A 61,580-nucleotide genomic window follows, 5' to 3' on the forward strand; every position below is an offset into this window, starting at 1 on the left:
CCCCATGTCCCATGACCTATAGGACACCAAGCTGTGCCCCATATCCCATGACCTATAGGACACCAGGCTGTGCCCCATATCCCATAACCTATGGGGACACCAAGCGGTGCCCCATGTCCCATAACCTATGGGACACCAGGCTGTGCCCCATGTCCCATGACCTATAGGACACCAGGCTGTGCCCCACGTCCCATTCCCCATGGGGACACTGGAATGTCCCCCACCTCCCATTGCCATAGGGACACCGGTGTAGACCCCACCCCCATTCCCCATAGGACGCCGTTCTGCACGTCCCCACATCCCACAACCTATGGGATCACCTCGCTGTCCCCCACCCCCCGTTCCCCACGATGACCCCATTCTGCAGGTCCCCCCGCCGCCCCTCTTTGGGGTGACGGCAGCGGTGGGAACGCAGCACTGCAGGGGATCAGAGCCCGTCTGCGACCTCGGCGTGGGGCCGTGGGATCTGCTTGCAGCTGCTGACAGGCGCAAATCCCGACGTCCTGCAGGCTGTTGGCAGCGCTGGAGGGACAGCGGCGCCACGGGGTTGGCACTGAGGGACAGCATTTAGCACTGCAGCTGAGCCGCTGCTGCTCCCACTGCTCCCAGTTGGGCTGCTGGGTTCAGCTGATCCCCATCGCCAACCGGAGCCGCTGTCGCCGTGGGGCTCCCACCCCACACAGCTCCCATCGCACCGCTCTCCCCTTCCCGGCTGCTGATTTCGGCTTCTTGCCTTTCTGTCAGCTCCTTTGAGGGCTTTTTTGGGTGCTTTTGTGCTATGGGGGTGGGTTGGGGGCTGCAGGGTCCCCCGAAGCTCCGCTGTGCCGCTGCTGGGGATCTGGGAGCTGATGGCACTCTGAGGTTCAATGAGGGCAGCTGGAGAGCAGCCGTGCTTCGGATGGAGTTGATCTCCTCGCCATCCGCGTCCTTTCACAGCTGGAACCATCAAACCCCCTCCTGCTGGTTCCTATGAGCCAACAGGGTGGCCAAGAAGGTGACACAAACGGTGTCCTGGCGGACAAACAGTTGACCAATGGGTGACCAACGATTGACCGCAGGGTGAGCGTGAGCCAACAGTGCCTTGGTGGCCATGGAAGTGACACAAACGGTGTCCTGGATGACCAACAGTTGACCAACAAGTGACCACAGGGTGAGCGTGAGCCAGCAGGGTGCCCTGGTGGCCAAGGAGGTGTTGTGGCTGACCATCAGTTGGCCAATGGGTGACCAGAAGGTGACCGTGAGCCAGCAGGGTGCCCTGGTAGCCAAGAAGGTGACACAAATGGTGTCCTGGATGACCAGAAGGTGACCAACAGTTGGCCAGAAGGTGACCGTGAGCCAGCAGGGTGCTCTGGTGGCCAAGGAGGCGTCCTGGCTGACCATCAGTTGACCAATGGGTGACCAGAAGGTGATCTTGAGCCAGCAGGGTGCCCTGGTGGCCAAGGAGGCCATGGGGTGACCATGAGTCTGCAGGGTGCCCTGGTAGCCATGAAAGTCACACAAATGGTGTCCTGGATGACCAAGAGTTGACCAATGGGTGACCAGTTGTTGACTGACAGTTGACCAACGGTTGCCCACAGGGTGACCACAAGCCAGCAGGGTGCCCTGGTGGCCAAGAAGGTGACACAAATGGTGTCCTGGATGACCAACAGTTGACCAACGATTGACCACAGGGTGAGCGTGAGCCAGCAGGGTGCTCTGGTGGCCAAGGAGGTGTCCTGGCTGACCATCAGTTGACCAATGGGTGACCAGAAGGTGACCGTGAGCCAGCAGGGTGCCCTGGGGGCCGAGGAAGTGACACAAATGGTGTCCTGGATGACCAACAGTTGACCAACAAGTGACCACAGGGTGACCGTGAGCCATCAGTGTGCCCTGGTAGCCAAGAAGGTGACACAAATGGTGTCCTGGATGGCCAACGGTTGACCAATGGGTGACCAGTTGTTGACTGACAGTTGACCAATGGTTGCCCACAGGGTGACCACGAGCCAGCAGGGTGCCCTGGTGGCCAAGAAGGTGACACAAATGGCGTCTTGGATGACCAGCAGTTGACCAACAAGTGACCGCGGGTTGACCGTGAGCCAGCAGGGTGCTCTGGTGGCCAAGGAGGTGTCCTGGCTGACCATCAGTTGACCGATGGGTGACCAGAAGGTGACCGTGAGCCAGCAGAGTGCCCTGGTAGCCAAGAAGGTGACACAAATGGTGTCCTGGATGACCAACAGTTGATCAGCGGTTGACCGCAGGGTGACCGTGAGCCATCAGTGTGCACTGGTAGCCAAGAAGGTGACACAAATGGTGTCCTGGATGGCCAACGGTTGACCAATGGGTGACCAGTTGTTGACTGACAGTTGACCAACTATTGCCCACAGGGTGACCGTGAGCCAGCAGGGTGTCCTGGTGGCCAAGGAGGCGTCCTGGCTGATCATCAGTTGACCAATGTGTGACCAGAAGGTGACCACGAGCCAGCAGGGTGCCCTGGTGGCCAAGAAAGAGCACTGAGCGATGGGTGACCGGAGCCAGCAGGGTGCCCTGGTGGCTGTGACACAAATGGTGTCCTGGCTGTTGACTGAGAGCCCATTCGTTGACTAATGGGTGACCAGTTGTTGGTCAGCAGTTGACCAACGGTTGGCCGTACGTTGACCGGTGAGCCAGCGGGTGCCCTGGTGGGCAGCAAGGTGACAGCTCACTCCTCCAGCCCACACGGGGGCGCTCTCTGATAGCGGCGCTCCCGGGATGCCCCGTCGCACAGCGCTCGGCGCATGCGCACGGGCCCTCAGAGCCCAGACGAGCGGCCGCGCACGCGCACTGCAGATCCTCTCCGCGTCCGGCGCGCAGGCGCGGCGGCGCATCGCGCATGCGCCTCGGCGCGGCGCCCGCAGCGTCGCTCCGTCCGTCCGTTAAGGCCGCGTCGCCGAGGCGCTCCGCTCGGCCCGGCTCGTCTCGGCCCGCGGGCGGCGGGAGGAACCAGAGGAGGACGGGGGAGCCGCCCCGGGCGGCCGGGAGAGGTAGGGCCGCAAGGCCGCCAGGCCGCCCCCCGGGCCTGCGCCGCGCTGAGGGGCCGCACAAAATGGCGGCCGGAGCCGCGCTGCGGGGCGGCGGGCCGGGAGCGGCGGTTCGGAGCTGCGGGGCGGTTTGTGCGTCAAGGAGGCGCCGCGCTGCTGCCGGGCTCCATCTCCGCTCGGTCGGGGAGTCGTGCGGCTCCGGAGAGGCCGGGGAGCCCGCAGGGGAGCCTTGGGCCCGCATCCCTTTTGGGCCCGCGTCCCTTGGGGCCGCATCTCTTCCGGGCCCGCATCCCGCGCAGCCTCAGGAGCGCTGAGAGGAGCCCGGAGCCGCGGTTCCTCTCGTTTCCCTCGGCGCAGACGGACGCTGCGGGCGCTTTGTCCGCCGGCGGCTCCGCGTTGTGCCGGGTGTCTCGTTGTGCCCGGCGGCCCCGTTGGGCTGCGTTCAGTGCTGTGGGCTGTGCGATCCCAAAGGGTTTTTCCCACCCGAGGGCTTCTGCGGTGCTTCCGTAGCCATCAGTGCGCGGATGTTGGGCTGCTTGTGAGGCACGGAGCTGTGCTGCTTCACCTCCTAGGGCGGTATGGAATGGCCTGGGTTGAAAAGGGCCACAACGAGCATCTCACTCCTGCTGTGTGCAGAGTCACCAAGGGACCCATAGATTTCCCCCCCCCCCCCCCCCATATACCCTCCCCATAGAATCACAGAACGGCCTGGGTTGCAAAGGAGCACAGCGCCCATCCAGCTCCAAGCCCTGCTGTGTGCAGGTCACCAACCAGCAGCCCAGGCTGCCCAGAGCCACATCCAGCCTGGCCTTGAATGCCTGCAGGGCTGGGGCATCCACAGCCTCCTTGGGCAACCTGTGCCAGTGCCTCACCGCCCTGTGTGTGAAAAACTTCCTCCTCATATCCAACCTAAACCTCCCTTGTCTCAGTTTAAAACCATTCCCTCTCATCCTGTCACCATCCACCCTCGCAAACAAACATTCCTATTCCTGTTTATGCGCTCCCTTCAAGTATTGGAAGGGCACTGTGAGGTCTCTCTGGAGTCTTCTCTTCTCCAAGCTACTTGTTCCAGTGCAGTAACGAGGTACAGGTCGTTAAATTCTTCAGGTTTATTTTCATAGAGTTGGGAGGGGCCTTCAGGAGCCGTCTGCTCCCACCGCCCTGCCCTGAGCGGGGACACGCAGCTCCAGCAGGAGCCCAGGCCCCATCCTGCCTGCATGGCTCGTGGGATGGAGCTCTTCCTGTTCTGTTTCTCCACGGAGTCATTGGAAAAGAGCACTGAAGGGGCACAGCGCCGCGATGCTTGGGGGTTCCTTTCCTCTCGGGATACGCTGCGGTTCGGTGACAAGAACTCAGTGTGCGTTTAGAAGACCGGAAAGCAGCGGTCGCCCTCACAATCCACAGCCCAGCCCTGAGCTCAGCTCTGGGCTCAGCCCTCCTGCTGCGTGCTCGTGGCTCTCGCAGCTGAGACGAAGTCCTGGCGCTGCCCTGAGCTGTGCTGGAGGGTGGATGCTGTGAGGTAAGGAGAAGCGCTCCTCGGGGGCAAGGAATATCTTGCGTTGCATCGCATTCTTTCCCAATCCTTTGAGGGCCTCCTGCCAGAACAAACAGAGCAGCCTGCGCTGGAGGGGTGGGGATGTGCTGCTCTCTATGACGAGTCGAAATGAGAGCTGTTTATCCCGGGGTGGGGCTCCGAGTTGCCTGCAAAACATTCCCTTCCCCTGCCCAAATGCTGCGTGGTTGGGCGCAGGCTGGGTTCTGCAGGGCTCCACCACCCCGTTCGGTTCTGCCTGCGGATGGGGAGCGGCGCAGAAATGCTCTTTGGGGTCTGAAGGTAAATGAAATGGTTTCTTATTTCTTTGCCACCGGGGGGTTTTTGTGAACAGAGCTGGATGCTTTACATAGGGGTTTCGAGGCTGAAGCGCTGGTGCGCAGAGCTCTGCTGTGCGTGGATGCGCGCGTGAAGGAAGCAGCGCAGGATCTGTGCTGCTCTGTAGTTTCACACGGGAGGTGGAATTTGGAGAAGACACCCATTCTTGCTGCTGGTTTTCCATAACAGTGCTGAAGCATCGTTTGTTGGCCTTCTCGTGATGAGGGTTCCTTCCTGGAAGACTCCCACAGACTTCCTTCTGTCGGATGTGAAGTGTCCTGACGTGACAGATGCTGGGAGGGAACCTGTGGCAGCATCAGAGAGCTGTAGGTTTTTATTCTTGTGCCTCGAGGCCGCCTTTATCTTACCTGTGAGTTTTCTCAGCACTTCTTGCTCTTTTTTTTTTTTTGTACCTTTCCTTGGCCCTGCTGAGGTGGGGGAGGCCTGGCAGCCCCGCAGGTGCTTGGCCGCAGCCTTTGGGGCACGGAGATGACTTGGATCGGAGCAGGCTGGACGGAGCTTACTGTGCTTGGTGGGGGTGTCCGCGGCCATGGAGGGGCTTGGCCTGTCTTGTCTGAAGCAAGCGGAGCGGGAAGCATTGCAGGAGGGAAGCCGGGAGAGACGGATCGAGCCCTGCGGTGGAGCAGCAAGCTGCTTTCTCTGCTTCCTAAGGACTGGCATCTGCTGCTCTCAGTGCTGGGCGACTCCGGCGGCTGAGAACCATCTGAGTGTGAATGGACTGACAGCTCAGACTGACCTCACTGGGGGGAGCGTGGCCAACAGAGGCCCCTGCTGAGGACTCCCGAATGTGGAACCCAGGCAGACACGAAGGAGCTGCTGCCCCGAGGGCAGCCCTGCACAGCCCGACTGCGACGGCGAGCGTGCGTGTTTGCCTTCCAGCCCACATCCCCAGCCTGGAACAGCACTGGATCCAAAGGGTGGTGAAACCTCTCCGTTTTCTGTCTCTCTCTCCCCTCTTCTCTTTTCTCTTGAGTGTCTTTTACTCGTTTCCCACTGGTAGCTGTGGCCTAATGTTGCCTTAGAGCTGTTGATAAGGAAATAAGGACCGCTCTCAGAAACGTCTTCCTGTTTTGCTCTGCCTGGGCAGCTTGCAGAAGAAGCAGCACCTGGGGCCCGGCCTCATCCTGGCGCTGCGGGCACAACAGCGTCACCTTCCTCCTCCTCCTCCTCCCCTCTGGGATGGATCCTGCCAGCTGCCTGCAGCGACTTTCAGTTTCTCAGCCTGCTGTAGCGTTCCTACTGCCGTGTGCTGTCTGTTGTCCCTGCGCAGGGGATGGAACTGCAGGCCCTGTGCCACCATGGAGAGGACTGGAAGAGAGGGTGGTGTCATCTCAGACCTCAGTGCTGTGGATGCGGGCTGTGGGGGGCTGTGAAGCTGGAAAGGGTCCATGCAGGAACAGTGCTGCATGGGCTGCTGGCAGGCGGGTCTGCAGGCGCAGCAGGAGGGCTGAGGTCTCCCTAAGGGACTCCTGTCTGCAGATCCAGCAGTCGGTGGAGCAGGGCCCCGTTTCTGGGCAGGTTGTACTGGGCTTCGTGGCAGAAATCTGGTGGTGGCTGACTGGAAGCACAGCCCTTGGTGTTGTCAGGGACTGCGAGAGCAGCACCCGAGTGCCTGCAGGACCCCACCAGCATCACTGTGTGGGGCAGCACAGCTGGAGAAGGGAAGAGACTCCTCGAGGACTTGGGGAGGTCCTTGTGAAACAGCAGAACCAAGGGAGCTGCATGGGGCATCCAGCTCTTGGGATGGACGCAGCTGCATCCCAGCAGAGCCAGGACAGCTTTCCTCGGCGCTGTGGGTTTCTGGAGAGCTCGTGCTCTGGGTTGTGAGCGTGTGTGGCTGCTCTCTGCTGGGTGCTGTGTGCGGGGGCCTGGCAGCAGGCATTCACACACATCCAGCAGGAGAGCGTTGCTGGGTTAGACCGTGGCAGGCTGGGTTCCAGCAGCAGGTTCTGCACCGCAGCACGGAGCAAGCCGCGCGTTGTGGCCGCTGCTGAGCAGCGTGGGTACGCAGCTGGGGGTGGCAGAAGCAAAGGATGTTGCTTGGCTTTTGAGGCTGTTTTACAGCCCTTCCTTCTGTGGAAGGAGATGAGTGCCTGTGCTTCGTTTGCCTGTTTTCTTCTCTACCTCTGCTGGTGGCTGCGATGTCAGGGCTGGCTGGCAGGACACGGAGCGGTGGCTTCCAGCAGGGGGCTGCCAGCGAGCTGCTCTGCGTGCTGTGGCTTGGCAGGGAGTGGAGGGGTTGTGTGGCGCTGAGCTCGGCTGAGCAGTGAGGATGCTCAGGGGCCATTGGGTGAAGGTCTGGACAGCAGTGCTGGCTGCCTCTGCGCCACGCTCAGCTTCCCAGCTTGTTCTGTTGAAATGTAACTCGCACGGAGCCTGCAAATTCAGCAGCGTTTAGTGAGAGAAATCAGCAGCAAATTATCTTTCCCCTGATTGTGCCGGGCTGTGTCTGCAGGGCGGACCTTCCCAGTGAATAGAGAAGGTTCTTCCGCGTTCTCCGTGCGCCTCCTTGCCCCTGGCTTTGCTGTGGCTGTGTTGAGTCCAACTTTGTTCGGGTCGCTGCCCGCCTCCAGGGGTTGGGGGTTCACCTGTGTGCGGTGTGCAGGCGGGAGGCAGAGCCGAGCTGCGAAGCCTTGCCGTGTTCTGCCTGCATCCACGCGTTCTGCTGCGCGGCTGGTTTCAGCTGAGATAAAAGCCGACGGGTTCCGCTGCCGTTCTGCATGCCGTATCCCCAGCCTTCGTACGACTTTACACCTTTCTATCTCAAGTTGTCTCAGTACCAAATCTTGCCTCGCACATCTGCCAGACGGAGCTGCAGGCGCAGGATGCGGCCACCGCGCCCCGCGGATGCTTTCAGGATGCTGTAGTTCCCCAAGGGAGCTGCCGTGGGAGCGTCCCTCCGCCAGCCGTCCTGCCTGCAGCTCCGCAGCCACCTCACTCCCAAACTGCCTCTGTTCTCATTTCTCTGCAGCACGATTTCACTTTGTGAAGCGTTCGGAGTGGGCTCCAAACCCTTTGGTTTACCGCTCACGACACGGCGCGCACGATAACGTTGTTCTTAAAGACCTGAAATGTCGGGTCTTGGAAAATGCTGTCGTCTCGGGGTTTTGTTCTCTGTGACACTGAACGCGTTGGGTCCAACCTGTCTGCCTGGGAGCAGACTGCGGGGTGAGGCCGTGTGAGCGATGGGCAACGCTGTTGTTGGCGGCTTTGTGAACTTGAATGTAGAAGTGCCATTTGAAGGGCCGTTGAAGTGCTGTTTTCTGACCTGCCCTGTTTTTCTCACTGGTTATAGAACCCACAGCGCGCAGCCGGTGCACCGCTGAACCATCTAACCCTTGTCTTTTAACTTTCAGCTTTGTGTTGTTCTTGGAAAGTTTCGCTCCACTTGTGAATTCCTTGAACCTTGGCATTGCCAGCCCGCTTGTGTTGGGCCCTCCTCCTTTTCAGCTTGCTCACATTAAGACCCAGTTGGCTCTGCAGCAGTTGACCGCCAGCAGCTCCGCGCCTCCTCATGCTTCCTTCGGCCGGGCCGTTCTGAAAAGCGCCATGTTTAGCCCCAGAGGAGCGTTGCCACAGAGGCCGAGAGGACCCAACCCGTCCGCAGCGAAGCCCCCGGGATCCTTCCAGGGTGTGACGGGCCCGCAGAGACCCCCGGCCCCAGGAGCACCCCGGGGGGCAGCGCCGCGCGCGTCGGGGCAGGACAGCGTCCCGTGGACCGGCTCGCAGCGCATCAACGTCCGCGTCACCCTGCACAGGGCCGACCCGCGGCAGGCCAAGGCCAAGGGCAGCCTGCACCAGGAGCAGAAGGGCGACGTGCGCGCCGGCCGCTGGGACGGCAGCCCCTGCCCGCCCCCGCCGGTGGTCTCGCAGAAGCCCCCGGCCCGAATCCCGGAGCAGAACGCCGCGGCGCAGAACCGCTACACGCCGGAGAGCGCGTCCAGCATCTTGGCGAGCTTCGGGCTGTCCAACGAAGATCTGGAGGAGCTCAGTCGCTACCCGGATGACCAGCTGACCCCCGAGAACATGCCGCTCATCCTCAGAGAGATACGGATGCGGAAGATGGGCCAGCCTTTGCCCGGCCTGCATTCCCAGAGCCGAGGAGAAGCGATGAGCGGGACGAGCGGCGCGGCCGTCAAGGGCAAGGTGATCGACTACGGGCACGCCAGCAAGTACGGGTACACCGAGGATCCTCTGGAGGTGCACGGTTACAACGTGGAAGCGCTGAGAGAGGAGCCTCTGGAAGCACGGCCCTACAACCCCGAAGCGCCGGGCGGAGAGAAGAGGGAAGAGTTCCACCGAGAGCAGAGCGTGCCCATGGGCGTCCCGCCGGCCGGCGTGGCGTGCGGCCCGGCCTTCCCACCGCAGGACGTCATGAAGCCCCCGCCGGCTTTCCAGAGCGACCCGGTCAACCCTCACCCATTCTTCCCAGCGGAGCCAGCGGGGAAGGCGGGCGGGCTGTGCGCGGCGCCCGTGGGGAAGGCCGGCCCCCCGCCCGCGGTGCTGCCCGTCATGCCGCCCATCCTGCCGCTGGCCGTGCCGCCCATGGCGCAGCCCGTCGTGCCGCCGCTCATCTCGCAGCCCGTCGTGCCCGTCCTCCCCCAGCCGCCCTTCTCGGCAGAGCTGCTGGCCATCCTGGAGCAGCGGGACAGGATCCAGCACGAGGCCGGGAGCAGCCAGCCCAGCGCCCAGAGCTCCGGGATGGGGCAGAAGCCCTTCCAGCCGCAGCCCGAAGGGCCCATTAAGTCCCCCTTTGGCGTTGTGAAGGCGTCGTGGCTGCCGTCCTTCCTGCAGTCTGACTCGCAGAAGATCAAACGCTTGCCCACCCCGTCAATGATGAATGACTACTATGCGACGTCGCCGAGAATATTCCCACATATGTGTTCTCTGTGTAACGTAGAATGCGCTCGTATGAAGGTGAGTGTCTTTACAGATTATTGCCGTAGTTGTACCCAGCTCCTTACCCGCTGCTCTGTGTGGGGAGCTGATGTTTTACTGGCTGTGCTGCCGCTCAGCGGCCTGAGTGCCGAGGTGCCGATGTCAGGCGGCGCAGGATGAGCGCCGTGCCGCACAGCGTGCTCTGTGTCCAACCTCGTGCGCGTTGTTCGGGTTGCTCTCGTGTTAAAAGCAAGGTCTGCCTTTGGATTCCGAGCAGCAGAACGAACCCTTCGTCGCCTGCTTAAACCACTGACGTTGCCTGGTTGTCGGCGGCGCTGTGCTGACCCGGCGGGGCAGGTGAGAGCACCCCACGTTGGTGTGCTCAGCCCCGCTGCTGCAGAGCCGACGCCGGCAGAGCGCTGCCGGTCTGTACCCACATCGCCTTCCAGGCTGGCCCAGGGGAGGCTCCCAGCTGTGAGCGGTGCGTGCAGCTCTCCGTCCACCCAGCCGGGCCGCGGAGCTGTGGGTGGCATCAGCCCCTGGTGGAAGAAGAGGAAGTGTCAGCGGTTTGCGGGCTGCTTCGGCCCGGTTCCGTGACCAGCGGGGCGGAGGGATCTGCAGATCCGCGGCTCTGGAAAAGGGAAACAGGGGACCCCAAAATACTTGAAAACAACGGCAATAATCTGAGGTGGAACAAATGATTTACTACGTATAGTATTAGTAAAGCACAATGAGAGAGGGAGAGTTTGTCTGAATGGTAGGTAGGCCTCAGCGCAGTGCTGGGGTGAGAAGTGCAGTCCAGTGGAGTGAATGAAGAGAAGCAGACGGCGAAGCGCAGACGGCGAAGAGCAGGCGAAGAAGAAGGAATCTGGTGACCTTGCATGGAGTTTTATCTCCTCGCTGACCACAAAGCCTCCTGGGGAAATGTCGTTCTTCTCCATCGGACAAACATTCGGAACTCGAGCATCAGAAATCAAACCCCCCAGTGCATTACATGACGTTATGGTGTGGAGTACTGATAAACAAAAACCATAAATCCAGGACAGGAAGGAAGAAGAGGGAGAAGAGAATCCTGAAAGCCGTAGGTGTTCCTTGAAGGAGCTGAGCTTGACGTGGCGAAACCCACAAGAACGTGACTTGAAATAACTGTGTGGTTTTGTTATTGGCTCCGTGCGTTGGAATTGGAAGTAGCTTTCCCCAAACAGGAAGCCTGTGGGGGCAGAGCCGTGCAAGGTTGCTGCGTTTCGGACGGCGCCTGGCTGCTGCAGTGCTGGCAGCTGCACCAGGGGCATCGCAGTGCTGGAGCTCTCCTGGTTGGGAAGAAATGCAGCGGGATGGGAAACTGAAGGGGAAGCTTCGTTCCAGAGAAGAACGTCTGAAATGGAACAGGAACAGACGAGGGGTTGTGTTCACCACGGGGCAGGGCTCGGGGAAGCGCTCTCCGTTCCCGTGTGAGCTGAAGGACTGAGCTTCCTCCTGCTCCATGGACTGCTGGTGCTGCCAGAGGAGCTGACTTTTCATACAATCATAGAATCCCAAGTTTGGAAACGACCTGTAAGATCATCCAGTCCAACCATCTCCTCATCACTGCTGCCACCAGCAGCACCAAAGCACAGCACGCAGCTCCTCAGCCAGGCGCCTCCTGAACGCTGCCAGGGACGGCGCCTCCCCCACCTCCTGGGCAGCCATTGCAGGGCCTGAGCACTGAGAGCAGCAGTTCTGCCTTATGGCCGAGCCAAACCTCCTCTGGCACAACTTGCAGCCGTTTCCTCGGCTCCTGGTTGTTGCCTGGGACGAGAGGCCAAAGCCCTCCTCATCACAGCCTCCCTTCAGGAGGTGGCAGAGCGCAGTCAGGTCTCCCCTGAGCTCCTCTTCTCACCCTCCACAATCCCAGCTCCCTCAGCTCCTCAGCAGCCCTGTGCTCCGCACCCCTCACCATTTCGCTGCCCTTCTCTGCACGCTGCAGGGCTGCAGCTTTGTTTCCCTATGTGGGTTCCCACGTCGACCTCGCTGCCTTTCCTCCCTCCCTGAGCCGAGCTCAGTGGGAGCACAGGGCTGCTTTTGGGAGGTAGCGAGTCGTGCCGTGTGGGGCCGAGCTGCGATGTGCCGCAGATGGCAGATGGCAGAAGCCATCCTACAAAGTGCTGCCTTCGTGACGGGGCCGGCTGGGAAGGTTTGATCGTGGCATCACCGAGATTGGAAGGGTCCTCTGAGAGCACCAGGTCCAACCTGCTATTTCCCCACTGACTGAGCCCTGTAGCAACATCTGCATGTGTTCAGAAGGAAGCAGCGCGGCGATGGCTCACGGCACAGCAGCTGCTGAATTTTGGAGAGGATGGAGCGTATCGAATGAGAAGAACCTTCTTATCCAGCACTGAAAGCGACTCCAGGTCTAACAGCGGAGTTACAGCGTTGCTGAAATGACGGACTCAGAGCTCAGAGCGCTCGCCAGAAGCATTCATTGTGCTGTGACTCTTCGGCAGCGCAGCCCCACACGGCAGCGGCGCCCATGGAGGACAGCCCACGTCAGAGCCGTGCCCCCGCCGCTCCATCTCTGCCTCCCTGGGCTGCGTCCCTTTGGCCCCCCAGCCTCCCTGTCCCACGTGGAGCCCAGCCCGACGCACCCTGCAGCATCCGCTCGTTTTCCTCGGGTATTTAACGTTGCTCGTTAACGAGCTCGGATGAAACCGAAGCTGAAGCAGCTCAGGGAGATCTCAGCATAAAAACGAGAGCTGTGTCTGGAGAGTCACGCACCTGAATGTGCCTGCACTCCTCGGATGCCTCTCCATGGAGCTGCCTGCACCTGAGGGCAGCGCTCGGCGTGGCGCAGCTCTGCTCTGGGAAGAGACCCACGGGGAGCCCCACGGTGCTGCTGTGAGGCCCAATGCAGTCCTTGCGTGCGCGGTGGGTCAGCAGAAGCACGTTTGTGTCCTGATGGAGAACCATCCCGCTGTCTGTTAGCTGCGATCTCACCTTGCTGTTCTCTGCAGGACTGTTGGCAGCCTCCCAGCGGGGTGAAGCGTGTTGTGAGCGCTTCTCTTTCGCTTCAGTAGCGGCTGCGGTGCAGTACTGAAGGGTGATTTCTGCCTTCAGCCACCTCGTTTCCAGCCCACGTGGAATGGTGACGCTCAGCAGCAGCTCTGCACCGCCAGCCCAGCACCACGGCTTCACAGAACCACAGGATGGCCCAGGTTGGAAGGGACCTCGGGGGTGATCACAGCATTGCAGGGGTTGGAAGGGACCTCTAGAGATCATGGAGACCAACCCCCTGCCAAGGCAGTTCCCTGCACCAGGTTGCACAGGTAGGCATCCAGGTGAGACTTGAACATCTCCAGAGGAGGAGACCCCACAGCCCCCCTGGCAGCCTGTTCCAGTGCTCCAACCCCCTGTTGCATGCAGGGCCACCAACCTCCCCATTGCACAGCAGCCCAGGGCCCCATCCAACCTGGCCTTGAACACCTCCAGGGATGGACGGGGCATCACAGCCTCTCTGGCAGCTGTTCAGCCTCTCCCCGCTCTCACAGCACACAACTTCCCCTGACACCCAACCTTGCAGTGCTTGCTCTCCGCTTTAATGGTGAGGCTCCTGGGCTGGGTGACCCACAGAGGTGCCTGCAGCCCTCAGTGCTGGAGCTGCCCCTGTGCTCGCTGCTGGAGGGGGGCCAGGAGCCGGCTGGAGGGGAGGAATGCACACGGCTGGAGGCTCCTGTAACGGTGTGAGGATGCGTTGCTGCAGCGATGGCTGGAAGAAGAGAAGGACGTGAGCTTGTTGGGAAGGAGGATCTCTGAGCTGAAGAGGGGTTGCTCTCCAGCAGCACAGCGGAGATGCACAGAGCTCACAGTGCTGCGCTGCTGCTCCTGGTGCTGTGCTGTGCACGCGGTGCTGCTGAGAGCCTGCAGGCTGTTCCATCAGCCCTTCCCTTGGCTGGGACACACAGACTCGCTCATTCTGCTTCAGGCACTGGAAATAACTCTGGTTTCCTTACAAGCACCAAGCAGTGGTGTGCTGGCACGTGGTGTCCCCCCCCCGGCACGCTTCGAGGAAGCCATCACCGACTTTCCATCGAGGCCCCGCGTCGGCCTTGCAGCCCACGAGCAACTTCGTGCCAGCTGAGCGCTTTTGTGGAGTCTTAGAACGGTTTTATTGTCCTTTGTTAGCAACCGGCGTGCGATTGGAAGGGCTGCGTGTGCTGTCAGGGCAGCCCTGGTTTGTGAGATGGCTGCTGCGCTCCCCGAAGCACCGCAGCAGGCGCTGCCTGCAGGGCTCAGCGCTGGTCCCCCTGCCAACCCTTCGGCAGCAGGTTTAGTGCCCACCAGCAGCTCGGCGCTGTCATTTGAGGGCAGTCTTGGTGCAGCTGCCCGCGCTGTTGTGCTTCCCTTTGACCGCATGGAGGAGTTCCCAGCTCTGAGGGCTGGCGCTGTGGCTCTGGGTTTGTGTTGTGCTTCACCCCCCCCCCCCCAGGCAGGGCTGTGGTCGCAGCTCTCCTACAGAGCGATGGCTGGGGTTGGCGAGGTGCGTGGGACTCGTTTGTGGCCTCTGGGTGCCAGGAGTGCTGGGCAGTGATGGTGGCAGGCAGGGTGAGCCGTGCTTCGGCTGCAGCACCGGGGCCCTCCTGGTGCTGCATCGCGTTGGCAGCTCAGCACGGCACGGGGGCTCACGCAGCCCAACAGCCGGGGAGGCGGTTGTGCTCTGCGTTCTGCAGCAGCCTCCCCCAGTCGTTGCGTGTTTCTCTTGCACCAAGAATGATGCCAGGAGAGCACTGCGACCTCGCCGCCTCGCTGGCAGGGCTGGCTGGCGATGGGAGGGGAGGCACCATGGCCCTGCAGCTTGTGGCCCTGCAGCTTGTGGCCCGACGTGGGCGTGCTGTGTGCTCACCCACCCCTGTGCCTGTGTTCTCTCTCCCCCCAGGACTGGATCCTGCACCAGAACACCCCTTCCCACATCGAGAGCTGCCGCCACTTACGACAACAGTAAGGCTTCGGTTTCAAAACGGGGGAGGGGGCACAAGCGTTTTCTGTGCGGATGAGGCTCCCTGTGCGCGACTGAGCCCAGCTGGGCCGGGGCTGGGGGTGGGCGCCCGGGGGCTGAGCCGCAGCGTTCCCTGGGAGCTGCGTTGGGCTGAGGATGGGATCTCGTGGCTGACGGCTGTGTTCTGACCCCACAGGTACCCCGACTGGAACCCCGAGTCTCGCTCTTCAAAGCGGTAACCACTCCTTGATTACAGCTTCTTAATTTGCCGCTATGCTCGTTAACACGGTTCGTTTTCCAGCTTTGTTTACTGCCGGGCTCTATGAGCCTTGCCTTCCCTTTCTGTGGTGCCGTCACGTGGGCCATCAGAGCAGCTATTGTCCCGAGGTCCTTAATAACTCCAGTGTTGTGTTGACACAGAACTTGGGGCCAGCTCAGCAGAGCGGCTGAACGACGCTCAGAGTTTGGGTTGTTTTACTGCTTCCATGCGTGCGCGCATTTCGACTGCAATGCAAATGGGAGTGAAGGGGCTTTTGCTTCTGCTGCGTGTTCCCGTCTGTTAGACATCCTGAGAAGCCAAAGTTAACAAGCAAAGAAGCACGGAAAGAAGTCAGGTTCATTTGCAGAGTGGGCCCAGAGCGTCTCTGAAAGGCTCCTCAGTGTCAGATCGGCCAGGCTGTGCCTGGTTGGGGCGTTGTGGGGCAGGCTGTGCGTTTGGCACTGCAGGACTCGGTGTGGGCAGGAGAAATGACGAGGGGCAGGCCGGGCTGCTGTGCTCGCTGCGTGCCCTGCCTCGTCTGCACTGCTTTGGGTCACACCGCTCAGAGGGCTGGGGGGCCCTGGGCAGCCTGAGATGATGGGGTTGGGGCTGCAGGGGGCTTTAGGATCCCTTCCAACCCAACTGTGATATGATTCTGTCCTTCTGTGATCTTTGGGGACCCTTCCAACCCAAGTCAGCTCATTGCATGGTTCTGTGACCTTCAAGGACCCTTCCAACCCAATATGAGCTGTTCCATGGTTCTGTGACCTTCAAGGACCCTCCCAACCCCAGCATTCTGTGGTTCTGTGACCTTCAAGGACCCTCCCAACCCCAGCATTCTGTGGTTCTGTGGCCTTTAAGGACCTTCCCGACCCAACCCCAGCATTCCATGGTTCTGTGACCTTGAAGGACCCTTCCAATCCAACCCAAGCATTCCATGGTTGTGTGACCTTTAAGGACCCTTCCAACCCAACCCCAGCATTCTGTGACCTTCAAGGACCCTTCCAACCCAACCCCAGCATTCCATGGTTCTGTGACCTTCAAGGACCCTTCCAACCCCAGCATTCCATGGTTCTGTGACCTTCAAGGACCCTTCCAACCCCAGCATTCCATGGTTGTGTGACCTTTAAGGACCCTTCCAACCCCAGCATTCCATGGTTCTGTGACCTTCAAGGACCCTTCCAACCCAAGCATTCTGTGGTTGTGTGACCTTTAAGGACCCTTCCAACCCCAGCATTCCATGGTTCTGTGACCTTTAAGGACCCTTCCAACCCCAGCATTCCATGGTTCTGTGACCTTCAAGGACCCTTCCAACCCAACCCCAGCATTCTGTGACCTTCAAGGACCCTTCCAACCCAATCCCAGCATTCTGTGACCTTCAAGAACCCTTCCAACCCAAGCATTCTGTGACCTTTAAGGACCCTTCCAACCCCAGCATTCTATAGTTCTGTGACCTTCGAGGACCCTTCCAACCTCAGCATTCCATGGTTCTGTGACCTTTAAGGACCCTCCCAACCCAACCCCAGCATTCCATGGTTCTGTGACCTTGAAGGACCCTTCCAATCCAACCCAAGCATTCTGTGGTTGTGTGACCTTTAAGGACCCTTCCAACCCAACCCCAGCATTCTGTGACCTTCAAGGACCCTTCCAACCCAACCCCAGCATTCCATGGTTCTGTGACCTTTAAGGACCCTTCCAACCCCATCATTCCATGGTTCTGTGACCTTGAAGGACCCTCCCAACCCAACCCCAGCATTCCATGGTTCTGTGACCTTCGAGGACCCTTCCAACCCCATCATTCCATGATTCTGTGACCTTCAAGGACCTTTCCAACCCCAGCATTCCATGGTTCTGTGACCTTGAAGGACCCTTCCAATCCAACCCAAGCATTCTGTGGTTGTGTGACCTTTAAGGACCCTTCCAACCCCAGCATTCCATGGTTCTGTGACCTTTAAGGACCCTTCCAACCCCAGCATTCCATGGTTCTGTGACCTTCAAGGACCCTTCCAACCCAACCCCAGCATTCTGTGACCTTCAAGGACCCTTCCAACCCAATCCCAGCATTCTGTGACCTTCAAGAACCCTTCCAACCCAAGCATTCTGTGACCTTTAAGGACCCTTCCAACCCCAGCATTCTATAGTTCTGTGACCTTCGAGGACCCTTCCAACCTCAGCATTCCATGGTTCTGTGACCTTTAAGGACCCTTCCAACCCAACCCAAGCATTCCATGGTTCTGTGACCTTCAAGGACCCTTCCAACCCCATCATTCCATGGTTCTGTGACCTTGAAGGACCCTCCCAACCCAACCCCAGCATTCCATGGTTCTGTGACCTTCGAGGACCCTTCCAACCCCATCATTCCATGATTCTGTGACCTTCAAGGACCTTTCCAACCCCAGCATTCCATGGTTCTGTGACCTTGAAGGACCCTTCCAATCCAACCCAAGCATTCTGTGGTTGTGTGACCTTTAAGGACCCTTCCAACCCCAGCATTCCATGGTTCTGTGACCTTTAAGGACCCTTCCAACCCCAGCATTCCATGGTTCTGTGACCTTCAAGGACCCTTCCAACCCAACCCCAGCATTCTGTGACCTTCAAGGACCCTTCCAACCCAACCCCAGCATTCCATGGTTCTGTGACCTTCAAGGACCCTTCCAACCCCATCATTCCATGGTTCTGTGACCTTGAAGGACCCTCCCAACCCAACCCCAGCATTCCATGGTTCTGTGACCTTCAAGGACCTTTCCAACCCCAGCATTCCATGGTTCTGTGACCTTGAAGGACCCTTCCAATCCAACCCAAGCATTCTGTGGTTGTGTGACCTTTAAGGACCCTTCCAACCCAACCCCAGCATTCTGTGACCTTCAAGGACCCTTCCAACCCAACCCCAGCATTCTGTGACCTTCAAGGACCCTTCCAACCCAACCCCATCACTCCATGGTTCTGTGATCTTTAAGGACCCTCCCAACCCAACCCCAGCATTCCATGGTTGTTTGCCCTTCTAGGACCCTCCCAACCCAACCCCATCACTCCATGGTTCTTCTCTCTTTGATCTCCCTTCCAACCCACCCCATTCAGCGACTCCATGATTTACTGCCAGATCCGAACTGACCAGCAGCCTCTCTTTCCTCAGGAATGCAGCGGACAGGAAGGAGAACCAGACCCCCAAGCACCGCTCCAACTCGGCCAGCCCCGGCCCCAGGCGCCCCAGGCCCGCGGCCTCCAGCCATGCTCCCCGTCACTCCCGCTCGCGCTCCAGGAGCCCGGGCCGCTATCGCCCAGCACGACCCAGGAGCCGAAGCCCGCGGCCGGTGCGACGCCTGAGCCCCAGGCACTGGTCACGGTCACCTCAGAGGTCCAGGAACCCCCTGCGGGGCAGCCCGCGGCCGCAGCGCTCCTCCAGCAATGACTGGTCGTCGAGGAGGAGCAGCAGATCCCAAGGTACGGAGGGGACGCGGGTGGGTGGACGGGCCGTGGCCTCGGGGTGGGTTTGGTTGTAGGGAAGGGCTGGTCCTGAAAGGCTTGCAGTGGAGGCTGCAGCATCGATCGCAAAGGCAGGCTGAGGGAGCTGGGCTCGTTCAGCACAGAGAAGAAAAGCTGCGGGGTGAGCTCAGAGCAGCCTGCAGTGCCTGAAGGGAGCCTGCAGCCAGGAGGGGAGGCAGCTCTGTGCAAGGGGAGATGGCAGCAGGACGAGGGGAAACGGCTGGGAGCTGAGGGAGGGAAGAATGAGGTTGGATGTCAGGGGAAGTTCTTTAGAGAGAGAGGTGAGGGGCTGGAACAGCTGCAGAGAGGCTGTGATGCCCCGTCCATCCCTGGAGGTGTTGGAGGTTGGATGTGGCCCTGGGCAGCCTGGTGTAGCCTTAGATATGGAGGTCGGTGGCAACAGGGGGTTGGAGCTTCATCACCCTTGAGGTCCCTTCCAACCCGGGCCATTCTGTGATGCTGTGAGAAAGACAGGGAGCTGTTGGAGAGGGAGCAGAGGAGCCACAGAGATGCTCAGAGGGCTGCAGCATCGATCACAAAGCCAGGCTGAGGGAGCTGGGCTCGTTCAGCACAGAGGAGAGAAGCTGCGGGGTGAGCAAAGTGCAGCCTGCAGTGCCTGAAGGGAGCCTGCAGCCAGGAGGGGAGGCAGCTCTGTGCAAGGGGAGATGGCAGCAGGATGAGGGGAAACGGCTGGGAGCTGAGGGAGGGAAGAATGAGGTTGGATGTCAGGGGGAGTTCTTTAGAAGTGAGGTGCTGGAACAGCTGCAGAGAGGCTGTGATGCCCCGTCCATCCCTGGAGGTGTTGGAGGTTGGATGGGGCCCTGGGCAGCCTGGTGTAGCCTTAGATATGGAGGTTGGTGGCCCTGCATGCAACAGGGGGTTGGAGCTTCGTGATCCTTGAGGTTCCTTCCAACCCCGGCCATTCTGTGATGCTGTGTGAGCTGCTGTGGGATTCCCAGCAGTTCTGAGCCCTCCTGGGGTGGCTGTTTGTGAAAGGTTGAGGGAACTGGGATTGTTGAGCTTGGAGCAGAGAAGGTCAGGGGAGACCTCATGGTGGCCTGCCAGGACTTGAAGGGAGCGGATAAACAGGAGGGGGAACGGCTGTTTACAAGGGTGGATGGTGATGGGACAAGGGGAATGGTTTAAAGTGAGACAGGGGAGGTTTGGGTTGGATGTTAGGAGGAAGTTTTTCACACACAGGGTGGTGAGGCACTGTTCCAGGTTGCCCAAGGAGGCTGTGGATGCCCCAGCCCTGCAGGCATTGGAGGCCAGGCTGGATGTGGCTCTGGGCAGCTTGGGCTGCTGGTTGGTGACCTGGGGTTGGAATGAGATGAGAGCTGTGCTCCTTTGCAACCCAGGCTGTTCCGTGATCCTATGATCCCGTCCATCCCTGGAGGTGTTGCAGGTTGGATGGGGCCCTGGGCAGCCTGGGCTGCTGTGCAATGGGGAGGTTGGTGGCCCTGCGTGCAACAGGGGGTTGGAGCTTCATCATCCTTGAGGTCCCTTCCAACCCCGGCCATTCTGTGATTCAGTGCAGCATCCTAGGATCCGGTTCAGTTTGTTGGGCTGCCCAGTGGCTCTGCTCTGCTCTCTGCTCCGTAGCTGTAGGAAATGCTGAGTAAATCCAGCCAGCGTGGCCTCTGCCCCCAATACTGCAGTGTTGGAGGTTTTGCTGGCTTTGTGGTTTGTCAGCTTGAAGGATACAAACTGCAAGAGAGCTCCTGGGGGAGAGAGGTTGGGGCAGATGTTTGGGATCGTAGAGTGGATAGAATCCCAAAACAGCCTGGGTTGCAGAGGAGCACAGCACCCATCCAGCTCCAACCCCCTGCTGTGTGCAGGTCACCAACCAGCAGCCCAGGCTGCCCAGAGCCACATCCAGCCTGGCCTCCAATGCCTGCAGGGCTGGGGCATCCACAGCCTCCTTGGGCAACCTGTAACAGTGCCTCACCGCCCTGTGTGTGAAAAACTTCCTCCTCATATCCAACCTCAACCTCCCCTGGCTCACTTTAAAACCATTCCCCTTGTCCCATCACCATCCACCCTCACAAACAGCCGTTCCCCCTCCTGTTTATGTGCTCCCTTCAAATATTGGAAGGATGTGTCAAGGAGGTGGGGAAAGGAAAGGTGGTGGTGACATCAGGCCTTTCTTATGGAGGAGAGCACAGAGAACAGACCAGGCCAGCCTTCATAGAACCACAGAACGGCCTGGGTTGCAAAGGCCCACAGCGCTCATTCATTTCCAACCCCCTGCTGTGTGCAGGTCACCAACCAGCAGCCCAGGCTGCCCACAGCCACATCCAGCCTGGCCTCCAATGCCTGCAGGGCTGGGGCATCATTTCCACTGATCTCCACCCAAAGACACGCAGGGGATTGAAGGTGTGTGAGCTCACTGACAAGTGGCTCAGCGACGTCAGGTCAGGAGGAAGCTGAAGCTGCAGTGACCTGAGCGGCAGTAGAGGTAAAGCAAAGACAAAACCAGGCTTCTTTTCCCTTCCCTTGGCAGACAGGAAGGCAGCTCTGGAGGCGGTGATGAAAACGTTGGGACCCGGCTTTGTGGCGGAGTTCAACAAGCACAAATCATCGCAAGCGTCCTCACCTGGGGCCTCGGGCTCGGGGAAGTCAGCGCCCAGCCATGGGGCGGCAGGAAAAGTGCCTGCGAACGGGAAGAAAAGCCCCAAAACGAGCCCCGCTGCCAAGGCCGTAAAGAAGGACGCGGCTCCTCTGCCTGCGTCTGGCTCCTCTCCTCAAAGCGATGAGTTGCCCCAAGAGCAGGAGGTGGAAGAGGAGGAGGAGGACTCAGCCGCGGGGCCCAGCAGGCCTCGTGCTGCTCCGTATAACCGGGTGATTATCGACGTTGCTGACGATGGGGAGGATTGGCTGACAGCCTGAAGGCCGTGCTGCCGTTCAGCGAGAGCTGGGCAGGCTGAGAGCTGGGCAGCAAGAAACCAGATGGGGTTTAACAACAGCAAGTGTGGAGTCTTGCATCTGGGGAGGAATAATGGCGTGCAGCGGTACAGGATGGGGGATGAGCTGCTGGAGGGGAGCTCTGCGGAGAGGGAGCTGGGGAACAGCAGGTTGCCATGAGCCAGCAGTGTGCCCTCATGGCCAACATGGCAGCCTGGGCTGCATTGCACAGAGCGTGGCCAGCAGGTCGAGGGAGGCGATCCTCCGCCTCTGCTCTGCCCTGGTGAGGCCTCATCTGGAGCACTGCGTCCAGTTCTGGGCTCCCAGCACAAAACAGGACAGGCTGCAGAGCTGGGCTGAAGCCCATGGGCTGAGGTGCAACAAGGCCGAATGCCGGGTCCTGCGCTTGGGCCGCAACGACCCCAGGCGACGCTGCAGGCGTGGGGCGGCGTAGAGGAAATGGAGCTGGGGGTGTGGATGGATGCTGGGCTGAACAGGAGCCAGCAGTGTGCCCAGGTGGCCAGGAAGGGCAACGGCAGCCTGGCCTGCATCAGAAATGGCCAGCAGAGCAGGGAGCTGAGCATCCGTCCCTGTGCTCAGCTCTGTGAGGCCGCACCTCGAGTGCTGTGTGCAGTGTTGGGCCCCTCGCTGCAGGGAAGACATGGAGGGCCTGGAAGGTGTTGAAAGGAGGGCAAGGAAATGGTGAGGGGTCTGGAGCACAGGGCTGAGGAGAGGCTGAAGGAGCTGGGAATGTTGAGCCTGGAGAAGAGGAGCTCAGGGCAGAGCTCACTGCTCTCTATGGCTGCTGAAGGGAGGCTGCAGGAGCTGGGGGTCGGCCTCTGCTCTCGTGCCATCAGCGATAGGAGCAGAGGGAACGGCTTCAAGCTGCGGCAGGGGAGATTCAGGCTGGGCGTGAGGAAGAATTGCTGGTCAGAAAGGTGGGCAGCACTGCAATGGATGCCCAGGGAGGTGGGGGAGGCACCGAGCCTGGGGGTGTTGAAGGCAAGGCTGGATGCTGTGCTGAGGGCCGTGGTTCAGTGGGAGCTGTTGGCCATGGGGGAACGGTTGGACTGGGGCAGCTTGGAGCTCTTTAACAACCTGGGGGATTCCATGGTTCTAAAAAGGACGGGGAGCTCTTGGGAAGAGTCCAGCGCAGGGCAGCGAGATGGAGAGCGGCCTGCAGCATCTGTGCTATGGAGAAAGGCTGAGTGAGCCGGGTCTGTTCAGCATGGAGGGAAGGAGGCGGAGAGGGGAGCTGAGCCAGGGCTGAATATCTGAGGTGCGGGGGCAGCATGGCGAGGATGGACTCTGATCAGTGGGGAGTGGAGACAGGACGAGGGGAAACGGGCGGAACTGCAGCACAGGAAGTTGTGCAGCAGTGTGCGAAGGAACGGCTGTGCAGTGAGGGGAGGAGCAATGGAACAGGCTGCAGGGAGGGGGGCAGTCTGTGGGTCCCAATGGGTCCCAACGTGTCTCTATGGGTCCCAATGGGTCCCAATGCATCTCAACGTGTCTCTGTGGGTCCCAATGGCTCCCAATGTGTCTCTATGGCTCCCAATGTGTCTCTATGGGTCCCAATCTATGGGTCCCAATGCGTCCCAACGTGTCTCTATGGGTCCCAATGCGTCCCAACGTGTCTCTATGGGTCCCAATGGGTCTCCATGGGTCCCAACATATCTCTATGGGTCCCGATGGGTCCCAACATGTCACTATGGCACCCAACGTGTCTCTATGGGTCTCAACATGTCCCTATGGGTCCCAACGTGTCCCAGTTGGTCCCAACGCGTCCCTATGGGTCCCAACGTTTCTCTATGGGTCCCAACGTGTCTCTATGGGTCTCAATGTGTCTCTATGGCTCCCAACGTGTCTCTATGGCTCCTAACGTGTCTCTATGGGTCCCAGTGTGCCTCTATGGGTCCCAACGTGTCTCCATGGGTCCCAACGTGTCTCTATGGGTCCCAACGTGTCTCCATGGGTCCCAACGTATCTCTATGGGTCCCGATGGGTCCCAACATGTCTCTATGGGTCCCAACGTGTCTCTATGGGTCCCAGCGTGTCTCTATGGGTCCCAACGTGTCTCTATGGGTCCCAATTGGTCCCAACGTGTCTCTATGGGTCCCAACGTGTCTCTATGGGTCCCAATTGGTCCCAATGTGTCTCTATGGGTCCCAACGTGTCTCTATGTGTCCCAGAGTGTCTCTATGGGTCCCAACGTGTCTCTATGGATCCCAGTGTGTCTCTATGGGTCGCAACGTGTCTCTATGGTCCCACTGTTCACTGGAACAGGCTGCCCAGGGAGGTGGTGGAGTCTCCTTCTCTGGAGATGTTCCAGACCTGCCTGGATGCCGAGCTGTGCGACCTGCTGTAGGGAACCTGCTTTGGCAGGGGGTTGGTCTCCATGATCTCTGCAGCTCCCTTCCAACCCCTACAGTTCTGTGATGCTGTGATGCTGTGACGTCCTCCTCTGCCATTCCTGGTAGTTCCTGGCCTGTGATGCCGGGAGATGGCATTGAAAGGAGGGCTGTGGGGCTGTGCTGCTCCTCACCCGCACGGCCCAGGCAGCTGGGATGGCAGAGATGCTTAGCTCTGGTTCAGAGCAGCAGCTTGTGTGCAGCTGCTCAGCAGTGCTGCTACTGCAGGCCCAGTGGTGCTGCGCAGTGCCCTGCGGTGCTGCTGTCCCTGCATTTCGGCAGCTGAGTGAGCTCCCTTTTGGGTGCTCTGTCTGCTTTGGGCTCAGCAAGCTCTGTGACAGGCCGTGTCCTGCCTCTTGTTGGAATAGATGTGGAAAGTGCTGATGTCTGGCTTTGTCTTTGACGTGCAGCTGTTGAGAGAGGAGCTGCTGAACTGTGGGACGGTCCTTCAGATCTCCAACTTACCGGACGATGGCTTCTCAGACCAGGACATCAAAAAGATCGTGCAGCCCTTCGGCAAAGTCAGCGACCTGATCGTGCTGCGCTCCAGGAACAAGGTCAGTTCCCTCCGATGGGACGGGCGGACACTGAGCACCTCTGTGTGGATCCTCAGCTCATCCTTGGGCACAACGGCTGGGCACAGCAACCCCATGCAGCGTTGTGGGCTTGGGGATGGGTGGCTGTGAGCGTGGAGAGGAAAGGGAGCTGGGGCTGTTGGTTGGTGCTGGGCTGAACACGAGCCCACAGGGTGCCCAGGTGGCCAAGAGGGCCAGCGGCAGCCTGGGCTGCATGAGGAATGGGCAGCAGAGCAGGGAGGGGAGCATCCCCTGCACTCAGCTCTGGGGAGGCCGCACCTCGAGGCCTGGGTTCAGTTTGGGGCTCCTCACTGCAGGAAAGATGTGGAGGCCCCGCAGCGTGCAGAGAAGGGCAGCGAAATGGTGAGGGGTGCGGAGCACAGGGCTGCTGAGGAGCTGAGGGAGCTGGGATTGTGGAGGGTGAGAAGAGGAGCTCAGGGGAGACCTGAGTGCACTCTGCCACCTCCTGAAGGGAGGCTGTGATGAGGAGGGCTTTGGCCTCTCGTCCCAGCCAACAACCAGGAGCCGAGGAAACGGCTGCAAGTTGTGCCAGAGGAGGTTTGGCTCGGCCATAAGGCAGAACTGTTGCTCTCAGTGCTCAGGCCCTGCAATGGCTGCCCAGGAGGTGGGGGAGGCGCCGTCCCTGGCAGCGTTCAGGAGGCGCCTGGCTGAGGAGCTGCGTGCTGTGCTTTGGTGCTGCTGGTACTGGTAGCAATGGGACGGGGGTTGGACCGGATGATTTATAGATCATTTCCAATCTCGTGATGCTGTGGTTCCTTGCAGACAGTCAGAAGCGGGGCGTGTGGTCGCGGCTTGGCTGGGGCCGTGCGCTGCATTGCTGTGCGGTGCTGGGCTGCTTGGTCCAGGCTTCAGCAGCGAACACAGGGAGGAATGGGGGCGGTTGTGAGCGGGTTCCTCACAGAGCTGCAGCACTGGAGGCTGAAGGCGCCTTTGTTTCAGGCCTACTTGGAGATGAACTACAAGGAGGCGGTGATAGCAGCTGTGAAATACGGTGAGACCGTGCCGGTGCTGGTGAATGGGAAGCAGGTGAAGATCAGCGTGGCAGAGAAGCCCAAAGCATCTCCCAGCCAGGTAACGGCGCGCTGCTGAGCACTGCTTGTGCTTGCCTTGCTATTTCCATCCACAAACCGATCTTCACCAGGAAAACAGTGATTTTAGCACTTGTGTTTTACGCTCCTTCGTACCGACAGCGGGTTGAGATGGACAGGAAGCCCCTCTCGCAAATCCCAATTGCAGCTTGATGTTTTTCTCAGCTGAATTGCCAGCTGCTGTAGTTTAACAGTCAGAGGAGCAAGCTGTGTGCGTGGGGCACTGACGTTCCTCCTCCTGCCTCCTCTAGGCCAAAACAAGCGTCAAAAAGAAGCCTCGGATCACCAAGAAAGTGGCCCCAAGCACCAGGTGAGTCCTGCCCTTCCCTGCGGCCGTGTTCCTGCTCCTTAGAGCCGTTGCAAACCAAACTGATTCCTTTCCTTGTTGAGATTTGCTGCTTTGGGAACGCGTTCAGCTGCTCGCCTTCAGGCCTGTAAGCAGCGGTGTTCCTCAGGGGTCGGTGCTGGGTCCGCTCTTGTTCAACATCTTCATCAGTGACCTTGATGAGGGGATAATGGCCACCCTCAGCAAGTTTGCTGATGATACGAAGTTGGGAGGATTGGCTGAAGGCTGTGCTGTCATTCAGCGAGAGCTGGACAGGCTGGAGAGCTGGGCAGAAAAAAACCGGATGAGGTTTAACAGAAGCAAGTGTGGAGTCTTGCATCTGGGGAGGAATAATTGCACGCAGCGGTACAGGATGGGGGATGAGCTGCTGGAGGGGAGCTCTGCGGAGAGGGAGCTGGGTGTCCTGGTGGACGACAGGTTGCCATGAGCCAGCAGTGTGCCCTTGTGGCCAAAAAGGCCAATGGCTTACTGGGGTGCATTGCACAGAGCGTGGCCAGCAGGTGGAGGGAGGTGATCCTCCCCCTCTGCTCTGCCCTGCTGAGGCCTCATCTGCAGCACTGCGTCCAGTTCTGGGCTCCCCAGTACAAAACAGACAGGGAGCTCTTGGGAAGAGTCCAGCGGAGGGCCACCAAGATGGTGAGGGGCCTGGAGCATCTCTGCTATGGAGAAAGGATGAGTGAGCTGGGTCTGTTCAGCATGGAGAAAAGAAGGCTGAGAGGGGACCTGATCCAGGTCTGTGAATATCTGAGGTGTGGGGGGCAGAATGGCGAGGCCGGACTGTTTTCAGTGGGGAGTGGAGACAGGACAAGGGGAAACGGCCAGAAACTGCAGCATAGGAAGTTCTGCACCAATGTGTGAAGGAACTTCTTTACAGTGAGGTGACGGAGCACTGGAACAGGCTGCCCAGGGAGGTGGTGGAGTCTCCTTCTCTGGAGATGTTCCAGACCTGCCTGGATGCCGAGCTGTGCGACCTGCTGTAGGGAACCTGCTTTGGCAGGGGGTTGGACTCGATGAGCTCTGCAGCTCCCTTCCAACCCCTACAATTCTGTGATTCATCACTTGTATTTGAAACTCAGTTTTCCTTATTTTTTCCCCCTCCTGCTCTCAATAGGAAACACCCAACCGCCTCCACCGCCGCCACCAAGACCTCGCGAATGATGGCAGGTGAGGTTTTGTCCACCTCCCGTCTGTCGTCCCCCCGCTTTGCCTCCTCAATGGGTTCCCATCTCTCTGGTTTTGTGCGAGTGCCTCTTTGCAGCACTGAGAGCCGTACTGGGGGTCCGTCCCAGTGCCTTCCTGGGGTGGAACCCTGCCGTACTGACTTGAGGCACCAAGCCTCAAAAGCCCTCAGGCACCAACAGGAGATGCAGGAATGGATCAGGAATCGATTACCTGCTGTAGGGAGCCTGCTTTGGCAGCGGGGTTGGACTCCATGATCTCTGCAGCTCCCTTCCAACCCCTGCAGTTCTGTGATGCTGTGATCTGTGCCTGCACTCTGCAGCTCTCACTGCTTGTCTGCCTGTGGTAACACGCAGCACTTCATCCTCCATAACCGAGTTCACGGTCCTGGAAGGAGGAGGAAGCGAAGCTCCTGCAGCATTTTGGTCAGCAGAAGCTGAGTCGAGCTGAGCACCGAAGCTGCTGCGCTTCTGGCTTTCCTTCGTGGCCGCCGTCGGTTGCCATGCAGGCTCGGTTTTGGTGCTTTTTGGTCGTGGCTGCTGCAGATGGAGCTCTTTGTGCCTTTTCTGGTTGGAATGTTCACAAATGGACGAGGTGAGAGGTAAAGCGTTCCTGCTGACCCGTGGCTGGATGTTCCACCTAGGCAAAAAGGAGAAAACCAAGAAGCCCCTGGGGACCAAAGAGAGCAAACCTGGGAAGACTTCAGACACTGCAGGTGAGACAGGAGACCACGCAGGGCACTGGGGGCTGGAGGGGGGGGTGGTGCTGGCCGTGGGGGCTCCTCTGCATGTGCATCTCCTCCTGTGCAGCAGCGAGTGGGGATTTGCAGCAGATGATTTAATAAGCAGTGGGTTCTGGGGTGAACCCCATGTGCTGGCACATCCTGCAGGGTCTTTGCAGCTCGCGGCAGGTACGATGCATAAAGAGCTTTGCAAAGAGATACTGCAAGCGTGGGTCTGGTCCCTGGCAGGGCGAGGTGGCAGCACTGTTACTGCTCAGAAAACGTATACAGAATTGTCATGAAAGAAGCCTCATTTGTCCCCTAACAGCCCGCTAGCAAGCAGGGGGGTGATTTTCCAAACGGGCGCCCCAGTAGTTGATGTGCAGCAGCCAGAAGAGGCAGATGTGGAGCTCCAGCGCCGGGCTCACGGCTCAGCTCTGCTCTGTGCAGCGCACGAAACTGCAGAACCCTTTTTATCTACCTCTTCCTTCCAGATCAATCGGAAGAAAGTGAATCCAAAGACCTTCAGAGCTCACCAGAAAGCGGGATGGGAGCTGGGGAAGGTGAGCCGGCCGAGCCGAGCGGCGCCGCAGGAGGGGACGACGGCGTCACAGAGCCCGCGAAGGCAGGAGAGGCTCAGTGCAAAGCAGCGGGCAATCCTGCGCCCTTACCGGGTAATCCTGCTGTTAGAGCTGTGCTCCTGCTCGCTGAACTGGAATGCTGTGATATCTTGGGGTTTGATTTTGCTGTGCTTTTGTAGACAAAGCTGCCCGGGTGCTGCAGGCGGCGCCCGTGGGCTCGGATGGGCAGAAGGAAGCTTTACGTGATGGAGGTGAGCTGCAAACTGACACGGTTCTTCCTCTTTTCTGTCCCGAATCTCTCTGCTGTGGTGAATTCAAACCGGCACAACTTGGAGGGGTTTCTTTGCTCTGCCTTAAGGCTGTTCTTCCTGAGAGCTCGTGCACGTGGCTCTCTTGCTTTTCCCCACAACAGCAGTGATGAAATGTTAAGGATAACACCACACGTCCTTCAGGCTCTGCCGCAGCTGCAGAGCTGTGCACAGCTGCTGAAGTGACGCCCCTCTCCCGTTTGTTTTGTCCAATAGAAGCTTCTGCAGTGACGGTGAAGAGCGAAGAAGCAGCGGAGCTGGGCAGCAAGGTCAGTGCGGTGGGGCTTCGTTCTGGGGCTGCTGTGAGTGCAGGCCTGGCGCTGCTTCATAGAACCATGGAATCCCCCAGGTTGTTAAAGAGCTCCAAGCTGCCCCAGTCCAACCGTTCCCCCATGGCCAACAGCTCCCACTGAACCACGGCCCTCAGCACAGCATCCAGCCTGGCCTTCAACACCCCCAGGCTCGGTGCCTCCCCCACCTCCCTGGGCATCCATTGCAGTGCTGCCCACCTTTCTGACCAGCAATTCTTCCTCACGCCCAGCCTGAATCTCCCCTGCCGCAGCTTGAAGCCGTTCCCTCTGCTCCTATCGCTGATGGCACGAGAGCAGAGGCCGACCCCCAGCTCCCTGCAGCAGCCATAGAGAGCAGTGAGCTCTGCCCTGAGCTCCTCTTCTCCAGGCTCAACATTCCCAGCTCCTTCAGCCTCTCCTCCTCAGCCCTGTGTTCCAGACCCCTCACCATTTCCTTGCCCTCCTTTCAACACCTTCCAGGCCCTCCATGTCTTCCCTGCAGCGAGGGGCCCAACACTGCACACAGCACTCGAGGTGCGGCCTCACAGAGCTGAATACAGGGGAACAATCACCTCTCTGCTCCTGGGCACCCTGTGGGCTCGTGTTCAGCCCAGCACCAACCAACAGCCCCAGCTCCCTTTCCTCTCCACACTCACAGCCACTCATCCCCAAGCCCACAGCGCTGCATGGGGTTGCTGTGGTCAAAGTGCAGGACTCAGCACCTGGCCTTGTTGAACCTCATCCCATCCACCTCGGCCCAGTGCTCCAGCCTGTCCCAATCCCTGTGCAGGGCCTCCGTGCCCTCAGGCAGATCCACACCACCTCCCAGCTTGGTGTCACCTGCAAACTTACTCAGGGCACACCGTTAAGTTTTTCCTGCTGGCTGCCTGCACTTCGGCAGATGCCTGGCCTTTCCCAGCCAGGCTGTGATTCCCCATCCCTGCAGGCATTCAAAACCAGGCTGGATGTGGCTCTGGGCAGCCTGGGCTGCTGCTTGGCGACCTGCACACAGCAGGTTGGAGCTGGATGAGCGCCGTGCTCCTTTGCAGCCCAGGCCGCGCTGTGATCCTTGCCCTCGATCTGCCCAGCTCGTCGCCTTTCCAGCAGCTTCCAGCCGGGCTGCAGGAGCAGCAGTGATGCTTCCCTTTGCTTGCAGGATGCTGATGACGTGTGCGTGGTCGTGGTTTCCAACCTGCCTGAGAAAGGATATTCAGTGGAGGAAGTTTCCAACCTGGCCAAGCCGTTTGGAGGGCTGAGAGATGTGTTAATTGTGTCGTCTCATAAGAAGGTACGGCGCTCGGCTGGGGGCGGCCCTGCTGACAAGCGGCAGATGCGCCTTTAGTGCACGTAATGTGGCCAGCGGTGGGGCTTTGAGGTGGCTCAGCTGAAAGGCAGCCCCTGCTCACGGCGTTGCTTCTCTTCCTTTGCAAAGGCGTATCTTGAAATCAACAGAAAGTCTGCAGAATCCATGGTGAGGTTCTACACCTGCTTTCCCATGACGCTGGATGGGAACCAGCTGGGCATCGCTATGGCGCCGCAGCACAGCAGTGTGAAAGATGAAGTAAGTGCTGGGTGCTGGGTGCTGGGTGATGGGCGCTGGGTGCTGGGTGACGGATGATGGGTGCTGGATGCTGGGTGCTGGATGATGGATGATGGATGATGGATGCTGGGTGCTGGGTGCTGGGTGATGGGTGCTGGATGCTGGGTGCTGGGTGCTGGGTGCTGGGTGATGGGCGCTGGGTGCTGGGTGACGGATGATGGGTGCTGGATGCTGGGTGCTGGATGATGGATGATGGATGATGGGTGCTGGGTGCTGGGTGCTGGGTGATGGGATGCTGGGTGATGGGCGCTGGGTGCTGGGTGCCGGGCGCTGGGTGATGGATGCTGGGTGATGGGTGCTGGGTGCTGGGTGCTGGGTGATGGGCGCTGGGTGCCGGGTGACGGATGATGGGTGCTGGGTGCTGGGATGCTGGGATGCTGGGTGATGGATGCTCGGATGCTGGGTGCTGGGTGCTGGGTGCCAAGCGCTGGGTGCCGGGCGCTGGGTGCTGGGTGCTGGATGATGGATGCTGGGTGCTGGGATGCTGGGTGCTGGGATGCTGGGTGCTGGATGCTGGGGTGCTGGGATGCTGGGTGCTGGGATGCTGGGTGATGGGTGCTGGGATGCTGGGTGCTGGGATGCTGGGTGCTGGGATGCTGGGTGCTGGGATGCTGGGGTGCTGGGATGCTGGGTGCTGGGATGCTGGGTGCTGGGATGCTGGGATGCTGGGTGCTGGGTGCTGGGATGCTGGGGTGCTGGGATGCTGGGTGCTGGGATGCTGGGTGCTGGGATGCTGGGTGCTGGGATGCTGGGTGCTGGGATGCTGGGTGCTGGGTGCTGGGTGCTGGGGTGCTGGGATGCTGGGTGCTGGATGCTGGGATGCTGGGATGCTGGATGCTGGGGTGCTGGGATGCTGGGATGCTGGGATGCTGGATGCTGGATGCTGGGTGCTGGGATGCTGGGTGCTGGATGCTGGGATGCTGGGATGCTGGGGTGCTGGGGTGCTGGGATGCTGGGATGCTGGGATGCTGGGATGCTGGGATGCTGGGATGCTGGATGCTGGGTGCTGGGTGCTGGATGCTGGGATGCTGGGATGCTGGGATGCTGGATGCTGGATGCTGAGTGCTGGGTGCTGGGATGCTGGGTGCTGGGATGCTGGGTGCCGGGATGCTGGGATGCTGGGTGCTGGGTGCTGGGTGCTGGGTGCTGGGTGCTGGGTGCTGGGTGCTGGGTGCTGGGATGCTGGGTGCTGGGATGCTGGGGTGCTGGGGTGCTGGGATGCTGGGTGCTGGGATGCTGGGTGATGGGTGCTGGGATGCTGGGTGCTGGGATGCTGGGTGCTGGGATGCTGGGGTGCTGGGATGCTGGGGTGCTGGGTGCTGGGATACTGGGTGCTGGGATGCTGGGTGCTGGATGCTGGGGTGCTGGGATGCTGGATGCTGGGTGCTGGGATGCTGGGTGCTGGGATGCTGGGGTGCTGGGGTGCTGGGATGCTGGGTGCTGGGATGCTGGGTGCTGGGATGCTGGGGTGCTGGGATGCTGGGTGCTGGGATGCTGGGGTGCTGGGTGCTGGGTGCTGGGATGCTGGGTGCTGGGATGCTGGGATGCTGGGTGCTGGGATGCTGGGTGCTGGGATGCTGGGATGCTGGGTGCTGGGATGCTGGGATGCTGGGTGCTGGGATGCTGGGTGCTGGGATGCTGGGGTGCTGGGATGCTGGGTGCTGGGATGCTGGGTGCTGGGATGCTGGGATGCTGGGTGCTGGGTGCTGGGATGCTGGGGTGCTGGGATGCTGGGTGCTGGGATGCTGGGTGCTGGGATGCTGGGTGCTGGGATGCTGGGTGCTGGGATGCTGGGTGCTGGGTGCTGGGTGCTGGGGTGCTGGGATGCTGGGTGCTGGATGCTGGGATGCTGGGATGCTGGATGCTGGGGTGCTGGGATGCTGGGATGCTGGGATGCTGGATGCTGGATGCTGGGTGCTGGGATGCTGGGTGCTGGATGCTGGGATGCTGGGATGCTGGGATGCTGGATGCTGGGTGCTGGGTGCTGGATGCTGGGATGCTGGGATGCTGGGATGCTGGATGCTGGATGCTGAGTGCTGGGTGCTGGGATGCTGGGTGCTGGGATGCTGGGTGCCGGGATGCTGGGATGCTGGGTGCTGGGTGCTGGGTGCTGGGTGCTGGGTGCTGGGTGCTGGGTGCTGGGTGCTGGGATGCTGGGTGCTGGGATGCTGGGGTGCTGGGGTGCTGGGATGCTGGGGTGCTGGGATGCTGGGGTGCTGGGTGCTGGGATACTGGGTGCTGGGATGCTGGGTGCTGGATGCTGGGGTGCTGGGATGCTGGATGCTGGGTGCTGGGATGCTGGGTGCTGGGATGCTGGGGTGCTGGGGTGCTGGGATGCTGGGTGCTGGGATGCTGGGTGCTGGGATGCTGGGGTGCTGGGATGCTGGGTGCTGGGATGCTGGGGTGCTGGGTGCTGGGTGCTGGGATGCTGGGTGCTGGGATGCTGGGATGCTGGGTGCTGGGTGCTGGGATGCTGGGATGCTGGATGCTGGGTGCTGGGATGCTGGGATGCTGGGTGCTGGGATGCTGGGTGCTGGGATGCTGGGATGCTGGGTGCTGGGATGCTGGGATGCTGGGTGCTGGGATGCTGGGTGCTGGGATGCTGGGGTGCTGGGATGCTGGGTGCTGGGATGCTGGGTGCTGGGATGCTGGGATGCTGGGTGCTGGGTGCTGGGATGCTGGGGTGCTGGGATGCTGGGTGCTGGGATGCTGGGTGCTGGGATGCTGGGTGCTGGGATGCTGGGTGCTGGGATGCTGGGTGCTGGGTGCTGGGTGCTGGGGTGCTGGGATGCTGGGTGCTGGATGCTGGGATGCTGGGATGCTGGATGCTGGGGTGCTGGGATGCTGGGATGCTGGGATGCTGGATGCTGGATGCTGGGTGCTGGGATGCTGGGTGCTGGATGCTGGGATGCTGGGATGCTGGGATGCTGGATGCTGGGTGCTGGGTGCTGGATGCTGGGATGCTGGGATGCTGGGATGCTGGATGCTGGATGCTGAGTGCTGGGTGCTGGGATGCTGGGTGCTGGGATGCTGGGTGCCGGGATGCTGGGATGCTGGGTGCTGGGTGCTGGGTGCTGGGTGCTGGGTGCTGGGTGCTGGGTGCTGGGATGCTGGGTGCTGGGATGCTGGGGTGCTGGGGTGCTGGGATGCTGGGTGCTGGGATGCTGGGTGATGGGTGCTGGGATGCTGGGATGCTGGGTGCTGGGATGCTGGGTGCTGGGATGCTGGGGTGCTGGGATGCTGGGGTGCTGGGTGCTGGGATGCTGGGTGCTGGGATGCTGGGTGCTGGATGCTGGGGTGCTGGGATGCTGGATGCTGGGTGCTGGGATGCTGGGTGCTGGGATGCTGGGGTGCTGGGGTGCTGGGATGCTGGGTGCTGGGATGCTGGGTGATGGGTGCTGGGATGCTGGGATGCTGGGTGCTGGGATGCTGGGGTGCTGGGATGCTGGGGTGCTGGGTGCTGGGATGCTGGGTGCTGGGATGCTGGGTGCTGGGATGCTGGGATGCTGGGTGCTGGGATGCTGGGTGCTGGGATGCTGGGTGCTGGGTGCTGGATGCTGGGGTGCTGGGATGCTGGGTGCTGGATGCTGGGGTGCTGGGGTGCTGGGATGCTGGGTGCTGGGTGCTGGGATGCTGGGTGCTGGGATGCTGGGTGCTGGGGTGCTGGGGTGCTGGGTGCTGGGTGCTGGGATGCTGGGTGCTGGGTGCTGGGATGCTGGGATGCTGGATGCTGGGGTGCTGGGATGCTGGGATGCTGGGATGCTGGGGTGCTGGGTGCTGGGGTGCTGGGTGCTGGGATGCTGGGTGCTGGGATGCTGGGGTGCTGGGATGCTGGGTGCTGGGATGCTGGGTGCTGGGATGCTGGGTGCTGGGTGCTGGATGCTGGGGTGCTGGGATGCTGGGTGCTGGATGCTGGTGTGCTGGGGTGCTGGGATGCTGGGTGCTGGGTGCTGGGATGCTGGGTGCTGGGATGCTGGGTGCTGGGGTGCTGGGGTGCTGGGTGCTGGGATGCTGGGTGCTGGATGCTGGGATGCTGGATGCTGGGGTGCTGGGATGCTGGGGTGCTGGGATGCTGGGATGCTGGGATGCTGGATGCTGGGTGCTGGGTGCTGGATGCTGGGATGCTGGGATGCTGGGTGCTGGGTGCTGGGATGCTGGGATGCTGGATGCTGGGGTGCTGGGATGCTGGGATGCTGGGATGCTGGGGTGCTGGGTGCTGGGATGCTGGGTGCTGGGATGCTGGGTGCTGGGATGCTGGGTGCTGGGTGCTGGGATGCTGGGTGCTGGGATGCTGGGGTGCTGGGATGCTGGGTGCTGGGATGCTGGGTGCTGGGTGCTGGGTGCTGGATGCTGGGGTGCTGGGATGCTGGGTGCTGGATGCTGGTGTGCTGGGGTGCTGGGATGCTGGGTGCTGGGTGCTGGGGTGCTGGGGTGCTGGGTGCTGGGATGCTGGGTGCTGGATGCTGGGATGCTGGGATGCTGGATGCTGGGGTGCTGGGATGCTGGGGTGCTGGGATGCTGGGGTGCTGGGATGCTGGGATGCTGGGATGCTGGATGCTGGGTGCTGGATGCTGGGATGCTGGGATGCTGGGTGCTGGGATGCTGGGTGCTGGGTGCTGGATGCTGGGATGCTGGATGCTGGGTGCTGGGATGCTGGGTGCTGGGTGCTGGATGCTGGGATGCTGGGATGCTGGATGCTGGATGCTGAGTGCTGGGTGCTGGATGATGGATGCTGGGTGCTGGGTGCTGGGATGATGGATGCTGGGTGCTGGGTGCTGGGATGCTGGGATGCTGGGTGCTGGATGCTGGGTGATGGGTGCTGGATGCTGGGTGCTGGGATGCTGGGATGCTGGGTGCTGGATGCTGGGTGCTGGGTGCTGGGATGCTGGGATGCTGGGTGCTGGATGCTGGATGCTGGATGCTGGGTGCTGGATGCTGGGTGCTGGGTGCTGGGTGCTGGGATGCTGGGATGCTGGATGATGGTGGGTGCTGGGATGCTGGGATGCTGGGTGCTGGATGCTGGGTGCTGGGCGCTGTTCAGTGTCTTTTTCAGTCCCTGTGTCCAGATATTAACACGACGTATAGGTGTCACAGATGCACGTTGTGCTCATGCTATTAATTAAGCAGGCAGGCCGATGCCATTAGCATCAGGCTGTGTGGCTGCTGGCTGCTGCTGGTGAAGCTGTGTTTTGCAGTTTAAATCTTACAGCTTTTCCTTCCTCCCCTTCCAGGAAGCGATATTCACTGCTATCATCAAAGACTCCGACCCTAAGGTGAGTTGCTGCCAGTCCAGCTGTAAAGGTGCACTCATAGGATCATAGGATCATAGGATCACAAGGTTGGAAACGACCTGTAAGATCATGCAGTCCAACCCCCGTCCCATTGCTACCAGTACCAGCAGCACCAAAGCACAGCACGCAGCTCCTCAGCCAGGCGCCTCCTGAACGCTGCCAGGGACGGCGCCTCCCCCACCTCCTGGGCAGCCATTGCAGGGCCTGAGCACTGAGAGCAGCAGTTCTGCCTTATGGCCGAGCCAAACCTCCTCTGGCACAACTTGCAGCCGTTTCCTCGGCTCCTGGTTGTTGCCTGGGACGAGAGGCCAAAGCCCTCCTCATCACAGCCTCCCTTCAGGAGGTGGCAGAGCGCAGTCAGGTCTCCCCTGAGCTCCTCTTCTCACCCTCCACAATCCCAGCTCCCTCAGCTCCTCAGCAGCCCTGTGCTCCGCACCCCTCACCATTTCGCTGCCCTTCTCTGCACGCTGCGGGGCCTCCACATCTTTCCTGCAGTGAGGAGCCCCAAACTGAACCCAGGCCTCGAGGTGCGGCCTCCCCAGAGCTGAGTGCAGGGGATGCTCCCCTCCCTGCTCTGCTGCCCATTCCTCATGCAGCCCAGGCTGCCGCTGGCCCTCTTGGCCACCTGTAGAATCATAGAATCCCCCAGGTTGTTAAAGAGCTCCAAGCTGCCCCAGTCCAACCGTTCCCCCATGGCCAACAGCTCCCACTGAACCACGGCCCTCAGCACAGCATCCAGCCTTGCCTTCAACACCCCCAGGCTCGGTGCCTCCCCCACCTCCCTGGGCATCCATTGCAGTGCTGCCCACCTTTCTGACCAGCAATTCTTCCTCACGCCCAGCCTGAATCTCCCCTGCCGCAGCTTGAAGCCGTTCCCTCTGCTCCTATCGCTGATGGCACGAGAGCAGAGGCCGACCCCCAGCTCCTGCAGCCTCCCTTCAGCAGCCATAGAGAGCAGTGAGCTCTGCCCTGAGCTCCTCTTCTCACACTGAACATTCCCAGCTCCTTCAGCCTCTCCTCAGCCCTGTGCTCCAGACCCCTCACCATTTCGTTGCCCTCCTTTCAACACCTTCCAGGCCCTCCATGTCTTCCCTGCAGCGAGGGGCCCAACACTGCACACAGCACTCGAGGTGCGGCCTCACAGAGCTGAGCACAGGGGAACAATCACCTCTCTGCTCCTGGGCACCCTGTGGGCTCGTGTTCAGCCCAGCACCAACCAACAGCCCCAGCTCCCTTTCCTCTCCACACTCACAGCCACTCATCCCCAAGCCTATAATTCCGCAGAGGGTTGCTGTGGTCAAAGTGCAGGACTCAGCACCTGGCCTTGTTGAACCTCATCCCATCCACCTCGGCCCAGTGCTCCAGCTGATCCAGATCCCTGTGCAGGGCCTCCGTGCCCTCAGGCAGATCCACACCACCTCCCAGCTTGGTGTCACCTGCAGACTTACGAGGCTGCCCTCACTGCCCTCATAGGTCATCAGTGAGGATATTAAGCAAGATGGGCCTCAGTACCGAGCCCTGGGGGAAACTCAGCTTCCTGCAGGCTAAAATGGCAGCTGGCCCACATATCTCAGACTGCTGTGGAATGAAACATTCCTGTATGCTTCCATGGGCCAACGCAAGGCGTAAACGCTGGCTGTCGTGCTGAGCGATGGATGCTTTCCACGCTGCCCTCCTCACCTGGCCCTGCAGCACTGCTGAGGTTGAGGCAGCCCTTCCCTCGTCTTTAGGTGAACGCTGAGACGCTGCAGCACCACTTTGTGCACCTGGGCAATTTACCAGAGGAAGGGTACAGAGAATTCGAGGTGGTTTGCGTGGGGCTGCGCTTCGGGAAGGTCGATCATTACGTTGTGCTGAAGAACAGGAACAAGGTGAGCGCTTGTCCGTGCCGTGCAGCAGCTCCTCCCAGCAAAAACACGGGGCTTTTCTTCTCAGTGCCAGCAATGCTTGGCTGACGACGGATGCAGGAAGGTCGTAACGGCTGCTGGGTGCTTCTTTTATTGGTCAGATGTTTCATGACAGAGCTGCAAAGCTCTGAGGGTCGCAGGGTGAGGAGGTGAGGGGTCTGCAGTGCGAGTGCGGCCTGCATTGCTGACTTATTTTCACAGCCGTACCCTTCAGCTTGCCCTGCACTACAGAAATAAGGTAAAAGGACTCGATTTGAAGCTGTCTTCCTTTGTTTCAGGCAATCCTGCAGCTGGAGAGTCCCAAGGCTGCCAGGTCCATGTTCTGCTTCCTGAACCAGTACTCGTACACCATGGGGGAGCACACCCTGACCTGCGCCCTGTCCCCCGGCAGGCAGCAGGCCGACGTAAGCTTTCTTCTCTCATTACCTTACGGTGGCACAGAGCAGCCTTTCCCCTAAGAGCAGTCCGTGGTTGGTTTTGCACGGAGCGTTTGCTGTTGTGGGATGACAGGGGAGCTGGGTCAGAGCCTCTGTTAAGGACGCAGCGCTGCGGGCTTGGCTGCTGTGCCTGTCTCTGTTCCACAAACATTTCTGGGTCTCTTTGATCGATGCAATATTCCTTAAGGAAGGATGAGGGGAGAGGGGAAGAGAGCAGGAAAGCACCTCCTTCATGCAGGTTAGAAGATGGCTGGGAGGAATGGAGAAGCTCCGCTGCTGCTTGATTTGTCTTCCAGCAGTTTGGCTACGTTTGGTCCCTTTGCTTCAAGGCTCGGCTGCTCTGTCAGCATCACCTGTGGTTCAGTTCCTCCAATGAATGAATTTCTCTCTGTAAACAGAGCAGCGATGCTTTATTTCACACACAGGGCAGTGAAGGCACTGTTACAGGCTGCCCAAGGAGGCTGTGATGCCCCAGCCCTGCAGGCATTGGAGGCCAGGCTGGATGTGGCTCTGGGCAGCCTGGGCTGCTGGTTGGCGACCTGCACACAGCAGGGGTTGGATGAGATGAGAGCTGTGCTCCTTTGCAGCCCAGGCCGTGCTGTGATGCTCATCTGTGTGGTTGGAGCTCAGCTGGCGGTGGCACAGCCTGCACAACGCTGTTAGGAAAGAAATCTCAGTGCTTCTTTCACCATCACTCGGCCTGGTGCTACAAGCAGGCGGCTGCAAAGCTGGGCTGGGTGCTGGTGTGCTTTCCCAAGTTATTTCGTTTTAGCTAGTTCTGCATCGCAGGAAACAGAGCCAGCGAGTTTGAAAGCCCATCTTCCTACCCAGACCCACCTCAGAAGGTGAGGCAGTAAAAGCACGGCGATGCGCTGCTCCTGTTGGCATCAGTGAGGCCGCACCTCGAGTGCTGTGTGCAGTGTTGGGCCCCTCGCTGCAGGGAAGGCATGGAGGGCCTGGAAGGTGTTGAAAGGAGGGCAATGAAATGGTGAGGGGTCTGGAACACAGGGCTGAGGAGAGGCTGAAGGAGCTGGGAATGTTGAGCCTGGAGAAGAGGAGCTCAGGGCAGAGCTCACTGCTCTCTATGGCTGCTGCAGGGAGCTGGGGGTCGGCCTCTGCTCTCGTGCCATCAGCGATAGGAGCAGAGGGAACGGCTTCAAGCTGCGGCAGGGGAGATTCAGGCTGGGCGTGAGGAAGAATTGCTGGTCAGAAAGGTGGGCAGCACTGCAATGGATGCCCAGGGAGGTGGGGGAGGCACCGAGCCTGGGGGTGTTGAAGGCCAGGCTGGATGCTGTGCTGAGGGCCGTGGTTCAGTGGGAGCTGTTGGCCATGGGGGAACGGTTGGACTGGGGCAGCTTGGAGCTCTTTAACAACCTGGGGGATTCCATGGTTCTATGATTCTATGTTCAGCAGCATCTCCTGCGCTCTGGGTTGTAGAGCACTGTGGGCCAGGGCTGCGGCTGCTCCGCTGCGCTGGTTTTTACTTTTACTTTTACTTTTACTTTTACTTTTCAGCCTGAAACTGTGAAAAAAGAAGTGAAGAAGGAGGAGGCGAGCAGAGGAAGGTGAGCCTTGCAGGTGGTGGTTGTCCTGGATGGCCTGGATGGCTGGGATGGGATGGGATGGGATGGGATGGGATGGGATGGGATGGGATGGGATGACATCAGATGACATGAGATGAGATGGGATGGGATGGGGTGGGGTGGGGTGGGATGGGATGGGATGAGATGGGATGAGATGACATGAGATGAGATGAGATGAGATGAGATGAGATGAGATGGATGCCCTAAGAGAAGTGTGCTGGGGAGAGGTGCAGGGAGAGCCCATAGAGCAGCAGGGGGGGAGCTGGGCTGCAGGCAGTGTGCAGAGCTGTGTTAACAACCACGGCCAAGGATTTTGCCACAGGTCCTGGAAGGTGTGCTTGGGTTCCCACTGGTCAGATGCCTCCTTGTGCCAAACCGCTGCTGTGCTGTGTCACGCAGGGCTCTGCTCTGTCGCAGCTCCTGGCTCTGCTCTTTCTGTTCCCAGGGGTAGAAATCGCCCAGCCAGCAGGGTTGGTGAAAGGCAGGTGGTGCTGAGCGACCTCATCTCCTTCTGTGACTGGGTGAGCAGGCTGGAAGGTGAGGGAAGGGCTGCTGATGCGGGCTGCCCAGGCTCCAGCACAGCCTTTGGCACGGCCCCTCGCAGGCTTCTGCTGGGGAAACTGGCTGCCCGTGCTCTGAACACACAGACGCTTCTGGGGCTGAGGAACTGGCTGAGGGCCGTGCCCAGCGGCTCGTGGTGCAGGGATCAAGTCCAGCTGCGACCCGTTTCCAGTGGGCTCGGTGCTGGGAACCATCCTGTTTAATATCCTCATCGATGACCTATGAGGGCAGTGAGGGCAGCCTCGTAAGTCTGCAGGTGACACCAAGCTGGGAGGTGGTGTGGATCTGCCTGAGGGCACGGAGGCCCTGCACAGGGATCTGGATCAGCTGGAGCACTGGGCCGAGGTGGATGGCATGAGGTTCAACAAGGCCAGGTGCTGAGTCCTGCACTTTGACCACAGCAACCCCATGCAGCGCTGTGGGCTTGGGGATGAGTGGCTGTGAGTGTGGAGAGGAAAAGGAGCTGGGGCTGTTGGTTGGTGCAGGGCTGAACACGAGCCCACAGGGTGCCCAGGAGCACAGAGGTGATTGTTCCCCTGTATTCAGCTCTGTGAGGCCGCACCTCGAGTGCTGTGTGCAGTGTTGGGCCCCTCGCTGCAGGGAAGACATGGAGGGCCTGGAACGTGTTGAAAGGAGGGCAACGAAATGGTGAGGGGTCTGGAACACAGGGCTGAGGAGGAGAGGCTGAAGGAGCTGGGAATGTTGAGCCTGGAGAAGAGGAGCTCAGGGCAGAGCTCACTGCTCTCTATGGCTGCTGCAGGGAGCTGGGGGTCGGCCTCTGCTCTCGTGCCATCAGCGATAGGAGCAGAGGGAACGGCTTCAAGCTGCGGCAGGGGAGATTCAGGCTGGGCGTGAGGAAGAATTGCTGGTCAGAAAGGTGGGCAGCACTGCAATGGATGCCCAGGGAGGTGGGGGAGGCACCGAGCCTGGGGGTGTTGAAGGCCAGGCTGGATGCTGTGCTGAGGGCCGTGGTTCAGTGGGAGCTGTTGGCCATGGGGGAGCGGTTGGACTGGGGCAGCTTGGAGCTCTTTAACAACCTGGGGGATTCTATGATTCTATGATTCTACAGGTGGGCAAGAGGGCCAGCGGCAGCCTGGGCTGCATGAGGAATGGGCAGCAGAGCAGGGAGGGGAGCATCCCCTGCACTCAGCTCTGGGGAGGCCGCACCTCGAGGCCTGGGTTCAGTTTGGGGCTCCTCACTGCAGGAAAGATGTGGAGGCCCCGCAGCGTGCAGAGAAGGGCAGCGAAATGGTGAGGGGTGCGGAGCACAGGGCTGCTGAGGAGCTGAGGGAGCTGGGATTGTGGAGGGTGAGAAGAGGAGCTCAGGGGAGACCTGAGTGCACTCTGCCACCTCCTGAAGGGAGGCTGTGATGAGGAGGGCTTTGGCCTCTCGTCCCAGGCAACAACCAGGAGCCGAGGAAACGGCTGCAAGTTGTGCCAGAGGAGGTTTGGCTCGGCCATAAGGCAGAACTGCTGCTCTCAGTGCTCAGGCCCTGCAATGGCTGCCCAGGAGGTGGGGGAGGCGCCGTCCCTGGCAGCGTTCAGGAGGCGCCTGGCTGAGGAGCTGCGTGCTGTGCTTTGGTGCTGCTGGTACTGGTAGCAATGGGAGGAGGGTTGGACTGGATAATCTATAGGTCATTTCCAACCTTGTGATTCTATGATTCTATGATTCTGTGATCACTCACCTCCAGCATTCAGTCTCCCAGCAGCAAAGAGCCTGATGGCTCTTTAACGTCGGGTTGGGCTTTAGGGGGAGGAAGCTTTTCACCCAGAGGGTGGTGAGGCACTGTTACAGGTTGCCCAAAGAGGCTGTGGATGCCCCAGCCCTGCAGGCATTGGAGGCCAGGCTGGATGTGGCTCTGGGCAGCCTGGGCTGCAGGTTGGTGACCTGCACACAGCAGGGGTTGGAGCTGGATGGGCGCTGTGCTCCTCTGCAACCCAGGCCATTCTGTGGTTCTATGATCCCAGCAGTGTCACCGGGTGCTGGAAGAAGCTCGTGGCCGGAGCTCATGCACAACCTCTGCACAACCAGGCTGCAGCACGGCTCTGTAGAGCCTGGGCACACGAAGGAAGAGCAGAAAGGAAGAAGTCTGTTTGTACAGAGCCGGCAGAAACGGAACAAGGAAAGCTGTTATTGTGGCTACAGCCTCAGCCTGGAGTCATCAGAGAAAGGCCAGGACGGATCAAACAGGGAAATGCTGAGGCTCCAAGATGAACACGCAGCGTTAAGGAGGCAGAGAGATGAGAAGTGGCAACCGCTGCTAAAAGCCTTGGGTCAGAGCTGCAGGCATCGTTTTACTCTGCTGCTGTGAGACGCCAGAGAAGGAGGAAGCTTCAAAAGCAAAAGGAGGAGGCCTCAAAGCAGCACCCGTGTGCTCAGCCGTGGTGCACAGACACAGCCCGTCCCTGTGGCACGTTTTGGGGTGCAAGGTGCACCACCGTGTGCAAGCAGCTGGGCTGAGCTGCTGCTCCTGCTGCAGGGACGGCACAAAACCCACGCTGCTTAAACACCAGCTGCGTTCTGAAAGCAAAACGGGTTGTTTTCTCCTCTGTTTGAGCATCCTACAGGCTGCCGTGCAGGAGAACCATCACCAGGCAGCCCTGAGCCCACAGTGCAGCTATGGGAGGCCAAGAGCATCGCTGCTGAGTTGGGAAGCTCGACTCAGTGCCTACGTGTGCCCTGCTTGGCCTCCATTCCTGCAAGGAATGTGGAGTACAGCACTGACAGCAAGCAGCACGCGCAGGCTGTGCCCTCTGCAACCCTCTGTGCCACAGCGGAGCCACAGCCCACGTCAGCTGGGGGTGACAAAAGGTTTCAGCTATTTGAGCTGCTCGAAGAAACAAAGAGAAAGCAGCAAAATGCATCAGCGTGTCTGGAAACGGGCCGGCAGCCCCAGGCACAGGGCTGAGGGAAAGCGTGCTTCGGAAAGCCGATGGGCCTTGGTGGAGAGCGGAGCAATGCCGAAGGTAAGCAGAGCCTTCTGCTGCTCCACCTCTTGCAGGGGACCACAAAGAGGTGCAGCCAAACACAACAAGGCTCAACGTCATTTCTGCCTGCCGGGAAAGGCTGCCCCAGAAGGAGGAACGCGCAGATCCTCACCTGCAGGAAGAGGAGCTGTGCAGCACAGTGCCCTGCGTTGGGATCAGCAGCGCAAAGCCTGGGGGCTCAGCTGCCTCAGCGCTGGAAGCTGCATCGAGTCTGGGGCTGAGAGAGACAGCGTAGGAATGCAGTGGCACGGCAGCCGTGTGATGCTACTGCAGGAAGGGCCCTGGTAGGGAAATTCGTGCTGTGCTATGAGGACAAAACCCCTGCAGGCACACACAGGTGGAATCACACCCTGCTCTCAGCCATATTCGTCGCCAGGAGCCCTTGTGAGGCTGCTTCCCCTTCCAGAAGCGTTCCCAGCACAGAACCAACGGTTACTCCTCCGTGGGAGGCTTTACCACGAGCCACGTCTGTAACTCAGCTTTTAATGCACCGCTCCAAGATCTCCATTTCCCAGCTGTGATGTTAACAGAGCAGCAAATGGCTGTAAAACCACCGAATCACAGAATTGTAGGGGTTGGAAGGGGAGTGCAGGGGATGCTCCCCTCCCTGCTCTGCTGCCCATTCCTCATGCAGCCCAGGCTGCCGCTGGCCCTCTTGGCCACCTGGGCACCCTGTGGGCTCGTGTTCAGCCCAGCACCAACCAACAGCCCCAGCTCCTTTTCCTCTTCACAGTCATCCAACCACTCATCCCCAAGCCTATAATGCTGCAGAGGGTTGCTGTGCCCAAAACAGGACTCAGCACCTGGCCTTGTTGAACCTCATCCCATCCACCTCGGCGCAGCGCTCCAGCTGATCCAGATCCCTGTGCAGGGCCTCCGTGCCCTCAGGCAGATCCACACCACCTCCCAGCTTGCTGTCACCTGCAGACTTATGAGGCTGCCCTCACTGCCCTCATAGGTCATCGATGAGGATATTAAACAGGATGGTTCCCAGCACCGAGCCCACTGGAAACGGGTCGCAGCTGGACTTGATCCCTGCACCACGAGCCGCTGGGCACGGCCCTCAGCCAGTTCCTCAGCCCCAGAAGCGTCTGTGTGTTCAGAGCACGGGCAGCCAGTTTCCCCAGCAGAAGCCTGCGAGGGGCCGTGCCAAAGGCTGTGCTGGAGCCTGGGCAGCCCGCATCAGCAGCCCTTCCCTCACCTTCCAGCCTGCTCACCCGGTCGTGGAAAGGCCTCGCACAGCCCTCAAACGGGACAGGATTTGTGCTGTCCTCAGAGCTGCCAAAGCAACGGCAGCAGCTTGTTGGCTGTAGCTGTGCCTGCAGCAGGGCCCCGAGCTGCTGGGTGGGCTGAGAGCAGCGCAGAGATGGGGCTGTGAGCGCGGCCTGGGGGCTCCAAGTTGTGGGGCTGCAGGCAGGGTTGGGTTTGGCTGCAGGGTTGGGTTTGGCTGCAGGGTTGGGTTTGGCAGCAGGGTTTGGTTTGGCTGCAGGGTTTGGCAGCAGGGTTGGGTTTGGCTGCAGGGTTTGGTTTGGCAGCAGGGTTTGGTTTGGCTGCAGGGTTTGGTTTGGCTGCAGGGTTTGGTTTGGCTGCAGGGTTTGGCTTGGCAGCAGGGTTTGGTTTGGCTGCAGGGTTTGGTTTGGCTGCAGGGTTTGGTTTGGCTGCAGGGTTTGGTTTGGCAGCAGGGTTTGGCAGCAGGGTTGGGTTTGGCTGCAGGGTTGGGTTTGGCTGCAGGGTTTGGTTTGGCAGCAGGGTTGGGTTTGGCTGCAGGGTTTGGTTTGGCAGCAGGGTTGGGTTTGGCAGCAGGGTTGGGTTTGGCAGCAGGGTTGGGTTTGGCTGCAGGGTTTGGTTTGGCAGCAGGGTTGGGTTTGGCAGCAGGGTTGGGTTTGGCAGCAGGGTTTGGTTTGGCTGCAGGGTTTGGTTTGGCTGCAGGGTTTGGCAGCGGGGTTTGGTTTGGCAGCAGGGTTGGGTTTGGCAGCAGGGTTTGGCAGCAGGGTTGGGTTTGGCTGCAGGGTTGGGTTTGGCAGCAGGGTTTGGCAGTAGGGTTGGGTTTGGCTGCAGGGTTTGGTTTGGCAGCAGGGTTGGGTTTGGCTGCAGGGTTGGGTTTGGCTGCAGGGTTTGGTTTGGCTGCAGGGTTTGGTTTGGCTGCAGGGTTTGGTTTGGCAGCAGGGTTGGGTTTGGCAGCAGGGTTGGGTTTGGCAGCAGGGTTTGGTTTGGCAGCAGGGTTGGGTTTGGCTGCAGGGTTTGGCTGCAGGGTTTGGTTTGGCTGCAGGGTTGGGTTTGACAGCAGGGTTGGGTTTGGCTGCAGGGTTGGGTTTGGCAGCAGGGTTTGGCAGTAGGGTTGGGTTTGGCTGCAGGGTTTGGTTTGGCAGCAGGGTTGGGTTTGGCTGCAGGGTTGGGTTTGGCTGCAGGGTTTGGTTTGGCAGCAGGGTTGGGTTTGGCTGCAGGGTTTGGTTTGGCAGCAGGGTTTGGCAGCAGGGTTTGGTTTGGCTGCAGGGTTGGGTTTGGCTGCAGGGTTGGGTTTGACAGCAGGGTTGGGTTTGGCTGCAGGGTTTGGTTTGGCTGCAGGGTTGGGTTTGGCAGCAGGGTTGGGTTTGGCAGCAGGGTTTGGTTTGGCTGCAGGGTTTGGTTTGGCTGCAGGGTTTGGTTTGGCAGCAGGGTTGGGTTTGGCAGCAGGGTTTGGTTTGGCAGCAGGGTTGGGTTTGGCTGCAGGGTTTGGCTGCAGGGTTTGGTTTGGCTGCAGGGTTGGGTTTGACAGCAGGGTTGGGTTTGGCTGCAGGGTTTGGCAGCAGGGTTGGGTTTGGCAGCAGGGTTGGGTTTGGCTGCAGGGTTTGGTTTGGCAGCAGGGTTTGGTTTGGCTGCAGGGTTGGGTTTGGCTGCAGGGTTGGGTTTGACAGCAGGGTTGGGTTTGGCAGCAGGGTTGGGTTTGGCAGCAGGGTTGGGTTTGGCTGCAGGGTTTGGCAGCAGGGTTGGGTTTGGCAGCAGGGTTTGGTTTGGCAGCAGGGTTGGGTTTGGCTGCAGGGTTTGGTTTGGCAGCAGGGTTTGGTTTGGCTGCAGGGTTTGGCAGCAGGGTTGGGTTTGGCAGCAGGGTTTGGTTTGGCTGCAGGGTTGGGTTTGGCTGCAGGGTTTGGCAGCTGGGTTTGGTTTGGCAGCAGGGTTGGGTTTGGCTGCAGGGTTTGGCAGCAGGGTTTGGTTTGGCAGCCGGGTTTGGTTTGGCAGCAGGGTTGGGTTTGGCAGCAGGGTTGGGTTTGGCAGCAGGGTTGGGTTTGGCAGCAGGGTTTGGTTTGGCAGCAGGGTTTGGTTTGGCTGCAGGTTTTGGCAGCTGGGTTTGGTTTGGCAGCCGGGTTTGGTTTGGCAGCAGGGTTGGGTTTGGCAGCAGGGTTGGGTTTGGCAGCAGGGTTGGGTTTGGCTGCAGGGTTGGGTTTGGCAGCAGGGTTGGGTTTGGCTGCAGGGTTGGGTTTGGCTGCAGGGTTTGGTTTGGCTGCAGGGTTTGGTTTGGCTGCAGGGTTTGGTTTGGCTGCAGGGTTTGGCAGCAGGGTTGGGTTTGGCTGCAGGGTTTGGTTTGGCAGCAGGGTTTGGTTTGGCTGCAGGGTTTGGCTTGGCAGCAGGGTTTGGTTTGGCTGCAGGGTTTGGTTTGGCAGCAGGGTTTGGTTTGGCTGCAGGGTTTGGTTTGGCTGCAGGGTTTGGTTTGGCAGCAGGGTTTGGCAGCAGGGTTGGGTTTGGCTGCAGGGTTGGGTTTGGCTGCAGGGTTTGGTTTGGCAGCAGGGTTGGGTTTGGCTGCAGGGTTGGGTTTGGCAGCAGGGTTGGGTTTGGCTGCAGGGTTGGGTTTGGCTGCAGGGTTTGGTTTGGCAGCAGGGTTGGGTTTGGCTGCAGGGTTGGGTTTGGCAGCAGGGTTGGGTTTGGCTGCAGGGTTTGGTTTGGCAGCAGGGTTGGGTTTGGCAGCAGGGTTGGGTTTGGCAGCAGGGTTTGGTTTGGCTGCAGGGTTTGGTTTGGCTGCAGGGTTTGGCAGCGGGGTTTGGTTTGGCAGCAGGGTTGGGTTTGGCAGCAGGGTTTGGCAGCAGGGTTGGGTTTGGCTGCAGGGTTGGGTTTGGCAGCAGGGTTTGGCAGTAGGGTTGGGTTTGGCTGCAGGGTTTGGTTTGGCAGCAGGGTTGGGTTTGGCTGCAGGGTTGGGTTTGGCTGCAGGGTTTGGTTTGGCAGCAGGGTTGGGTTTGGCTGCAGGGTTTGGTTTGGCAGCAGGGTTTGGCAGCAGGGTTTGGTTTGGCTGCAGGGTTGGGTTTGGCTGCAGGGTTGGGTTTGACAGCAGGGTTGGGTTTGGCTGCAGGGTTTGGTTTGGCAGCAGGGTTGGGTTTGGCAGCAGGGTTTGGTTTGGCTGCAGGGTTTGGTTTGGCTGCAGGGTTTGGTTTGGCTGCAGGGTTTGGTTTGGCAGCAGGGTTGGGTTTGGCAGCAGGGTTGGGTTTGGCAGCAGGGTTTGGTTTGGCAGCAGGGTTGGGTTTGGCTGCAGGGTTTGGCTGCAGGGTTTGGTTTGGCTGCAGGGTTGGGTTTGACAGCAGGGTTGGGTTTGGCTGCAGGGTTGGGTTTGGCAGCAGGGTTTGGCAGTAGGGTTGGGTTTGGCTGCAGGGTTTGGTTTGGCAGCAGGGTTGGGTTTGGCTGCAGGGTTGGGTTTGGCTGCAGGGTTTGGTTTGGCAGCAGGGTTGGGTTTGGCTGCAGGGTTGGGTTTGGCAGCAGGGTTTGGCAGCAGGGTTTGGTTTGGCTGCAGGGTTGGGTTTGGCTGCAGGGTTGGGTTTGACAGCAGGGTTGGGTTTGGCTGCAGGGTTTGGTTTGGCTGCAGGGTTTGGTTTGGCAGCAGGGTTGGGTTTGGCAGCAGGGTTTGGTTTGGCTGCAGGGTTTGGTTTGGCTGCAGGGTTTGGTTTGGCTGCAGGGTTTGGTTTGGCAGCAGGGTTGGGTTTGGCAGCAGGGTTGGGTTTGGCAGCAGGGTTTGGTTTGGCAGCAGGGTTGGGTTTGGCTGCAGGGTTTGGCTGCAGGGTTTGGTTTGGCTGCAGGGTTGGGTTTGACAGCAGGGTTGGGTTTGGCTGCAGGGTTTGGCAGCAGGGTTGGGTTTGGCAGCAGGGTTGGGTTTGGCTGCAGGGTTTGGTTTGGCAGCAGGGTTTGGTTTGGCTGCAGGGTTGGGTTTGGCTGCAGGGTTGGGTTTGACAGCAGGGTTGGGTTTGGCAGCAGGGTTGGGTTTGGCAGCAGGGTTGGGTTTGGCTGCAGGGTTTGGCAGCAGGGTTGGGTTTGGCAGCAGGGTTTGGTTTGGCAGCAGGGTTGGGTTTGGCTGCAGGGTTTGGTTTGGCAGCAGGGTTTGGTTTGGCTGCAGGGTTTGGCAGCAGGGTTGGGTTTGGCAGCAGGGTTTGGTTTGGCTGCAGGGTTGGGTTTGGCTGCAGGGTTTGGCAGCTGGGTTTGGTTTGGCAGCAGGGTTGGGTTTGGCTGCAGGGTTTGGCAGCAGGGTTTGGTTTGGCAGCCGGGTTTGGTTTGGCAGCAGGGTTGGGTTTGGCAGCAGGGTTGGGTTTGGCAGCAGGGTTGGGTTTGGCAGCAGGGTTTGGTTTGGCAGCAGGGTTTGGTTTGGCTGCAGGTTTTGGCAGCTGGGTTTGGTTTGGCAGCCGGGTTTGGTTTGGCAGCAGGGTTGGGTTTGGCAGCAGGGTTGGGTTTGGCAGCAGGGTTGGGTTTGGCTGCAGGGTTGGGTTTGGCAGCAGGGTTGGGTTTGGCAGCAGGGTTGGGTTTGGCAGCAGGGTTTGGCAGCAGGGTTTGGTTTGGCTGCAGGGTTTGGTTTGGCTGCAGGGTTTGGTTTGGCTGCAGGGTTTGGTTTGGCTGCAGGGTTTGACAGCAGGGTTTGGTTTGGCTGCAGGGTTGGGTTTGGCAGCAGGGCTCACATAGAACTCCCCAGCCGTCTGCCTCCGTGTTTTCGTTGCTTTAACACTGCTCAGTGGCACTTCCAAACGCGGCAGGAAGCAGCACATGGCTGGCACGAGGAGCTTACTGCTAACTGGGGGATTCTCCACGTAGTTTGATCGCTTCTGTGTTGTTTTTTCCTGTTTGTTTGTTTGAATGCATTTAGCTCTGGCTTGAAGAAATACACGGAGGGATCGGGAGCGGTGCAGGCAGCAGCTGCTCATCCCGCAGTGGAGCCCAGCGCCGTGAAGAAAGAACCCATCTCCATCCCTGCTGTCGAGGACGAGCTGCCAGCGGTGAAGACGGAGCCTTGGGAGTCGCATCCCGAAGGAGCGCAGAGGGATCCTGGTGCAGGGCTGGCAGAACAAAGCAGCGGGGAGGCAGGGGCCGAACTCTTTGGTGCGCCCATGGGGGCGGCTGGGGCCCAGTTACCCGCAGCAAAGGCAGAAGAGAAGCTGCTGCCTCCTCCCAGCATGGGGAAAGAGGAGGTGATTGCGGATGGAGCGGCCTCGAAGCTCCCTGTGCACGCAGTCGGATCCGCGGCGCAGAAGGGAGAGGGGCTGGGAGCTGCAGGGCCAGGGGCCGGTGGGGAGCAGCCGGGAGCAGAATCAGGCAGGGCTGCTGCACCGCTGGCAGCAGGGAGGACGTCGGGGGCCGTCCCCAAAGCTGTGCCTGCTGCTGTGCCTGCCCAGATGGGCCCTTGTGTCATCGCACCCAGAAACCCTGGCAAAAAGACAAGCGTTGATGAGCCGGTGCAAACGGACTGTGAAAACCAAGGGGCTCCTACAGCAGGAGTGAATCCTGAGCCTGAGGATGGGGCGGCACCGGGGGGGATGCTGGCTGGAGATGGGGCCGGAATGGATGTGGAGGTGAGAGCAGAAGGGGCTGCTGGGGAGGAGGGCTCCAGGCTGAAGTGTGCAGCAGAGGTGGAGAAGAAACGCGAGTGGTGCGAGGCTGAGGTTGGGGCTGCCGTGGAAAACGCCGGTAAGAACGGGAAGGAAAAGAAGGGAAGTTGCAGCAAAGCGCCTCAAAGCAAGGAGACGAGGGTAGCAAAAACGAAAGAAGCTGCCAAAGCTGCCGCGTCCAACTCCTCCTCGTCCATCCAGGAGCCTTCCTCCGCTCCTAAAGCCAACCTGAAGGCAGCGGCGTCTGTTCCTGATGCGTTGACGCCGGGGGCTGCGGTGCACAGAAGCAAACCTGCCCTGTGCAAAGGAGAGGAGCAGGCAGCTTCCTCCAAATCCAGGCCCCAGGGAGCAGCAGCGGGGCAGAAGAAGGCAGCGTGGAAAGAGGAAGGCCAGCCCAGAGCCGGCACGACTCAGCCGAGCAGCTCTGCGAAGGGCGGCAATGGGAGGAACGCGTCCCAGCAGGAGAAGGACTCCCATGTGGAGCCCAGGGCCGGCTCCAAGCAATCCCAGCAGGGGGAGAGCAGATCGTCCGGCACGAGGAGAGACGGCAGCACTAAGGTGAGCAGGGCAGGAGGGCTGCTGGCTGACTGTGTGCTTCTGGCTTGTGTGCAGCATGGGGCGGTGGGGCTGCGTTCCCCTTCCCCATCCTTGCTCTGCTTTGGGCCAGCGGCCGCCTTGGAGTCGCACAGGAGCCGAAACAAACGAGGGCGAAACGTGGCCCAGGTTTGAAACAGGACAGGCTGGATGGAGCAGCCCTTGAAAGCAGCCCTGCGGAGAAGGACCTGGGGGTCCTGATAGATGAAAAACTTCATATTGAGGCAGCAGTGCAGCTCCTGCAGCTTGGAAAGCAAATGGGATCCTGGGCTCCGTCAGCAGAGGGGCGGCCAGCAGGGACAGGGAGGTGATCGTCCCCCTCTGCTCTGCTCTTGTGAAGCCCCATCTGCAGCACTGCATCTGTCCAAGTGTGGAGCCTGCAATACAAAAAAGACAGGGGGCTGTTGGAGAGGGGCCAGAGGAGCCACAAAGATGAGCAGGGGGCTGCAGCACCTCCACTGTGAGGACAGGCTGAGGGAGCTGGGCTTGTTCAGCATGGAGGAGAGAAGCTGCAGGGTGACCTCAGTGCAGCCTTTCAATACCTAAAGGGAGCCTCTAAACAGCAGGGGAATCAACTCTGTGCAAGGGTTGATATGTGTAGGATGAGGGGAAATGGCTTGAAGTTGAGGGAGGGGAGATGGAGGTCGGACATCAGGGGGAAATTCTTTACCCAGAGAGCGGTGAGGGGCTGGAACAGCTGCCAGAGAGGCTGTGATGCCCCGTCCTTGGAGGTGTTCAAGGCCAGGTTGGATGGGCAGCCTGGTTCAGCATTAAACGTTGGTGGCCTTGCATGCGGCAGGGGGTTGGAGCTTCGTGATCCTTGGGGTCCCTTCCAGCCCTGGCCATTCTGTGATGCTGTGATTCAGCGCTGCTTGGCTGACACGGCAGGAAGGTGCAGGTCTGCACTGCGTGTCGTCTGATGGTTCTGGCTGGGGATCCTCGTCCTCCTGTGAGCTGCGTTGGCTGCACTGAGCCTTGCACAGAGCCGGGCTGCTGGAGGAGGTGGCTGAGCTGTGGCTCCGTGCCTGGGCTGCTTGCTGAGCTCCGTTTGCCAAGACGTGGCCAGAAGCAGCAAAACCTGGACAGCTTGAAAAAGCGAAACAAAAACAAACAGCGGGATTTCCTTCTGATGAATGTGGAAGTTTATCTCCTGCTCGTGGTTTGTGGTTATTACCTGCTTGCGGTTGCTGTCACCGATTTCACGTGGGTTCCCGTCTCACCCTGCAGGTTTCCATCGGAGGCAGCACCAGAACGGCCAAAAGCAGCGGCAGCAGCAGCAGCAGCAGCAGGCAGGAGGTGAGGGCTGGGGGGCTGAACTCCACCTGGGGGTCCTGAGAGCCTGGTCACCCACCTGAGATTGGCATCTGTGAGAGGTGCAAGAACACGGGTGGCTGGAACACATCAGGAGAGGCTGAAGGAGCTGGGAATGTTGAGCCTGGAGAAGAGGAGCTCAGGGCAGAGCTCACTGCTCTCTATGGCTGCTGCAGGGAGCTGGGGGTCGGCCTCTGCTCTCGTGCCATCAGCGATAGGAGCAGAGGGAACGGCTTCAAGCTGCGGCAGGGGAGATTCAGGCTGGGCGTGAGGAAGAATTGCTGGTCAGAAAGGTGGGCAGCACTGCAATGGATGCCCAGGGAGGTGGGGGAGGCAGCGAGCCTGGGGGTGTTGAAGGCCAGGCTGGATGCTGTGCTGAGGGCCGTGGTTCAGTGGGAGCTGTTGGCCATGGGGGAACGGTTGGACTGGGGCAGCTTGGAGCTCTTTAACAACCTGGGGGATTCCATGGTTCTAAAAAGGACGGGGAGCTCTTGGGAAGAGTCCAGCGCAGGGCAGCGAGATGGAGAGCGGCCTGCAGCATCTGTGCTATGGAGAAAGGCTGAGTGAGCCGGGTCTGTTCAGCATGGAGGAAAGAAGGCTGAGAGGGGAGCTGAGCCAGGGCTGAATATCTGAGGTGTGGGGGCAGCATGGTGGTGAGGCCAGGCTCTGTTTATCCCTCATCATCCCTCCCACATGGGATGAGGATCCAGCCCTGCTTGTTGTGTCTCCATCCATCCCATGTGGGACAGGGATCCATCCCTGCTTGTTGTGCCTCCATCCCTCCTTGTTGTGCCTCCATCCTTTCTTGTAGTTTGCAGTGCATGCAAACAGGACGAGGGGAAACGGACACAAGCTGCAGCAGAATGATTCTGTGATTCTATTCTATGATTCAAGGAAGGTTGAAGGCTCTTATAAGCAGCTCTGTAGAACAGGAGATCAGAACTTCTCCATCCACCTTCCCCTTCCATGCTCAGCTGTTTCCCTCTATCAGCCTCTGTTTTGGTGTGAAGAACAGCCCGGAGCTGATGGCTCAGCTCTCAGTGCTTCTGCCTTGGCCTTGAAGTCCTGCCCTAACAGGGCTCTCTGCTTCTTCCTGTGTTGGACTCAACGCAGTGCTGGATGGTGGGACAGAAAGTTGTGCAAAAAAGTAGAGAATTCCAAATCCTGCATGGAAGAAATGCCAGTAGGAACGTGGGGCTGTGGGAGGGAGGGCGGGCAGGAGTTCACTGCACCTCCTGCAGGGGGATGCTGAGGCCTGGGGCATCCGCTTGGTTTGATGGATGGTGCTGGTCGTGTCTCCGTCCCTTCCTCCATCCCTCCCACCTGGGATGGGGATCCATCCTTCCTTGTTGTGTCTCCATCCTTCCCAACGGGGATGAGGATCCAGCCCTGCTTGTTGTGTCTCCATCCTTCCTTGTTGTGTCTCCATCCCTCCCACCTGGGACAGGGATCCAGCCCTGCTTGCTGTGCCTCCATCCCTCCTTGTTGTGCCTCCATCCCTCCTTGTTGTGCCTCCATCCCTCCTTGTTGTGCCTCCATCCTTCCTTGTTGTGCCTCCATCCTTCCTTGTTGTGCCTCCATCCCTCCTTGTTGTGCCTCCATCCCTCCTTGTTGTCTCTCCATCCCTCCTTGTTGTGCCTCCATCCCTCCTTGTTGTGCCTCCATCCTTCCTTGTTGTGTCTCCATCCCACATAGGATGAGGATGCAGCCCTCCTTGTTGTCTCTCCATCCCTCCCACACGGGATGGGGATGCAGCCCTGCTTGTTGTGCCTCCATCCTTCCTTGTTGTGCCTCCATCCCTCCTTGTTGTGCCTCCATCCCTCCTTGTTGTGCCTCCATCCCTCCTTCTTGTGCCTCCATCCCTCCTTGTGCCTCCATCCCTCCTTGTTGTGCCTCCATCCCTCCTTGTTGTGCCTCCATCCCTCCTTGTTGTGCCTCCATCCCTCCTTGTTGTGCCTCCATCCCTCCTTGTTGTGCCTCCATCCTTCCTTGTTGTGCCTCCATCCCTCCTTGTTGTGCCTCCATCCCTCCTTGTTGTCTCTCCATCCCTCCTTGTTGTGCCTCCATCCCTCCTTGTTGTGCCTCCATCCCTCCTTGTTGTGCCTCCATCCTTCCTTGTTGTGTCTCCATCCCTGCTTGTTGTGCCTCCATCCTTCCTTGTTGTGCCTCCATCCCTCCTTGTTGTGCCTCCATCCCTCCTTGTTGTCTCTCCATCCCTCCTTGTTGTGCCTCCATCCCTCCTTGTTGTGCCTCCATCCTTCCTTGTTGTGCCTCCATCCCTCCTTGTTGTGCCTCCATCCTTCCTTGTTGTGCCTCCATCCCTCCTTGTTGTGCCTCCATCCCTCCTTGTTGTCTCTCCATCCCTCCTTGTTGTGCCTCCATCCCTCCTTGTTGTGCCTCCATCCTTCCTTGTTGTGTCTCCATCCCACATAGGATGAGGATGCAGCCCTCCTTGTTGTCTCTCCATCCCTCCCACACGGGATGGGGATGCAGCCCTGCTTGTTGTGCCTCCATCCCTCCTTGTTGTGCCTCCATCCCTCCTTGTTGTCTCTCCATCCCTCCTTGTTGTGCCTCCATCCTTCCTTGTTGTGCCTCCATCCCTCCTTGTTGTGCCTCCATCCCTCCTTGTTGTCTCTCCATCCCTCCTTGTTGTGCCTCCATCCCTCCTTGTTGTGCCTCCATCCTTCCTTGTTGTGCCTCCATCCCTCCTTGTTGTGCCTCCATCCCTCCTTGTTGTGCCTCCATCCCTCCTTGTTGTGCCTCCATCCCTCCTTGTTGTCTCTCCATCCCTCCTTGTTGTCTCTCCATCCCTCCTTGTTGTGCCTCCATCCCTCCTTGTTGTGCCTCCATCCTTCCTTGTTGTGTCTCCATCCCACATAGGATGAGGATGCAGCCCTCCTTGTTGTCTCTCCATCCCTCCCACACGGGATGGGGATGCAGCCCTGCTTGTTGTGCCTCCATCCTTCCTTGTTGTGCCTCCATCCCTCCTTGTTGTGCCTCCATCCCTCCTTGTTGTGCCTCCATCCCTCCTTCTTGTGCCTCCATCCCTCCTTGTGCCTCCATCCCTCCTTGTTGTGCCTCCATCCCTCCTTGTTGTGCCTCCATCCCTCCTTGTTGTGCCTCCATCCCTCCTTGTTGTGCCTCCATCCCTCCTTGTTGTGCCTCCATCCTTCCTTGTTGTGCCTCCATCCCTCCTTGTTGTGCCTCCATCCCTCCTTGTTGTCTCTCCATCCCTCCTTGTTGTGCCTCCATCCCTCCTTGTTGTGCCTCCATCCCTCCTTGTTGTGCCTCCATCCTTCCTTGTTGTGTCTCCATCCCTGCTTGTTGTGCCTCCATCCTTCCTTGTTGTGCCTCCATCCCTCCTTGTTGTGCCTCCATCCCTCCTTGTTGTGCCTCCATCCCTCCTTGTTGTGCCTCCATCCTTCCTTGTTGTGCCTCCATCCCTCCTTGTTGTGCCTCCATCCCTCCTTGTTGTGCCTCCATCCCTCCTTGTTGTGCCTCCATCCCTCCTTGTTGTGCCTCCATCCCTCCTTGTTGTGCCTCCATCCTTCCTTGTTGTGCCTCCATCCCTCCTTGTTGTGCCTCCATCCCTCCTTGTTGTGCCTCCATCCCTCCTTGTTGTCTCTCCATCCCTCCTTGTTGTGCCTCCATCCTTCCTTGTTGTCTCTCCATCCCTCCCTCACGGGATGGGGATGCAGCCCTGCTTGTTGTGCCTCCATCCTTCCTTGTGTCTCCATCCCACATAGGATGAGGATGCAGCCCTCCTTGTTGTCTCTCCATCCCTCCCACACGGGATGGGGATGCAGCCCTCCTTGTTGTGCCTCCATCCCTCCTTGTTGTGCCTCCATCCCTCCTTGTTGTCTCTCCATCCCTCCTTGTTGTCTCTCCATCCCTCCTTGTTGTGCCTCCATCCCTCCTTGTTGTCTCTCCATCCCTCCTTGTTGTGCCTCCATCCCTCCTTGTTGTGCCTCCATCCCTCCTTGTTGTCTCTCCATCCCTCCTTGTTGTCTCTCCATCCCTCCTTGTTGTGCCTCCATCCCTCCTTGTTGTGCCTCCATCCTTCCTTGTTGTACCTCCATCCCTCCTTGTTGTCTCTCCATCCCTCCCACACGGGATGGGGATGCAGCCCTCCTTGTTGTGCCTCCATCCCTCCTTGTTGTGCCTCCATCCCTCCTTGTTGTCTCTCCATCCCTCCTCGTTGTGCCTCCATCCTTCCTTGGCCTCTGGTTGCCTCCCATTGAGCACAGAGGTTGGCTGGCCGCGCCGTGCCGCCCTCGCTTCAATCCTGCTTTTCCCCTTGCCAGGAAGAAGAGCTGTTCCCCTTCAACCTGGACGAGTTCGTTACGGTGGATGAGGTGATAGAGGAGAGCGAATCTCCGGTGAAAACGCAGCCCGCTCAGCCCAAGGGGAAGAGGAAGGAATGTTCCAGGAGCGCCTGGGAGCCCAGCTCCAAGAGGAGGAAGGAGCGGAGCTCCCCGCAGCGCCTGGCCGAGGGCCGCCTGTCCTTCGTCATGTTGGATGAGATCGGTGAGGAGGAGGAGGAGGCCGGCGCGCAGCTGGGCATGCTGGTGGTGGACGAGGTGGTGGAGGAGGACGAGCTGGCGGGGGAGGCGGGCGGCGAGCAGCGGGCGCTCCTGGCTTTGGACGAGCTGCCGGAGCGGGGCGGCGCGCCGAGGGACGGCGGCGCTCCGGAGGGACGGCGATCGAAACCGGAGCCTTTGGTGACCGTGGATGAAATCGGGGAGGTGGAGGAGCTGCCGCTGAACGAACCCGCGGAGCTGAGCGCCAAGGAGGAGGAGAAAGGCGGCGCCGAGGATCCCTGCCAGGTGCCCGACGATCCCAGCGCCTTGGTGACGGTGGATGAGATCCGGGAGGAGGACGGCGGCGCGGCGTGGGATGAGGCCGACGAAGACGATTTCCTGGCTGATTTCAACCGGCTGAAGGAGGAGCTGAACTTTGTGACGGTGGATGAGGTTGGGGAGGAGGATGAGGAGGAGGAGGAGGAGGAGGAAGAAAGCGCTTTGCCGGGGAAAGAGCCGAAGGGAGGTAAAGACGAGGAGGAAATTGCTGCTGCTGTGGGACCAGAGGAAGAAACGGCCGCCGGTGCAGGACCAGAAGAGGAGGACATCGTTGCTGTTGCAGGGCCGGAAGAGATGGAGGTTCTGGGCGATGCTCAACCAGAGGAAGAAGAAGAAAATGCGGCCTCCGAACCAAAAGGTGAGGAACTGCTGGTAGATGGGGAGCAGGAATGGGGTGCGTGGCAGGGCTGCGTGGGGAAGGGGCGAAGGGAGACGTGTGGGGGTGAGAGGAGAGCTGCAGAGTGGGTCTGTGTGCAGAATGGAGCCGGGAAAGGGTGAAGGGAGGCGTAAGGGAGCCAAGAGAGCTATAGATAAACCAGGGAGCTGCAGGCTGTGACATCCGAGCCCAGCTGGAAGGCAGGGCTGAAGGGTGGCTGAGCTGGGAGCCAGAATGGGGCTGGAACACCTCTGCTATGGGGACAGGGAGGGAGCTGGGGCTGTGCAGCATGGAGGGGGCTCGGAAGAGACCATATTGTGACCTTCCAGGACCTGAAGGGGCCCTGTGGGAAAGCTGGAGAGGGACTTTGTAAGGGCAGGTAGTGAGAGGATGAGGGGAAATGGCTTGAAACGTAAAGGGGGTGGATTTAGACTGGGTGATAGGAGGGCGTTCTTCATGAGGAGCAGGTTGCCCAAGGAGGTTTTGGATGCCCCAGATCTGCAGGCATTCAAAACCAGGCTGGATGTGGCTCTGGGCAGCCTGGGCTGCAGGTTGGTGACCTGCACACAGCAGGGGTTGGATGAGATGAGAGCTGTGCTCCTTTGCAACCCAGGCCATTCTAGGGTTCTGTGTGGGGCACTGAACAGGTCCCCCATTGAGGCTGTGGGTGCCCATAAGTGCTGTTTCCTGCATCCCAAAGGCCGGGACGGCCCTCAGCTCACTGCCATCCTTCTCAGGTCTGGATTACCTCCTCCCCAAGGCCGGCTTCTTCTGCCAAATCTGCTCCCTGTTCTACTCAGATGAGACCTCAGTGAAGAATCACTGCCGCACGGCGCTGCACCAGCAGAACGCAGAGGTGGGCTGTGGGCTGGGGGGGCTGCATGGATCTGGGGGGGTTTGCATGGATCTGGGGGGCTGCAGGGATCTGGGGGGGCTGCACGGATCTGAGGGGCTGCATGGATCTGGGGGGGGCTGCATGGATCTGGGGGGCTGCATGGATCTGGGGGGCTGCATGGATCTGGGGGGGCTGCAGGGATCTGTGGGGCTGCAGGGATCTGTGGGGCTGCACGGATCTTGGGGGGCTGCATGGATTTGGGGGGCTGCATGGATCTGGGGGGGCTGCACGGATCTGGGGGGGTTTGCATGGATCTGGGGGGGCTGCACAGATCTGGGGGGCTGCACGGATCTGGGGGGGCTGCATGGATCTGGGGGGGCTGCACAGATCTGGGGGGCTGCACGGATCTGGGGGGGCTGCATGGATCTGGGGGGGTTTGCACGGATCTGGGGGGCTGCACGGATCTGGGGGGGCTGCATGGATGTGTTGGGCTGCCCGCTCACTGTGCCCTTCTTCCTGCAGAAGTTCATGGCCACAAAGAAGGAGGAGGAGAGCAGCGGGGCTGAGCAGAGCCCGAGGTGACGGGAGGCGAGGAGAGGAGCCTCCATCCTTCCATCCTTCCATCCTTCCATCCTTCCATCCTTCCATCCTTCCATCCTTCCATCCTTCCATCCTTCCATCCTTCCATCCTTCCATCCTTCCATCCTTCCATCCTTCCATCCTTCCATCCTTCCATCCTTCCATCCTTCCATCCTTCCATCCTTCCATCCTTCCATCCTTCCATCCTTCCATCCTTCCACGCCATCCAGCGCGGGGCCCGGCTGCGATCCGTTGGTGTTGCACAGAGCCAGACTGAGACACCCGTTGGGGGGGGGGGGGGGGTGGGGGTGGGTAGGGGGCTTTGGTTTGTGTCCCAAAGCATCGGGGTGCTGGGGGGCTGCTCCCCCCCCCCTGCCATAAACACCCTCCTTGTACAGCCCCCAGGGCTTCGTGTGTGCTGTGCCTCCCCCTGCCATCCAACCTGGGGTCCTGGGGTCCTGGTGTTGGTTGGGTGCCCTCCACGCATCACCTGGGGGGGGGGGGGGGGGTCCTTTATGCCCTGCCTGTTGAAGGGGGGGGGGGGGTGGGGGGGGGTCTCTGGTTTCTCTTGGGACCCCCACCTGGGGGGGGAAGGGGTCCCTTATGCCCTGCCTGTTGAGAGGGGTGGGGGGTCTCTGGTTTCTCTTGGGACCCCCATCCAGGGGAGGGGAGGGGATCCCTTGTGCCCTGGTTGTTGAGGGGGGGGGGTCTCTGGTTTCTCTTGGGACCCCCAGCTGGGGGGCGGAGGGGATCCCTTGTGCCCTGCCTGTTGAGGGGGGGGGGGTCTCTGGTTTCTCTTGGGACCCCCACCCAGGGAGGGAAGGGGTCCATTATGCCCTGCTTGTTGAGAGGTGGGGGGGGGTCCCTGGTTTCTCTTGGGACCCCCACCGGGGGGGGGGGAGGGGATCCCTTATGCCCTGCCTGTTGAGAGGCAGGGGGGGGTCTCTGGTTTCTCTTGGGACCCCCACCCAGGGGGGGAAGGGGTCCCTTATGCCCTGCTTGTTGAGAGGTGGGGGGGGGTCTTGGGGGGGGGTCTCTGGTTTCTCTTGGGACCCCCAACCAGGGGAGGGGAGGGGATCCCTTATGCCCTGCCTGTTGAGAGGCAGGGGGGGGTCTCTGGTTTCTCTTGGGACCCCCACCCAGGGGGGAGGAAGGGATCCCTTATGCCCTGCCTGTTCAAGGGGGGGGGGGTCCATGGTTTCTCTTGGGACCCCAACCAGGGGAGGGGAGGGGATCCCTTATGCCCTGCCTGTTGAGAGGCGGGGGGGGGCTCTGGTTTCTCTTGGGACCCCCACCCAGGGGAGGGGAGGGGATCCCTTATGCCCTGCCTGTTGAGAGGGGGGGGGGGGGTCTTGGGGGGGGGTCTCTGGTTTCTCTTGGGACCCCCACCAGGGGAGGGGAGGGGGTCCCTTATGCCCTGCTTGTTGAGGGGGGGGGGGGGGGTTCCCTGGTTTCTCTTGGGACCCCACCCGGGGGGGGGGAGGGGATCCCTTATGCCCTGCCTGTTCAAGGGGGGGGGGGTCTCTGGTTTCTCTTGGGACCCCCACCCAGGGGAGGGGAGGGGGTCCCTTATGCCCTGCCTGTTGAGAGGCAGGGGGGGGGTCTCTGGTTTCTGTTTGGACCCCCACCTCCTGGAGCACCCCATCACCTCTGGGGGGCCCTGCAGTGCTCTGGGTGATCCATGGCATCGTGGCCGAGTTTCCGATGCTGTGCTGTGGGTCTTCAGCTCACCTTGGATTTGGGGGGATGAGGGGGGTCCCTTCTGCCTGCCTGCACCTCCCCCAGCTGCTGGGGGGGCTCTGGTTCCCTTCAGGCCCCCCCATCCCTTGGAGCATCACGCAGTATCCCATCACCCTGGGGGAGTTGGAACCCGATGCTCCGGGGCCGTGCAGCCACCCGTGGCCTTGCGGCCGTTTGCTGTGGGGCTTTGGCTCATCATTTACCGCTCCAGCATGGAGCTGCCACGAGCCGTGGGGCCGGCTGAGATCCACCGGAGCACCGAAGGAGCTGCCAGAGCCCACAGCCCAGCCGTTTGCCTTCTATCTGCTCTCCGCGTTGACTGGTGAGGTGCCAGCAGGCCGGAGGCTCGCTCCCACCTACAGGAAGGGATGTAAGGGGGAGCTGGGGAGCTGCGGGCCGGTCAGCCTGAGCTCGGCGCTGGGGAGGCGAGCTGGGGGTGAAGGCCAGCCTTGGTGGGTTCACCAAGGGCAGGTGCCGCTCCACCACCTGGGCTCTGACCCTCTGGTCGATGGGGGAAAGGCCGCTGGCGTCTGCCTGCACCTGAGCGAGGCCTTCGGCACCGACTCGCACTGCAGGAGCCGGCAGCCCTTGGCCGGGTGAACATTTGGCTGCGTGAGGAGCTGGATGTGGGGCCTGGATGTGGGGCCGGAGAGCGGAGCTGAGCGGAGCTGAGCGGAGCCGAGTGCAGCTGGCAGCCAGAGGCGCCCCGGGGGGTCGGTGCTGAGCCAGGCCTCATCTGCACTGCGTGCAGCTCTGGGCTGCACAGCGCTGAAAGGACGGGGAGCTCTTGGGAAGAGTCCAGCGCAGGGCAGCGAGATGGAGAGCGGCCTGCAGCATCTGTGCTATGGAGAAAGGCTGAGTGAGCCGGGTCTGTTCAGCATGGAGGGAAGGAGGCGGAGAGGGGAGCTGAGCCAGGGCTGAATATCTGAGGTGCGGGGGCAGCATGGCGAGGATGGACTCTGATCAGTGGGGAGTGGAGACAGGACGAGGGGAAACGGGCGGAACTGCAGCACAGGAAGTTGTGCAGCAATGTGCGAAGGAACGGCTGTGCAGTGAGGGGAGGAGCAATGGAACAGGCTGCAGGGAGGGGGGCAGTCTGTGGGTCCCAACGTGTCTCTATGGGTCCCAATGGGTCCCAGTGTGTCTCTGTGGGTCCCAACGTGTCTCTATGGGTCCCAGTGGGTCCCAACAT

At 60.2% G+C, this 61,580-nt stretch overlaps 1 protein-coding gene across 1 annotated transcript; it reads left to right on the forward strand.

The window, feature by feature from the left end:
* Positions 1 to 8,072: 8,072 nt before the first annotated feature.
* On the forward strand, positions 8,073 to 58,759 carry ZNF638 (zinc finger protein 638; the record flags this gene model as incomplete). The annotated part of the gene is made up of 24 exons (XM_079534191.1): positions 8,073 to 8,140; positions 8,244 to 9,804; positions 14,675 to 14,736; positions 14,931 to 14,969; positions 18,127 to 18,434; positions 20,980 to 21,317; positions 24,202 to 24,348; positions 25,327 to 25,458; positions 25,727 to 25,785; positions 26,933 to 26,985; positions 27,644 to 27,715; positions 28,216 to 28,395; positions 28,482 to 28,553; positions 28,827 to 28,879; positions 30,057 to 30,188; positions 30,333 to 30,461; positions 35,732 to 35,773; positions 37,522 to 37,662; positions 37,977 to 38,102; positions 39,651 to 39,700; positions 49,356 to 50,652; positions 56,304 to 57,216; positions 57,972 to 58,090; positions 58,592 to 58,759. The coding sequence occupies 24 exons, from the start codon at positions 8,073 to 8,075 to the stop codon at positions 58,649 to 58,651; spliced, it is 6,153 nt and encodes a 2,050-aa protein (XP_079390317.1). The 3' UTR covers positions 58,652 to 58,759.
* Positions 58,760 to 61,580: the final 2,821 nt, after the last annotated feature.

This window comes from Tetrao urogallus, assembly GCF_951394365.1.
Source record: "Tetrao urogallus genome assembly, chromosome: 4".
In the NCBI taxonomy this organism is placed as follows: domain Eukaryota; kingdom Metazoa; phylum Chordata; class Aves; order Galliformes; family Phasianidae; genus Tetrao; species Tetrao urogallus.